Source organism: Ranitomeya variabilis, chromosome 6 (genome assembly GCF_051348905.1).
Source record: "Ranitomeya variabilis isolate aRanVar5 chromosome 6, aRanVar5.hap1, whole genome shotgun sequence".
Lineage (NCBI taxonomy): Eukaryota > Metazoa > Chordata > Amphibia > Anura > Dendrobatidae > Ranitomeya > Ranitomeya variabilis.
This window is the reverse complement of record NC_135237.1, coordinates 505,359,206-505,431,294: the sequence shown is the minus strand read 5'-3', so window position 1 is coordinate 505,431,294 and position 72,089 is coordinate 505,359,206. Positions and strand designations below refer to the sequence as shown.

The window sequence follows — 72,089 nt, the reverse complement described above, 5'->3', positions numbered from 1 at the left end:
TTACATTATGGTAAATAATGAAATTTAACACTATATGCTAATTTTTTGAGAAGGACCTGTATATAAGCATATGAATTGTAACCTCCCACTGCTTGAGAAAGGCTCAGTGTGAGCCGAAACGTCATATGAAGATGTGGGTCTGAAATAAACGTCACAGCTTTTTTCACCTTTGCAAATATTGGAGTGCTGCCTTCCTTTTTCTAATCTCTATATATATATATATATATATATATATGTCATTGAGACACACACATGTATATATTCTGTATTTAAATTTAATTCAGCGCGAGATATGTGAAAAGCCGGTAATTAAATTGCCGGCTTTTCATTTCTCCTTCTCAAACCCGACATGATATGAGACATGGTTTACATACAGTAAACCATCTCATATCCCTTTTTTTTTTGCATATTCCACACTACTAATGTTAGTAGTGTGTATGTGCAAAATTTGGGCGCTGTAGCTTGTAAAATAAAGGGTTAAATCGCGGAAAAAATTGGCGTGGGCTCCCGCGCAAATTTTCTCCGCCAGAGTGGTAAAGCCAGTGACTGAGGGCAGATATTAATAGCCAGGAGAGGGTCCATGGTTATTGGCCCCCCCCCCCTGGCTACAAACATCTGCCCCCAGCCACCCAAGAGAAGGCACATCTGGAAGATGCGCCTATTCTGGCACTTGGCCTCTCTCTTCCCATTCCCGTGTAGCGGTGGGATATGGGGTAATGAAGGGTTAATGTCACCTTGCTATTGTAAGGTGACATTAAGCCAGATTAATAATGGAGAGGCGTCAAATATGACACCTATCCATTATTAATCCAATTGTATGAAAGGGTTAAAAACACACACACACATTATTAAAAAGTATTTTAATGAAATAAACACACAGGTTGTTTTAATATTTTATTGCTCTCTCAATCCACCTGAAGACCCTCGCTCTGAAAAATAATAAACCAACAATATACATACCTTCTGATGATCTGTTACGTCCCACGAAATAAATCCATCTGAAGGGGTTAAATCATTTTACAGCCAGGAGCTGTGCTAATGCACGCTCGTGCCTGTAAACCTCCGGGTACTGAAAGGAAAGCTGGGTGATCTGTAGTTACCTTGAGTTGCGGTGATGCGCCCTCTGCTGGATGTCCTCATGAACTGGAGCGTTGGAAAAGTTCATTAATGCATTAGCACAGCTCCTGGCTGTAAAATGATTTAACCCCTTCAGATGGATTTACTTCGTGGGACGTGACAGATCATCAGAAGGTATGTATATTGTTGGTTTATTATTTTTCAGAGCGAGGGTCTTCAGGTGGATTGAGAGAGCAATAAAATATTAAAACAACCTTTGTGTTTATTTCATTAAAATACTTTTTAATAATATGTGTGTGTTTTTAACCCTTTCATACAATTGGATTAATAATGGATAGGTGTCATATTTGACGCCTCTCCATTATTAATCTGGCTTAATGTCACCTTACAATAGCAAGGTGACATTAACCCTTCATTACCCCATATCCCACCGCTACACAGGAATGGGAAGAGAGAGGCCAAGTGCCAGAATAGGCGCATCTTCCAGATGTGCCTTTTCTGGGGTGGCTGGGGGCAGATGTTTGTAGCCAGGGGGGCCAATAACCATGGACCCTCTCTAGGCTATTAATATCTGCCCTCAGTCACTGGCTTTACCACTCTGGCTGAGACAATTTTTTCCACCATTTAACCCTTTATTTTAGCAGCTACAGCACCCAAATTTTGCACATACACACCACTAACATTAGTAGTGTGGAATATGCAAAAAAAAAAGGGATATGAGATGGTTTACTGTATGTAAACCATGTCTCATATCCTGTCGGGTTTGTGAAGGAGAAATGAAAAGCCGGCAATTGAATTACCGTCTTTTCACTAACACCGCTGTGTATTTCTCGCAAGTCACACTGCTGGTCCGTGTGGAATCCGTACTTTTCTCGCCCCCATAGACTTTCATGGGCGATTTTTTTGCGCAATACGGTGACAAACGCAGCATGCTGCGATTTTCTACGGCCGTAGAAGACCGTATATTACGGATGCGTAATATACGGCAGATAGGAGCTGGGCCATAGAGATTCATTGGGCCGTGTGTAATGCGTATTTTACGGACGTAGTTTATGCGCTCATACGTCCGTAAAACTCGCTAGTGTGAGGCCGGCCTTAGGCTGTGTGCACACGCTGCTGATTTTTCGTGTTTTTTCCCCGCTAAAAACGCTATAAAACCGCAAAAAAAGCATACAATATGCATCCCATCATTTAGAATGAATTCCGCATGTTTTGTGCACATGATGCGTTTTTTTCTGCAAAAAAAAACCGCATCGCGGTAAAAAACGCAGCATGTTCATTAATTTTGAGGTTTTTTTTGTGGATTTCCCACTATAGAATGCATTGGGAAATGTCCGGAAAAAAACGCATCAAAAACGCATGCAGATTTCTTGCAGAAAATTTCAGGTTTTTCTCAGGAATTTTCTGCAAGAATTCCTGAACGTGTGCACATAGCCTAAAAGCATTTTTTATTCATAAAAATTTAAAAAGAACAAATGATCAACACTAGACAAATAGATAAATTACCATCACCAAACTGAAATTGGGTATTGGTACAAGGGTACTAATCTGGAAGGTGCCAGATTAAAGATAATGGTACACAAACCTAATGTGGCCCTAATAAAGTCCTACACACGCTGTACCTTCCTGACAGTGGAGGTTGGCACCCTAAGTTCGACACGGCGCCCCCACTCCGCGACGGCTGTCCCTTCTATTCCTGAAGGCCCTGTCAGCTACCCAACCAAGACCCACCACCATGCACACAAATAGCTAATTCCTTTGGCTATAAAAATATATAAAATAGCCTCTCCTAAGATACAAAAATAGAAATAAACCCTCTAGTATTTGGGAGTTGCCAAATAGTATCCATTCAAGGGCTACAAATTGCCCTCATATTAAAGGCTCATGCTGTAACGGTCATTGGCATGACTAAGAAAAAGAGCAAATCCAAAATGACTAGGTATAGATTGTCCTCTAGTTTCAAATTAACATCCAGATCTACTCTTTAGTAAATTGTGAGCCAAAGGAATAAACATAGCTTCATAGCAAGCTCTGGTACAGTCCTATAGATATATGCATTCACCAAGTTCTCCTGGTACCGCTGTGCCACATATAGTATCAAATCTATTGCCATAAATGTTTGTGGCCAGCAAGCTATAGAAACTAAAACAAGTTACTTATCTGAGTCACGTAAATTGTTTCATAGTCCAAGTCCCTGGACGCAAAAAGGGGGAAGTGATGGAACAGGCGAGGGATCAAATATTTTATTAAATTTTGATCCAATAACGAAAAGTAATAACAGATATGTGCTGCCTAAATTACAAAGAAAGTGCAAACGTAACATTGTTAAGAGTGCATCCTTAGTAATAGAAGACTTTAAAAGTTCCAGACTGAAGGAAATATGTTATGTCTGGGCCCCTAAATCAGGCATGGCATGTGTTAGATGTTATGCCTGTGCTGACTCCGGCCATATTGCCAGGTACTGCAAATGGCCGGTTACAATGAAGGAGAGGAAATATTCTGTGAAATGTTTTAAATGTGGTCACTTTTGACATATTGCAAGGAACTGTTACTGCACAAGTAATTGTGAGGGGCCTAGCAATATTGTCAAGGAGCACAGGCATTTTCACAGACATAATGGCATTTTCTCTCAGTCTGTGCCCAGCCATGGGCAGACTCCTCAAAATGGCCGATTACAACCAGGGAGGCTAGTGAGGCCTTGATGTAAACTCAGTTTTCAGAGTTTCAGTCTGGCCTCTGGTCTGATTGTTTTGTTTTAGTTTCTTTTACTCTTCTTTTATTTGCTAAGTTTGCTCTTTTGTAAAGGTACCTGTCACACAGACCGCTCTTCAGCGACCAACGATGCCGAAGTCCCCGGGTAACCAGGGTAAACATCGGGTTGCTAGGCGCAGGGCCACGCTTAGTAACCCGATGTTTACCCTGGTTACCATCGTAAATGTAAATGTGCTTTTACTTTACGGCCGGCACTCACAGTCAGTGCAGGAAGCGGACGGCGGGGGACGTGTGACAGACATCAGAAGGTGAGTATGTACTGTTTGTTTTTTTTACATTTACGATGGTAACCAGGGTAAACATCGGGTTACTAAGCGTGGCCCTGCGCTTAGTAACCCGATATTTACCCTGGTTACCATTGTAAAACATCGCTGGCATCGTTGCTTTTGCTGTCAAACACAGCGATACACGCCGATCTGACGACCAAATAAAGTTCTGAACTTTCAGCAACGACCAGCGATATCACAGCAGGATCCTGATTGCTGCTGCCTGTCAAACTCAACGATATCGCTATCCAGGACGCTGCAACGTCACAGATCGCTAGCGATATCGTTTAGTGTGAAGGTACCTTAAGTGAAATGTATTGTGAGACCAGTGAGGACCAGACAGGCGGCAGAAGGGTCTTATCGGAGGTTCATTGTGATTGCAATGATAACAGGATTTGTTAAGGTACCTTCACACTCAGCAACTTTGCAACGAGAACGACAATGATCCGTGACGTTGCAGCGTCCTGGATAGCGTTGTGTTTGACACGCAGCAGCGATCTGGATCCCGCTGTGATATCGCTGGTCGGAGCTAGAAGTCCAGAACTTTATTTCGTCGCTGATCACCCGCTGTCATCGCTGGATCGGCGTGTGTGACGCCGATCCAGCGATGTGTTCACTTGTAACCAGGGTAAATATCGGCTTACTAAGCGCAGGGCCGCGCTTAGTAACCCGATATTTACCCTGGTTACCATTGTAAAAGTTAAAAAAAAAAACCAGTACATATTCACATTCTGATGTCTGTCACGTCCCCCGGCGTCCACAGGGTTAAAACTGCCTTGCGGCAGGAGCGCTGCTAATGCTGCGCTGCTGCCGAGAGCTTCCTGCACTGACTGTGTCAGCGCCGGCCGTAAAGCAGAGCACAGCGGTGACGTCACCGCTGTTACTGCCGGTGCTGACACATTCAGTGCAGGGAAGCTCTCGGCAGCAGCGCGGCATTAGCAGCGCTCCTGCCAAAAGCAGTTTTAACCCTGTGGACGCCGGCGGGGGACGTGACAGACTTCAGAATGTGTGTGTTTTGTTTGTTTTTTTAAAACTTTTACAATGGTAACCAGGGTAAATATCGGGTTACTAAGCGCGGCCCTGCACTTATTAACCCGATGTTTACCCTGGTTACCCGGGTGCTGCAGGGGGACTTCGGCATCGTTGAAGACAGTTTCAACGATGCCGAAGTCGTTCCCCTGATAATTGGTCGCTGGAGAGAGCTGTCTGTGTGACAGCTCCCCAGCGACCACACAACGACTTACCAACGATCACGGCCAGGTCGTATCGCTGGTCGTAATCATTGGTAAATCGTTTAGTGTGAAGGAACCTTTAGTGTTGTGAATTCTGCTCTTGGGCTCCCTCCGGTGGTTATAAGTGGTACTGCTGCTCCTTTGGATCTCAGCAGTCATCAGGTGCTTTCACTTATTACCAATTCTGACTGGGCTATTTAGTCTGGCTAGATCCTTTAGTCAGTGCCAGTTGTCCATTGTTTTTGGAGGACTCACACCTCTGCCTGGTTTCTCCTGCTATGCAGTTCAAATCTACAAAGATAAGTTCTGGCTTTGTTTTTGCAGTCCACATGCTGTGGGCCTTATAGTTCAGTGCATTTCTATGTTTTTTCTTGTCCAGCTTTGTCTGGGTAAGGATTTATTCAGCTAAGTTGGAATCTCTGGAGATGCAGAAATACCCTCCATATCTTTAGTTAGTTGTGGAGATTTTGTATTCTCTGTGGTGGATATTTTCTAGTCTTTTAATACTGACCGCATAGTACTCTGTCCTGTCCTTTCTATTTTAGCTAGATTGGCTTCCTTTGCTAAATTCTGTTTTCAGTCTGCGTATGTTATTTCCCTCTCCTCTCACAGTCAATATTTGTGGGGGGGCTGTCTATCCTTTGGGGATTTTCTCTGAGGTAAGATAGTTTTCCAGTTTCTATCTTTAGGGGTATTTCAGTCCTCCGGCTGTGTCGAGGTGTCTAGGCCATGTTAGGTACATCCCACGGCTACTTCTAGTTGCGGTGTTAAGTTCAGGGCCTGCGGTCAGTACAGGTACCACCTTCTCCAGAGTACGTCTCATGCTGCTCCTAGGCCACCAGTTAATAATACTTTAGGCCTTGAAGTTCAGGTGTAAAATTGACTTTGTTTTCCTGTGCATCTTAGGCCGGCGTCACACTAGCAAGTTTTACGGACGTATGAGCGCATAAACTACGTCCGTAAAATACGCATTACACACGGCCCAATGAATCTCTATGGCCCAGCTCCTATATGCCGTATATTACGCATCCGTAATATACGGTCTTCTACGGCATGCTGCGTTTGTCACCGTATTAAGCAAAAAAATCACTAATGAAAGTCTATGGGGGCGAGAAAAATACGGATTACACACGGACCAGCAGTGTGACTTGCGAGAAATACGCAGCGGTGGTAGTGAAAAGCTGGTAATTCAATTGCCGGCTTTTCTTTTCTCCTTCACAAACCCGACAGGATATGAGACATGGTTTACATACAGTAAAGCATCTCATATCCCTTTTTTTGCATATTCCACACTACTAATGTTAGTAGTGTGTATGTGCAAAATTTGGGCGCTGTAGCTTGTAAAATAAAGGGTTATATGGCGGAAAAAATTGGCGTGGGCTCCCGCGCAATTTTCTCCGCCAGAGTGGTAAAGCCAGTGACTGAGGGCAGATATTAATAGCCTAGAGAGGGTCCGTGGTTATTGGCCCCCCCTGGCTACAAACATCTGCCCCCAGCCACCCCAGAAAAGACACATCTGGAAGATGCGCCTATTCTGGCACTTGGCCACTCTCTTCCCATTCCCGTGTAGCGGTGGGATATGGGGTAATGAAGGGTTAATGTCACCTTGCTATTGTAAGGTGACATTAAGCCAGGTTAATAATGGAGAGGAGTCAATTATGACAATTTTTTCCGCGATTTAACCCTTTATTTTACAAGCTACAGCGCCCACATTTTTCACATACACACTACTAACATTAGTAGTGTGGAATATGCAAAAAAAAAAAGGGGACATGAGATGGTTTACTGTATGTAAACCATGTCTCATATCCTGTCGGGTTTGTGAAGGAGAAATGAAAAGCCGGCAATTGAATTACCAGCTTTTCACATATCTCGCGCTGAATTAAATATAAATACAGTATATATATATATGTGTGTGTCTCAATGACATATATATATATACTGTATATATGTTTTAACGAACATTTGAGCACATAAATCCATTAGATGTCGGCTTTGCAAGCCTGCGAGAAAATCTCGCAGTACGGATGTCATACGGATTACATACGGAGGATGCCATGTGCAAAATATGCTGACACACCCTGCCTACGGAGGACATACGGATCACTATTTTGGGAACATTTCTCCATAGTACGGCCGTAATAAACAGACCGTATTTACATACGCTGAGTGTGATGCTGGCCTTAGATTGGATAAAGGGTGTTGTTACGTGAACTAAGACAGGCGGAGAAGCATGGACAGATAATGGACGCACACGAGGGAGTGTCATGTTATACTGTGTGCTGACCTTGAAATTTGGACGGATAACATGGTTTTGTTTAAGACCTGATGCAGGATACAATTTAAGTCAGTGTACCTTAGTTTAACGTTTAGTTTTCCTAGGGTGTTAAATAGCTGCGAGGGTTGTATGTTACTCTTTTGAATCGTGGAAAACTGGTAGGGGTGTCTGTATAGGAAACAGAGGCAATTGACTAGGATCAAACTATAAGAAAATTGCATTCATTTTGTGGGGTTCAGGAGAGTTGAGGCATTAGCTAATTACTGGGCAGCTCAAGAAAGGTTAACGGGGAGCCCCTGAAGTCACCCTGAAGTAAAAGTATAAATGAGTGAGTTTAGGGGGACAGGGAAGCATCAAATAAGGATGTTTATTAACTGCAATGGGAGATCTCCCAGAACGTATTGTTCCTTTTGTCCCATTTTAGTTATCTATGTAGAAGAGCACCTATCACTCCAGAGAATAAGTCTTGACCTTTGCCCAGATGCCCCTGAGACTCTAGAACACCCCTCTTATGTTTGGTGCCAAGCTGAAACATCTCCTCTCAGATTTCAGCCATGAGGAGGCGACTGTAATAAAACCCCATGCCACTTCGTACTGTCATTTTCCTCCTGGTCATTATTTTATATACAGGTCCTTCTCAAAAAATTAGCATATAGTGTTAAATTTCATTATTTACCATAATGTAATGATTACAATTAAACTTTCATATATTATAGATTCATTATCCACCAACTGAAATTTGTCAGGTCTTTTATTGTTTTAATACTGATGATTTTGGCCTACAACTCCTGATAACCCAAAAAACCTGTCTCAATAAATTAGCATATTTCAACCGTCCAATCAAATAAAAGTGTTTTTTAATAACAAACAAAAAAACCATCAAATAATAATGTTCAGTTATGCACTCAATACTTGGTCGGGAATCCTTTGGCAGAAATGACTGCTTCAATGCGGCGTGGCATGGAGGCAATCAGCCTGTGACACTGCTGAGATGTTATGGAGGCCCAGGATGCTTCAATAGCGGCCTTAAGCTCATCCAGAGTGTTGGGTCTTGCGTCTCTCAACTTTCTCTTCACAATATCCCACAGATTCTCTATGGGGTTCAGGTCAGGAGAGTTGGCAGGCCAATTGAGCACAGTAATACCATGGTCAGTAAACCATTTACCAGTGGTTTTGGCACTGTGAGCAGGTGCCAGGAAGCATGAAGTGCTCCAAAATCTCCTGATAGCTAGCTGCATTGACCCTGCCCTTGATGAAACACAGTGGACCAACACCAGCAGCTGACATGGCACCCCACACCATCACTGACTGGGTACTTGACACTGGACTTCAGGCATTTTGGCATTTCCTTCTCCCCAGTCTTCCTCCAGACTCTGGCACCTTGATTTCCGAATGACATGCAAAATTTGCTTTCATCAGAAAAAAGTACTTGGGACCACTTAGCAACAGTCCAGTGCTGCTTCTCTGTAGCCCAGGTCAGGCGCTTCTGCCGCTGTTTATGGTTCAAAAGTGGCTTTACCTGGGGAATGCGGCACCTGTAGCCCATTTCCTGCACACGCCTGTGCACGGTGGCTCTGGATGTTTCCACACCAGACTCAGTCCACTGCTTCCTCAGGTTCCCCAAGGTCTGGAATCGGTCCTTCTCCACAATCTTCCTCAGGGTCCGGTCACCTCTTCTCGTTGTACAGCGTTTTCTGCCACATTGTTTCCTTCCAACAGACTTACCATTGAGGTGCCTTGATACAGCACTCTGGGAACAGCCTATTTGTTGAGAAATTTCTTTCTGGGTCTTACCCTCTTGCTTGAGGGTGTCAATGATGGCCTTCTTGACATCTGTCAGGTCGCTAGTCTTACCCATGATGAGGGTTTTGAGTAATGAACCAGGCAGGGAGTTTTTAAAAGCCTCAGGTATCTTTTGCATGTGTTTAGAGTTAATTAGTTGATTCAGAAGATTAGGGTAATAGGTCATTTAGAGAACCTTTTCTTGATATGCTAATTTATTGAGACAGGTTTTTTGGGTTATCAGGAGTTGTAGGCCAAAATCATCAGTATTAAAACAATAAAAGACCTGACAAATTTCAGTTGGTGGATAATGAATCTATAATATATGAAAGTTTAATTGTAATCATTACATTATGGTAAATAATGAAATTTAACACTATATGCTAATTTTTTGAGAAGGACCTGTATATTGGACTGTTTATGATCTGCAGGAGGACCAAAAGACTGGACACCAACTGCACAGAAGTCAGGCTGAGCACAATTAACTCAGCCGGTGAAGGGGGTTAAGGACATAAGAAAAATCCAGTCCTTTACCCCGAATCCAATATATATATCGCATATAATAATGATGTTATATTCATTGTCTTGTTACTGTGTAGTAATTCCATATGTGTGCATATAGACACTTTAGGTGTAAGTCCAGGACTACCTGTACATTGACATATAAACCAATAGAGAACAACAGAAGGCACACATATTTGAATCAATATAACAATTTATTAAATACCCATCTGAAATATACAACATATAAAGATATAAACATACAACATGAAAAATGGCAATACCCTATATCTAGGGGAGGAAATGGGATCGGCTATGTACTGTGGAAAGAACAGATGGGGCCACAGAGACCGCCCAACACAAAACCCCACGTCCACAGGTAGAGCACAGTAAGTAAACTATAGCGCTGAAAACTCACAAGGAATGATATGTTATAAAGCGGTGGAAAGTTGTGGCACACCCAAAGATGTTGGGGCCCACATAGAGTGCATATGAAAATACCAATGTCCACTAGGGACAAATGTGGGTAAATGCCACCAGCAATTCTATGCCATCCACATAAAATACCACCAAAAAGTGCAAGACCAATTGCTAGAAGAGGTTCACCCGGAAGTATATATAGCGCTATTGCCTGATGGTAAGATGATAATAGTGCCCCCAAATCTATATATATAATTGTCTAAGGGTTTGTCTGTCTGTCTGTCCTGGAAATCCCGCGTCTCTGATTGGTCGAGGCCGCCAGGCCTCGACTAATCAGCGACGGGCATAGCATGGCGACGATGATGTCATAATGGAAATCCCGCGTCTCTGATTGGTCGAGGCTGCCAGGCCTCGACCAATCAGCGACGGGCACAGTATCGACGTAGATGTCATAATGGTTGCCATGGCAACGATGATGTCATAAAGGTTGCCTCGACCAATCAGAGACGGGCACAGTCTGCCGCGAATTCTGGAATCATCATTGTCCATATACTACAGGGACATGCATATTCTAGAATACCCGATGCAATAGAATCGGGCCACAGTCTAGTGTTATTATAAGTATTAGTAGGGGATATAAAACTACATTCATCATATACCTGCAGCCATGGTGAAGTGTGGGCTGTTACAGTGGTACCGTAGCGCACCTCGACGCGCGTTTCACTGCCCCCGCAGTTTCGTCAGGAGGTACTTTGTCATACTCAGTAAATGTATTCATGTGAAGGTGTTCATGCATTTACAGCCAGTAGATAACTCCAACTGTACCTGGATCAATGATCTTCATGTGCATTATGGATCAGTAGCAGCCATGCTATTTTAGCTCAAATCTCTTTATGCATTATGGAATTGTAATATATGTGTTTTGTGTGAATGGGGAAAAAAAAGAGTGAGGTTCTCTAGGGACAGGTCCCCACAGCTTCTAAGTAATTTGCCACTTTAACCCTAGCAATGGTGAAGTTCGTAAGGGATGGGATGAATGTCAGTTAGAATTAGACGGTGTTCTTCCTGCAGTCTACTTAGGTATTGTGACATCACTCCCTACTCCAGAAATTCTGACCTGCCTAGTAAAGATCTGTGTATCTATCTATGGTGGAACCTCATCAACTATCTTCAATCAGGAATAAAGAAGTGCCTGATGGAAGTCGTGTCTGATGAAAGTGAAGTCGTGCCTGATGGAAGTCGTGCCTCCGCTACAAAAATGCCACGAGGCCCATCTACAGACTGTATGTAGAAAAGCCGCGGAGAAACCATCAAGTGTTTCTCAATGCAAGCAATAAATAGCCAGGTCTTTCACCAGAAAGGAACAACCATGGAAGGGCAGCATCCAATAAAGGAAAACCACCTATGCCAAAACATAGTATCCATCCACAGACAGCTGTTTTGGGGTATTTGCCCCTCATCAGTGTGGAGTAGGATACTGGCTATTAGGAGCAGTGCCTAGTGAAAAGACTATAAACATAAGGATGAATGACCTCGGGGAGATCAAAACATCCAACACCGCGGAGACACCATCACGTTTCTCAACACAGTGATCCAGAACACTGCCCCCATGATAATGTGTGCAAACTGTAAAGTGCTGCGGAATATGTTAGCGCTATATAAAAATAAAATTATTATCCCTTATGGGAAATATGCAAATGCATGTAGAAAAGCTGCAGAGACATCACGTGTTTCTCAACGCAAGCAATGAATAGCCAGGTCTTTCACCGGGAAGGAACAACCATGGGAAGGGCAGCATCCAATAAAGGAAAACCACCTATGCCAAAACATGGTATTCATCCACAGACAGCTGTTTCGGGGTATTTGCCCCTCATCAGTGTGGAGTAGGAAACTGGCTATTAGGAGCAGTGCCTAGTGAAAAGACTATAAACATCAGGATGAATGACCTCGGGGAGATCAAAACATCCAACACCACGGAGACACCATCACGTGTTTCTCAACGCAGTGATCCAGAACATTAGGGCCACATTAGGTTTGTGTACCATTATCTTTAATCTGGAACCTTCCAGCTTAGTACCTTTACCAATACCCAATTTCAGTTTGGTAATGGTAATTTATGTATTTGTCTAGTGTTGATCATTTGGTCTTTTTAAATATTTATGAATAAAAAATGCTTTTAGGGTTTTGTTTTTCTGTGGTTTAGTTTATTTCCAATATACCCTAGTTACCATTTAGGTTGGTTTCTCTTAGGCTAGACTGTGGCCATAGTGCTGTTGTCAGGGGTATGTCTCTAAATATTCAAAGCACCACTTCAGCGTGTTTTTTTTCATTGCAGCGCAGGAATGGTGCCACGGACCATAAGTCCCTGCCATAATCTTAAACTTACCATCTTCATCTGTTATCAGCGCCGCTCCTGTCAGTTTCTAGCAGTTTATGACTTGCTGGATTGCTCTGGTGTTTACTGGGCAAGCTGGAAGTCATAAATCAACGTAAGTCTATGAGAGCCAACACATGGGTTCTTGGGCAGTTGAAAGTTGCAGTCATAAGATGGCATCGGATGACTGGAAATAGCTGAAGACAGCGGCTGGCAAGTATACTACTAGGGTCAGGGAACTTGGTAGCACCACTCCAGCAATGAAATAGGTATAAAACACCGGAGTGGTGCCTTAATATGAGTAAGTAGTTTTTCCTGAATACCATTTTGCAGCTAAAAAGAAAAATAAATAAATACTATTGCTTAAAGCACCACTTCAGTGTTTTTCTTAACAGCACTGGAGTGGCGCTTTAAGCATAAGCCCCCCGTCCACGGTCATTTACCCACACTCAGCAACTTTCCCGTTTTTCGGCACTGCTCTGGTCCTACCTTGTGACACTAGCTTCTGACAGCTTGGAAGAAGCTACATCAAGAGCTCTCAATGCAAGTCTATGAGAGTCAGAATGAGGCTCTCAGACTTGTATTGAAAAGTGACCTCTGCGCCTCTCCATGAAACTTTGGAGCAGCCGACAGGTCACTTTTTGCAAAAGATAGAGCAGAGCAGAAGTGAAAGTGTTGGAAGGTGGGTATCGAGACAGGATTTACATTTTATGCACCACTCCCATCAGCGCAATAAAAAAAAAAAAAATAAATACTGGCATGTAGAAAGATCAAAATGCTGGTAAAGTAGTAATACACAGACAGTTGCAGTTTCAATAAAATACAATTTTATTGGCAATACAGTATATATGGCTTAGTCTGGTATGCCCCCGCCCTACCCCCGTGTTATTATACGGCATAAGAGAGCAGAGTGATCAGTCATTGACTGGTCCAGCTTCCTGAATTACATAATCTTTTAGGCCAGTTTCAACCATTTGACATTCAGGGTTCCAGTTTGGAATGTGAGGCTTTGTGCCCACATTGCGGATTTGCCGCTGCGGATCTGCAGCTGTTTTCCATGCATTGTACAGTACCATGTAAACGTATGGAAAACAAAATCTGCAGTGCACATGCTGTGGAAAAAAACGCACGGAAACACAGCAGTGTTTTTCCACAGCATGTCAATTCTTTGTGCGGATTCCGCAACGTTTTACACTTGCTCCTCAATAGGAGTCTGCAGGTGTAAAACCGCAGGTGGAATCCGCAGAAAAACAGCAGTGCTGTTTACCTGTGGATTTTGCAAAAACAGTGCGGAAAAATCCGCACACCATTCCGCAACGTGTGCACAAAGCCTGGCTCTTAAGTCATACTCAACGGACACTTATGCGACCATGAAGCTGTTGAGTTCGGTTAGGGGGATCCATGGCTAGTCGAGACATTGCGGTCCATAAATGTCAAACCTACGAAACAAACCTCACTGTCAGCAGACTGGGTCGGTCACTTTTCAAACATATTTGCCTATAGTCCTCAGTGGACAGTTTTGTTCTGTATTTTGATAGGAGGCAAAAAGTAGTTAAAAACACAGGTACATATGTTCTCCGCTTATGTGTCAAATGTTGCATTTTAAAGCTACAAACAGCCCTTGCAGGACACGTATCAACCTTGACGTCTCTTAATTGCTCAACCAAATCTGTGCTTTATATACCCATACCATGCACATTAGCTGGTAACATGTTGAACCTAGTGATTTTGGGAAGACTGGCCTACCCTCTAATGTGTATGGGGAACCTCCCAACTGTACCCTGAAGATATATGTAAGACAAAAGAAGGGTCAGGCATGTTGTGCGGTTCATCTTAACCATTCCTTTGTTCTAGAGACACCTGACAAAAAGTAGGTTACTTTAAAAAGTTAGCAATATACACACGCTCTGTGGTAGCCTCTGCCCTGCTATACAGTATACTACCGAACATTTCATATCCAAATATACTTTATATTGAGACCGTTTATATATCAGATAGCTGTGAGATTAATAAATACTGACTAAAGAGTTCCCAGTAAAAAATATACAGATTGGCACCTTGTTGGTTTATTGACTGATTGAAGTTATCATTGGAGATCAAGAAGGAACTCCAGTAGTTGTGAAGCAGATACATGTCGATTATCTAAAATTTCAACTTAAAAGGCTCCCCTTACAGGCTAATGTTGGCCGATGTCGATGTGCACAGCCGGCTGAGCATGTCCAATTTCAGACTGCCGATTGCATTGTTCTCCTGGAAGTAAGCCGCCGGGTAAGGTCATTGGCTTTCTCATCAGAACACCGGAACACTCAGCCAAACATTCCTGTGTACGCAGGAGATCGTCATCGGCCAAATGATCAGTCAGCAGTAATCTAATGCATAAATCGGGGATGAAAATCCCATTTCCAGCCATTAAAATAATTAAATTTCATGTCTTGATGAACAGCATTTATTCCCTTTTCAAAATTATCTTTAAAGTTTAAAAAAATATATATATTATTTCTTGAAATCAGATATACAAATTATACATAAACACAATGTTAGCAATAAAGTAATTTTGTTTGATGCAAATAACATATTGGTTAGAACTAGGCTGTGGCATCGAAACAAAACCTTACTGAAATTCAAAGCCCTCGTATCTGCATGAGGCCAGTGGTCTTCGATTTGCGAGCTGTAATACAATTCTTTGGATTTTGATCGAACAAGACACGGTTTCAATAAAACTTAGGATTTTTAATACTTTGCGTACCAGGATTATATAATAGATGCTAGGTAACTGACAAGTACTCAGTTGTGTTATTCTCAATCAAAAGAAAATTAGAATCTGCCAGCAATATCGGCAAGTCCCATACAGATATAGTCTTTGTACAACTGAATGTCCTCAGTCCAAGTGAGCATTTAATAGGAGTCACTGCCAGCAGCACATGTCACCTCTGATGATTCATCCTCCTCGCTGACACTTACATCTGCTTCACACGTAGAAAACTTTTGATTAGCTGTAGAATAGTCCACGGTAAAGTCTACGCCAAAAGCCTTCAGTTGCTTCTTTGAGACCCATCTTAGCAGGATCACCGTATCCTGGAACCTTTTGTGGTTTAGTTTCTCGGCTTCGGATGCTTCCTCTTTCTTTGAGAATTTGACAATAGCTTCCCCAAGGCAGTCCCCATTGTCATTATATAACAGACAAATGTCCTGTTCAGTCAGAGAAAAGCCAGAAAAAAAGTTGAGAATGTCACATTTATTCACACAAGCGGCAAAGTTTCTTAAATATAAGAATTTAACGTCTGATTTCTTTTTCATTTCTTCTGAAGCTGGATCCCCCAAGACCACTTTTTTCTTGCTCTCGATTAAGTCCATCATGTTGGCTTTAGAGACGGGCAGCACTCGCAGACGACGACCCCAGAAAACCGTTTTGTCCAACTCGAGAGCTCGTACGTAATCATTTTCAGTTACAAACATCACGAAACATTCCCGCTGTCTGTTGCCATTTTTGTCATACACAAATGTGATCTGAGAGTCCTCGACAAGGTTGTGCAGAAACTTCCTTATGTGGGATTTATCAACGTGGACACTTACATTCACCAAATGTGCATAAAACTCGTGAATGTACAACAAATGGTGGTCATACTTTGGTAACCTCTTGTAAGTTGAACTTTTCGGATTTTTCCCCCTCGAAGAATCACATTTTGCAGAGTAGAAGAGCCAATCCTTTTCACTTGACAGCCACATGGACAATACAGAAAATGTATTTTGATTCTTACAATTTTTATTTTTAGACGCCTGAAATACTGACAAGGCCTTTTTGGCGTTGTCACTTTTTAAAAATTTAACAAAGGCTATGCCGCTCCTAACTTTATACCTTGTCATGAAAATTACATTTTCCACATACAATTCTGTAAAAAAGCTTTTCACGTCAGAAAGTTTGGCATTTAAGGGTGTAAACATAATGCGCAAATAGCTGGAGGTCTGCTGAGAACTACACCAATCCGAAATATTTATAGCACTGTCCATCAGGCATTGTCCTGACCTCTTCAGGGCTAAAGATATAGAACGCCTATCCTCAAAAGTAACGTAAGCCTCTCCATATACCCCACCAATAATATTAACACCTCCATCCCGAATCTTCAATCCAGCAAAGAAACGTCGAATGTGAATAGCGTCTGCGATCGGCGGGAGACCTTGTAACCGCACCGTCAGTGACATTCTTACTCAATATATCTTTTTCCTGTTGATATATAAAAAAAGGCACAAATCTATAGTTATACACAGCAGTGATTCTCAAAATTAAACAGACTTGCAATGTCTAAAGACTGACTGAAATGCGTTTGCTTGTTATCTCTGGCGATGGAAGTTGCGACATTTTACTATTATCAATAAACATATGTTTTTACAAGACCATAATGATGGATTTTTCCACGATGCCAGTATTTCACCAAGTCTCAGCGCATCCATTCCCCTAGTGGGTGAGCGGACTTTCCTATATTTCGCAGTTTTGTAGACGGTGTGTTGTCATACTATTGTTGCAGTAACAGTGACCCCCGATCTGCCAACCGCATTTCTTACAGGTTTGTCATTTCAGTCTGTGCTCTAACTTTAGGAGTCCATCGTGGGAATTTTTAGAAATTGTTAGCTATTAGTGATGAGTGAATGTGTTTTGATATTGTATTATCAGAATATATCAGGCATGCTCGAGTAATATGTTCCGAGTCCCTGCGGCTGGATGATTAGCTCCCGTCAGCCAGCCGAAAACAGACAATCCCCTGCATGTATTGTGGCTGTCCAACAGCCGCCAATAATTCAGCTGTGGGGAAGCAAACATATTAGTCGAGCACGCCTGACATACTCGGATAACACGATATCTGAGCACACTCGCTCATCACTAGTAGCTATCTTTGCAGCGGCCGTCCTACAAGGAAAACTGTCTCTGAACACAACTGCTCATCGATTCCAAATCATAGAGCTTGAAATTAAGTTATACTGAATGTTTTCCCACACAACTGGTCAGCTATGAATCTGCAGAGACCCTTCTGCTTTTAAACGTGCTGTCTAAAAAAGACTACATGAATGACTGGTTCCTATGGTCATTTGTCCAGTCACTACACCAATTCCTTTATTTTGTGCCAGTCATTGCTCACCCGCTAAAGAATACATCAATCTTATCACACTCATCCAACAAGGCGCTTCATATCTCTGCACCACCTACATCCCGTCTCACCTCTGTCTACCACCCTACCCGTGGTTCTCTGTTCTGCTAATGATCTACAATTAGCATCCTCCTTAACCTGAACCTCCCACTCACATCTCCAAGACTTTTGCTATGATGCTCCAGTTCTATGGAATGCACAACCCCAGAAAATCTAGTTGATTCCCAGTATCTACAATTTTAAGGGTGTCCTAAAAACAAAACAAAAAACCTTCATTTAAGACTAGCCTATCACCTCAACTCATTAATCTGTTCCCCGTTTCCCTTCCCACATCCTTAGAATCTGGTCCTATCACCTGTTCCCTCACCCTCCAGGCACTGAGTAGCACTTAAGCTCAGCGTGTTGAAATTGGGGAATTATGACTCCGAAATGTCCGATTTAGAATAGCTATGGGCATATCATAATGAAATCACTGGACAAGGTCTTCAAATAAAGGAAAATTTCACTGGCGAAGACATGGGTCGTACATAGACTGAACAAGAACCAACACCTTCAAAATATGGTGCAGGAGTAGGATGTTATGAATACCATGGATGGCAAGAAGAATAAAGAAATCAAACCAGACAAGTCATTGGAAGCAAGAAAAACCAAGCTACGACTTGCCTCCTTTGGAAACATCACACGAAGAGAGCAATCACTGGAGGAGGACATCATGATTGGAAGAATAGTAGGAACAAGGCGAAAAGGAAGACCAGCAGCATGGTGGCTTGATCCCAACAAGATAACAGCAGAGAAGACCTTGGTGGACCCATCTAGGCTTGCACAAGAGCAATCTTCCTAAAGATTGTTCATCCATCAAGTTGCCATGGCTCGAGATTGAGCCCAAGACAGTTAAATAATGATTATGTCTGATTGATTGTATTTCTATCCTCTGAATTGTAAAGTGCTGCTGAATATGTTGGAGCTACTTAAAATTATTATAGGTTATTCTCACAATATTAAAAGGGTAAAGTTCCAAACCGCTTGCAAAACCAAGAAACTTTGCACATGACTTGTTTTAAAAATTCTCAAGAATGGAGCAATTTCTAGTTCTGGTCACTACTGCAGTGTCTAAACAGAAGCAGTGCTTCCAAGCTCTTTCCATTAAAGCTTGTAAGGACTGCTCTGAAGCTGTCTGGATCGCACTGTTAGGGCACGGTCAGACGGTCATAATACTCAGCTATCACGCTCAGGTCAGGAGAGCAGAAGGCCAGTCCGAGGATTGCGATGCGATGCGATTCTGGCCGAATATTAGGGTGGTTTTGTCTGCGTCCTTAGCTTTCCATCCAGCTTCAGTGCCATTGTGCTTCTCTCATGCTGCAAAGATGCGTCACATAGAAGCAACAGAGTGCATAGAAAAAAAACAGTGGCACAACAGTGCTGTTGGTCCACAATGTCAATCAGGATTACACCACTCCACAGGAAGCCAAGAGGTCGGTGAGCAGAGAGCTCCAGGAAAGAGATGACATTAGTGATGAGTGAGTATACTCATTGCTCGGGTTTTCCCGAGCATGCTCGGGTGATCTCCAAATATTTGTTAGTGTTCGGAGATTTAGTTTTCATTGTGGCAGCTGAATGATTTACAGCTATTAGCCAGCCTGAGTACATGTGGGGGTTGCCTGGTTGCTAGGGAATCCCCACATGTAATCAAGCTGGCTAATAGCTGTAAATCATTCAGCTGAGGCGATGAAAACGTAATCTCCGAAGACTAAAGGTACCTTCACACTAAGCGACGCTGCAGCGATACAGACAACGATGCCGATCGCTGTGTGGTCGCTGGAGAGCTGTCACACAGTCAGCTCTCCAGCGACCAACGATGCCGAAGTCCCCAGGTAACCAGGGTAAACATCGGGTTGCTAAGCGCAGGGCCGCGCTTAGTAACCCGATGTTTACCCTGGTTACCATCGTAAATGTAAAAAAACCCAAACACTACATACTCACATTCCGGTGTCACGTACCTCGCCGTCTGCTTCCCGCACTGACTGTGAGTGCCGGCCGTAAAGCAAAAGCAGAGCGCAGCAGTGACGTCACCGCTGCACTCTGCTTTTACTTTACGGCCGGCACTCCCAGTCAGTGCGGGAAGCGGACGGCGGGGGACGTGTGACAGACATCAGAAGGTGAGTATGTACTGTTTGTTTTTTTTACATTTACAATGGTAACCAGGGTAAACATCGGGTTACTAAGCGCGGCCCTGCGCTTAGTAACCCGATATTTACCCTGGTTACCATTGTAAAACATCGCTGGCATCGTTGCTTTTGCTGTCAAACACAACGATACACGCCGATCTGACGACCAAATAAAGTTCTGAACTTTCAGCAACGACCAGCGATATCACAGCAGGATTCAGATCGCTGCTGCGTGTCAAACACAACGATATCGCTATCCAGGACGCTGCAACGTCACGGATCGCTATCGTTATCGTTGCAAAGTCGCTTACTGTGAAGGTACCTTTACAAATACTCGGAGATCACCCGAGCGTGCTCGGGAAAACCTGAGCAATGAGTATACACGTTCATCACTAGTGATGAACGAGCATGCTTGTGTGCAAACCGAGTCTTCGGCGTGCTCGAAAAATATGTCCCGAGTCTCCACGGCTGCATGTCTTGTATGCAGGGATTGCTTGTTTGCTAGGCAATCCCCGCATGTGATGTAGCTGTCAAACAGCAGCGAGACATGCAGCCGCGGGGACTGGAACATTTTTTCTAGCACATTCAAGACACTCGGTTAGCACCCGAGCATGCTCAGATAACACCTTATCCCAGCACATTCACTCACCACTAGAAACAACCCCTTGAGGGCAGTGGTTTTTAGAGCAGACCTAGTATTGAAGGCATCTCTTAATGAGGAGACAATAGCATGTTCCTTCTCACATTGTCACCCGCTCTCGGTTTTGCAAGGAATAATAACAGGACATCTCTGGATTCTCTTTAAAAGGGGGTTTCTGAGATCAGCAACAAATTAGGCTATAGGCAGTAAATGGCTTAAATAACATCCCCCCCCCCCTTTTATTTACCCGCAAAAATCCACTTCTGCTCCCTTATGGCCTGTTTAATTCTACACAGCAATCACATGCCTTTGATATGCAAGTCTTGAAAGAAACGCTTACTGTATCTCACGGCAAAAGGTTGTTTAGGAATGAGGCTATGGTACAAAAAAGTTTACAACGGAATTAAGGAAACAGAAAGCAGGGATCAGATCGCAAACCCCCTCTGTCTCTGGTAATGACATCCTCCTCTCGAGACGGCCTTATAGACTTTACACCTACATGAAGAGGATTAGCAAACATTCCTGAAATCGTACAGTGTGAGAATATTTCAAAAAGAATAAAATATCACAATATGAAGTTTAGCCAAGTTTCATTATCACCATCTACCCACACAGTCGCTGCATTCTGTACAACAATGACTGGCTGCAGTGGTCACTTGGGTAGATGGCATAAGACATGCAGGGAGCACCAAAAAAGTAGACTTAGCAGGTATGATTTGTTTACTATATGTTACATACTGCCTTTAGCCTAATTTTTTTTACAATCCTGCTATACGCCTTTTAAGCCTCATTTCGACATCAGTCAAAAATTACGGACCGGCCCCAGGACTTCAGACTCTAAATCAACAGCCTCATATATGTTATGAGGCTAAGTTTGGGTTGGGAGATCCTCAGCCAGGACCATGTTTCACGGACATCTGAATGAGGTTTAGGGGTGAATTTTCACACAGCAGATTTTGCTTCAGAAATTTCTGCCATGGAAAATCAGTTCCAATTCATCTGAATGGGGTGGTTTCAGAAGAATAGAACAATTACATTTTCTGGAACAAAATAAGCCATATGTGAACTCACCTTAAAGGGGATTTTTAGCCAATGAAAGTAATTCTTAAAGAAAATACCCTTACTCATAGCCCACAATTCATATTCCAACACTCAGTCCTCTACTGGTCTCTTCTTCTCGGCCCAGTCTTCCACACTGGAAATGGTAACACAGGCTGGCCCCACCAACCACTTGCTGCAGTGATGACCATTTCCATTTTGTAGAGAACAGGACCAGAAAGCATAGACCAACCGGTTACACAGCCTCAGACAGTATGTTCACACTGTCGTTTTCAGCTGTATTTGAGCGGGTGGGAAAAGCTCCAACACAGCAATATAAAGAATTAACTTATACATTAGTATGGGAAAATGGCTGTTCACATGTTTAAGCTTTAGAAAAAGTCTTTAAAACCCTCCAGGATTTCAAAGACGCTAAGGGCCAGATTCATCAAGATCGGCGTTGTGATTATCGCAGATGTTAATAAGGGTACTGTCACACAGTGGCACTTTGGTCGCTACGACGGCACGATCCGTGACGTTCCAGCGATATCCATACGATATCGCAGTGTCTGACACGCTACTGCGATCAGGGACCCCGCTGAGAATCGTACATCGTAGCAGATCGTTTGAAACTTTCTTTCGTCGTCAAGTGTCCCGCTGTGGCGGCATGATTGCATCGTGTGACAAAGGTTGTATACGATGTGCGCACAATAACCAATGGCTTCTACATCACAAATACGTCATGAAATTATCGCTCCAGCGCCATCTATTGCAACGTGTGACCGCAGTCTACAACGCTGGAGTGATAATCAAGCGACGCTGCAACGTCACAGATCGTGCCGTCGTAGCGACCAAAGTGCCACTGTATGACAGTACCCTAAGGGGTTAACGTGTGATTGTCGCTAGCTCAGATTGCTGCAGTTAACCCCACAATTGCCGCTGTAAATCAATAATAGCATTGTTTAAGCTGCACAATCCAGCCTGGGGGTCCAATCTTGGCTCCCATGGTCCTTCCCTCACCCCAGGCCTGCTTGAAGGCCTCTGTCACTGCCATTTTGTTACTTCTGTGAAGCATAGTCTGTGGTTCGAGTTCAAGGCACAGATAGGTTGTCATAACAGCCGGGGGTCTGCTGAAGACCCTGTGCGAATACCAATCCTTCTGTGAAAACCAGCCCGAGGCCAGTGTTCAAAGGGGATTGTGAATTTTTTTTTTTATATATAGCAGTGCTGATGCACTGCTATGTATAGCACAAGTGATCAGACAATCGCAGCTTCAAGTCCCCCAAGGGCAATATTGAATACAGTAAAAAAAAAAAAATTTTAAATATGAAAAAAGGTTCAAATCACATCTCTTGCCACATTAAAAATAAAAAATACACGTATTTGCTATTGATGCGTTTGTAAAATTCCTATCAAAATATAACATTCATTTCATTGGTAAATATCTAAAGAACCAAAAAATATAAATAAAAATCGATATGCCAGAATTACTTGCGATCAAAACATCGTATCTACCCCAAAATTTTAACAGCAAAAATGTCATCTCAGAGTGAAAAAAAATGAGCCCTCATCCAGCCCCGGAACCCAAAAATTGAAAGCGTTACGGTTCTTGGAAAATGACGAGTTTTTTTTCTGAGTTTTTACATTTTATTTTCCCACCAGTTAAAATAATAATGAAAAAACTATGCATGTTTGGTATCTGCGTGCTTGTACTGACATGGAGAATCATATCGCCAGGTCAGTTTTCTCGTATAGTGAACATTGTAAATGGGAAAAAAAAAAAAAAAAGTTAGATTGCACTTTATTTTGTTGCAATTTTAACACACTTGGATTCTAAAACCGCAGGTGAAATCCGCACAAAAAGCGCAGTAATTCCGCAGTGCGGATTTCCTAAAATCGGTGCAGAAAAATCCGCACACCATTCCGAAACGTGTGCACGTGCCCTTAAAAGGTTTTGTTGGCCGAATCACTCAAGACAAAAAAAAATGCAATCAAAGCATCGCGATTATAGGCTACCATTAAAAGCGACAGCACATCGTGCAAGAAACAGCCCCGCACAGAAGAATAAAGATGTCACGGGTCTCACAGAACAGAGGAGATTTTTTTTTTTTTTTAAAGTTTGTTCTGAATTTTTAAGCCAAAAAAAAAATATGTCGCTGCACCAGCTTGGTAGTATCGCCAAGAGAATCATATTCCCAGGTTATTGATACTTCACAAGAAATAATGCAAAAAATAAACCGGAAAAACAAATGCGGCATTGCCCGTTTTGTTTTCTATTCCCATATTGTGGTTTTTTCCCCCCTTATGTCCAGTACATTGTATTTACCATATAATGAACCATAGAAAAAATAATAAAAAATATAGATAAAGCTGCACAAAAAAAATATCATGAAAAAATTGTTACGGTTCTTGGAAAGAGGTTAAGCGAAAAAAACAAAAGCTCTCAAAAATAAGTTGTGTGGTCATTCAGGGGTTACATCCGCCATGTTGGAAAGGCGATAGGTCCGACCATGGCTTTCTCCCGGGCCGCACACAGACACGCCGCGTATAATCAGACATGGTGCCCCCTCCCCCATCACAATGGCCTTCACTTGCCCCGACACGCCCATCCCCCTCCCGGAATTCCACAGGAGAGACAACGCAGTAACGTTTTGCCTCAGTTTCCGCCATGTGCTAAGGATATAACAGCCCCGTTTGTCTCCCGAACATTACCGAAGCGGACACCGAGCAGTGCTCGACCGACTCAGACCTGCGTGCGCTCAACAATGACGTAAAAAAATGCGCATGCGCAATGATTTCAGTGTTAGGGGACGGCGACGACCTCCGCGCATGCGCGGTGATTTCAGTATCTTTTATTGTTGCCAAGCTGTAGCTGGGCCCTGACGAGCTCAGTGTGGGGTGGGTATGGTGGGAGTGACAGGAAGGAGGGTGCAGCCCTGTGTGTGCTGGAGATAGTCAGCTGCAGCACTGCTCCATCTTATCTATCTGCCAGGGGCAGAAGCCTCATTTCCTACAAGTACTATTGACAGTCGGTAATGATGGCTCCTGTATGTGCACCCAGTACAGCAGATGTGACTGCAGCCCTATACCTACCTATCCCTAACTGCAGCCCTATACCTCAGGGGCAGTGATGAGAGCGCGTGCTCGGCTAGTATGTTCGAGTCCCTGCGGCTGCATGTTTCATGACTGTTCGACAGCAGCAACACATACAGGGGTTGTCTGTGTGTTTAGGCAATCCCTGTCGAACAGCCGCCAGACATGCAGCCGCGGGGACTCGAACATACTATCCGAGCACACCGAAGACACCCGGCGAGCACCCGACACCTTAGCACGCTGTCTCACTAGTCCAAAATCAAACTATTTCTTATTTTTGCTTTTGGTCCGCAGTGCACGGACTGGCCGCGGTTCTCCTTACCCAAGCGGGACATCTGGATAGAAGTATACAGGGACAGTCCGTGCACTGCGGTCCGATCTTGGTCCGATTTATACGCCTGTCTTACTGCTCCCTTAGAGACAAAGGGGAAAAAAAATCCGGTTCATGGTTCTGAATGACACCTTTCGCTTCACTATGTAATCAAAAAAATTCCAAGTGTAAAATATTGGAAAAAACACATTTCCACCATTGGTTTTATTTTTTTAGCCCCAGCATTTATTCTGTGGTAAAAATGACCTGGCAACATGATTTTTCAGGTTACTACGATTGCAGTGATATTAAATTTGAATGGATTTTTTTTAACTATCTCACACTAAGTTTTTGACACTGAGTATTTTTGCTGCACAAAAGAGTAGCACTTAAGGCCACGTTCACATGTTCAGTATTTGGTCAGTATTTTACTTAAGTATTTGTAAAGCCAAAACCAGGAGTGGGTGATAAATACAGAAGTGGTGACGTGTTACTATTATACTTTTCCTCTGATTGTTCCACTCCTGGTTTTGGCTCACAAATACTGAGGTAAAAAAATTAAAGGGAGTCTGTCACCCCATTTTAGGCCTATAAGCTAAGTCCACCGTCATCAGGGGCTTATCTACAGCATTCTGTAATGCTGTAGATAAGCCCCCGATATAACCTGAAAGATAAGTAAAACAGGTTATATTATACTCACCCAGGGGCGGTCCGGTCCGATTGGCGTTGTGGTCCGGGGCCTCCCATCTTACGATGACGTCCTTTGCTTCCTGCTGCGGCTCTGGTGCAGGCGTACTGATTTGCCCTATTGAGGGCAGAGCAAAGTACTGCAGTGCGCAGGTGCTGAACCTCTCTGACATTTTCCGGCGCCTGCGCACTGCAGTACTTTGTTCTGCCCTCAATAGGGCAAATAAGTATGCCTGCGCAGGAGCCGCGACTGGAAGCAAAGAGGACGTCATCGTATGAAGATGGGAGGCCCTGGACCGCGACGCCCATCGGACCGGACCGCACCGGGACCGCCCCTGGGTGAGTATAATATAACTTGTTTTTCTTATCTTTCCAGTTACATCTGGGGCCTTAGTTTATAGGAGAAAAATGGGGTGACAGATTCCCTTTAATGTGTGCACATGGCCTTACAGTTCCAGCAAAGTGGATGGGCTTTATAGAAATCTCCTGCCCACTGTGCTTTATTTTATGCAGCATAATCTGACCTGCGGTACGTGCCTCAAATCCACAAAGTCAATTTGTCTTCGGGTACGCTGAGTTTTATGTGCAGATTTTCCCCATAGATTTGCATTACATGGGGAAAATCTGCAGTTAAAAAACACATGTAATCCGCACATGACTGTATCAGTTTTGTCATAGTCAGATGCCAGGAAGCCTGGAAAACAAAGCAGCCTTAGGCCGGGATCACACATACACGAGATACGGCCGAGTCTCGCAGGTGAAAACCCAGCTCTGACGCCGGCACTTGGGAGCGGAGCGTGCAGCTCCATGTATTGCTGTGCGGCTGCACGCTCCGCTCCGGAGTGCCGGCGCCAGAGCTGGGTTTTCACCTGCGAGACTCGGCCGTATCTCGCGTATGTGTGATCCCGGCCTTATTCGAAGGATAACACACCAAGAAAAGACAAAAACCGCAGCGATAAAAACGCATGTCAAAAAACTTTAGTTTTTTATGAATAATACTATTAAGCATGTGCTAGCTGGCAAGTCACACCTGTAAACCGCAGCGAAAAAACACAGAAAACAGCTGGGTTTTATAAGCTGCGCACTTAGGCTATGTTCACACGTTGCATTTTTGTATGCAAATTTGAAGCTGCTTTTTAAAATTCCAGCAAAAGCTGTGAGTTTCAGAAATCTCATGCACGCACATTGCTTGTTTTCCTGACTAAACTAGATAACTGCTGCATTTTTAAAAACTGCAGCATGTCATGTCTTTCAGCATTTTTTCTTTCACAGAAAGCATTGAGTAAGTGAAAGAAACACAGCAAAAAACGCTGGTATCAGGTTATGCTTTGTTTTTGGTGCAAAAACCTTAAAGGGAACCTGTCACCCCGTTTTTTGAAGATGAGCTAAAAATAGCGTTAAATAGGGGCAGAGCTGGGCGTTACATTAGTGTCTTTTGTGTGCCTTTATTACCCACCTATGCTGCTGAAATACCTTTGTAAAGTCGCCGTTTTCTGCTGTCACTCACGCTTGTCTGGTCCTATGGGCGTGGTGACAGCGCTGTTTCTCCCCCAGATCAGGCTCATCATTCTGTTGGTGGCGTAGTGGTGTGCGCATGTCCAACAGAGAATATCCACTGCCCAGGAGATGAAAAAGAGCGCGATCTGCGCTATTCAGCCGTTTACCGGTGGGCGCGGCCATCTTTCCTGTGGCCGCGCGTGCGCAGATGGAGTGCTCTGCTGCCCGGGGCTTCAGGAAAATGGCCGCCACGATCTCCATCTGCGCACGCGCGGAATCCCGCGGCCATTTTACCGACGCTAGCGTTCTCTGCGCCGCACAACGGGGGCAGCGGATGCATTTTTCCAGCGCATCCGCCGCCCCATTGTGAGGTGCGGGGAAGTGCGGGGAGGTGGGGGCGGAGTTCCGGCCACGCATGCGCGGTCGGAAAAAGCGGACCGTCGACAGCAAAAAACGTTACATGTAGCGTTTTTTGCAGCCGACTGTCCGCCACAACACGGCGCAACCGTCGCACGACAGTTGCGACGTGTGTCAATTCGTCGCAATGCGTCGTTAATGTTAGTCTATGGACAAAAAACACATCCTGCAAGCACTTTTGCAGGATGCGTTTTTTGACCAAAACGACGCATTGCGACGGAGGACAAAAAACGCTAGTGTGAAACTAGCCTAAGTCGTTGTGTGGTCGCTGGGGAGCTGTCTCACAGACAGCTCTCTCCAGCGACCAACGATCAGGGGAACGACTTCGGCATCGTTGAAACTGTCTTCAACGATGCCGAAGTCCCCCTGCAGCACCCGGGTAACCAGGGTAAACATCGGGTTACTAAGTGCAGGGCCGCGCTTAGTAACCCGATATTTACCCTGGTTACCATTGTAAAAGTAAAAAAAAAAAAAACACTACATACTCACATTCTGATGTCTGTCACGTCCACCGCCGGCGTCCACAGGGTTAATACTGCTTTTGGCAAGAGCGCTGCTAATGCACGCGCTGCTGCCGAGAGCTTCCCTGCACTGACTGTGTCAGCGCCGGCAGTAACAGCGGTGACGTCACCGCTGTGCTCTGCTTTACGGCCGGCGCTGACACATTCAGTGCAGGGAAGCTCTCGGCAGCAGCGCGTGCATTAGCAGCGCTCCTGCCGAAAGCAGTTTTAACCCTGTGGACGCCGGGGGACGTGACAGACATCAGAATGTGAGTATGTACTGTTTTTTTTTTTTACTTTTACAATGGTAACCAGGGTAAATATCGGGTTACTAAGCGCGGCCCTGCACTTAGTAACCCGATGTTTACCCTGGTTACAAGTGAACACATCGCTGGATCGGCGTCACACACGCTGATCCAGCGATGATAGCGGGTGATCAGCGACCAAAAAATGGTCCTAATCATTCCCATCGACCAACGATCTCCCAGCAGGGGCCTGATCGTTGGTCGCTGTCACACATAACGAGATCGTTAGCGGGATTGTTGCTACGTCACAAAAAGTGTGACGTTGCAACGATATCGTTAACGATATTGTTATGTGTGACTCAGCCTTAAGCAGATTCTTTACTGCCAAGAGACTAGGTTTTGCCTGCAGGAAAAAATGCAACGTGTGAACATAGCCCTTTGCCAAGAGGGAAGGTTTGGGCTACAGGAAAAAAAAAATGCTGCACAAATGCAACATATCAACGTAGCCAAATATTCATCAAGGGAATGTAGCATAAAAAAGTGCCACCATTTTCAAACTGTCTCTTCAGAGAGGAAGAGGACTAGAACTCTAGTGCCACCTATAGGAAGTAGCAATCCTAACAGTCAATGTCGACTCTCTAACGAGCCATGTCACATGACTTAGGATAAAAGCCGAACCAGAATCTCAATTTGCAGACACTGTGTTTCGGGGTACTGCCCCTCGTCAGTGAAAAGTGGAGATCTGGTTTGGCTGAGTGGGATGCGGCTGACCGGGATCCAAGAAGTATCATTTCTCCTTGCAGAGAGTGACATGTTAAGCATGTCTAGGTGAGGAGACATAAAGCTGCAATGCTCCTCTGGGAAATATGCAAATTGTCTCTTCAGAGAGGAAGAGGACTAGAATTCTAGTGCCACCTATTGGAAGTAGCAATCCTAACAGTCAATGTCAACCCTTTAACGAGCCTTGTCACATCACAATTTGCATATTTCCCAGAGGAGCATTGCAGCTTTAAAGGGAACCTGTCACCCCAAAAATCGAAGATGAGCTGCGGCCACCGGCATCAGGGGCTTATCTACAGCATTCTATAATGCTGTAGATAAGCCCCCGATGTATCCTGAAAGATAAGAAAAAGAGATTATAGTATACTCACCCAGGGGCGGTCCCGCTGCGGTCCAGTCTGATGGGCCTCGCAGTCCGGTCCGGGGCATCCCATCTTCTTACGATGATGTCCTCTTGTCTTCACGCTGCGGCTCTGGCGCAGACGTACTTTGTCTGCCCTGTTGAGGGCAGAGCAAAGTATTGCAGTGTGCAGGTGCTGGGCCTCTGTGACTTTTCCCGGTACCTGCACACTGCAGTACTTTGCTCTGCTCTCAACAGGGCAGACAAAATACGCCTACACTGGAGCCGCAGCGTGAAGACAAGAAGAGGACGTCATCGTAAGAAGATGGGAGGCCCCGGACCGCAATGCCCATCGGACCCGGACCGCAGCGGGATCGCCCCTGGGTGAGTATGATCTAACCTTTATTTCTCATCTTTCAGGATACATCGGGGGCTTATCTACAGCATTACAGAATGCTGTAGATAAGCCCCTGATGCCGGTGGCCGCAGCTCATCTTCGATTTTTGGGGTGACAGATTCCCTTTAAGTCTCCTCACCTCGACATGCTTAAGATGTCACTCTCCGCAAGGAGAAACTATACCATTTTCAAAGACACATACATTTTTTTGACCCTTGTGATAGTTATCATATGTGATAAATAAGATTATATTTTCATAATTGAATCTGCAGTAGTAAATACTATTCTACTATTCGTTATTAGGTCAAATCACAGTCTCCTACTAAGCCCAGTCTGTGGCTTAATCTTCACAGAAGTACTAAGATGGCAGCTATAGGGTCCCAGGCTACCATGGCATGGCACGGTGCATGGGATGGTCCAAATTAAATGCTGTGGTCAATGATTGACAGCACCTGATGGTGACGTCAACCCCCCCAACTATTAACCCACTTGCCACCGCTACAGGGCAAGTGGGAAGAGCGAGGCTATGTGCCAGAATTGGCTAGCGGGGGGGGGGGGGGGGGGGGGGTGTCAGGATCCATGGCCCCTTCCTAGGCTATTAATATCAGCCCGCAGCTGTCTGCATAGCCTTTGCTGGTTATTGATTATGGAGAGACCTCACGTCATTTTTTTTGGGTCCCCCATTTTAATAGCCAGTAAAGGCTAAATATACAGTTGTGGGCTGATGTTAATAGCCTGGGAAGCTCCATGAGTATTATCCCCTTCCCAGGCGTGTAAAAATTTTTTTTTTACACAACGATGTCTGGACCGGAGTTTACGGCTGCTTAAAAAAAACATGCAGCCGCACACTGCGGTCTGAGTGCCGGTGGCAGTTTCGGGTATTGATGCGCGAGTTTCTCGCATTGCACATGCAAGTGTGACCCCGGCTTAACTATCCTCTCCTATCTCCCTCTTCCACAGACTGTGTCCTTCTCTCTCCCTACTTCTCAGCCCGCAGCCTGTGTGCAACAGCTCCATACAGCCCCACAGTGTCCCCTCTGGCTGCAGTACCTCCTGTGATCCCTCTCCATCAAGCAGGATCTTTGTACCTGGCAGCCCCACTGTACCTGGATTCAGCAAAGTATCACTGCTATTAACCCCTTGTTCTCAATACGGATAGTGTAGTAATAGGCGGGTGAGCTATTATTGTGTATGTTTTAGGTAAGTGGGTGGAAAGAATAGTTTATTGTTGGGTTAATTGTAGTTCCATATTGTGTGCTTTTATTGTATCCTGTGTGTGATTATTTAGTATTATAACTGTAGACTTGTGTGTAATAAATACCTTTTATTGATACACTGGTTCATCTCAGTCGCCGTTTGTGTATTATATTGCAAAGGAATCGTAGTATGTAACAGGTGAGGTATTAGTCGGATATTGCTAGTCAAGCCTGATATTAATGATAAACAGTATACCTCTCTGTAACAGTCCCTCTATATTTTATAACAGGCAAAGGCTAGGCAGACAGCTGTGGTCTGATATTAATAGCCTAGGAAGAGGCCATGGATATTGGACAGCGCAAGCTATTTCCCCATAGCACTCGCACTGATGTCAGTGAGTTGAACGGAGTTCAATGACTGAATTTGCAGGATTTTCTTACGGCACCACGAGCGTGTGAACTTTCTCATGCTCACAGTGACGTCAATGAGGTGAAAAGAGTTCACAGCTAGACACTGAGATGAGCAAGCACGCACTGATCAGTGTCTATGCTGGATGGCAGGCTGTATAGTCGCATCATGTAAGAATGCAGACTGCCATCTAGATGTAGCAGAGCCAGATCCGTGGCAAGACAAATGATTTATCTTCTCAGCGGACAAGTGAGAAACATTATTTTAATTGTTACAGGGGACCTTGGCTTCAGTGGACTGGACAATGTAGTGAATATGGTTTAATTCAGATTCATTAAAAGGAGTCTGTGTCATTCATTAAAGGGAACCTGTCAGCAGGATTGTGTACAGTAACCTACACACAGTGTCAGGTTGGCGTCATTATACTGATTACAATGATACCTTGGTTGATGAAATCCGTCTTGTGGTTGTTTAATCTTTATTTTCAGTTTTGAGTTAATGATATGCTTGTGCTCCGGGGCGGCCTGTGGGGGTCTTCATGTGGTGTTCTCATTATGTATTCATCTTTATGGCTTCTGACAGGTAATTGCTCCCTCAGTGACATGACCCCTAGTTTTCAAAATGAATACATGTACATGTCAAGAGAATGCCAAGAGCGTGCAAAGCACTCATCAAAGCAATAGGTAGCTACTTTGAAGAACCTAGAATATAAGACATATTTTCAGTTGTTTCACACTTTTTTGTTAAGTATATAATTCCACATGTGTTAATTCATAGTTTTGATGCCTTCAGTGTGAATGTACAATTTTCATAGTCATGAAAATATAGAAAAATCTTTACATGAGAAATGAGAAGATGTGTCCAAACTTTTGGTCTGTACTGTACATACTTAAAAAAACAACAAAAAAACCCTTCTGCACGCAGGCGTCAGCCATGGCTCCTGCACCACAGCATAATCGCATGTTTAATATGCAGTTAATAAATCTGCTTTATGTTTCCTTGAGGAGTATAAAAAAAAAATCCAGTAGTAGCAGTGATCCGATAACTGCTAGTATGCATGTGTCAGCGGTGTCATCTTGCTAGAGAATAAAAAAAAAAAAGCAGTAGCAGCGTTTGCTGATAGCTGCTACTGCGCAGGCAGCACCACCTTAGAGGTCATTTTTTTTTACCATTGGCAAGATGGAGCCGCCGGCGCATGCGCAGTAGCAGCTATCTGATCACCTCTATATACACCGATAGCTGCTACTGCGTGGGTGCAGCGGGCATCATTTTAAAATGGATTTTTGTATACTCCTCAGGAAAACATAAAGCACATCTAGTAACTGAACATTAAACGTGATTATGTTGCAGCGCGGTGCCACGGTTGGTGCCTGCCTGAAGGGTTTTTTTTTTTGCAGTATGTACATGTATTCATTATGTGTTATGTAAACTAGGGGGCAGGTCACTGAGGGATCAGTGACCTGTCAGAAGCCATACAGATGAACAGCTAAGCAGTGCACCACATGAAGACCCCCACAGGACGCCCAGGGGGGCGAGCATATTAACTCAAAACTGAAAATGATTAAACAACCACAAGACAGATATCATCAACCAAGTTATAATTTTAATCAGTATAATGGCGCCAACCTGACACTGTAGGTTATTCAGCACAATCCTGCTGACCGGTTCCCTTTAAACTAAAGGACTTTATCCTGTGCTTTTTTTTTTATACAATATCACTATGGGGTTAGTAATGGGGGTGTCTTAATGCCTCTCCATTACTAACCTCTGGGCTTGATGTCATCTGACAATACAAAGGTGACATCAACCTCCCCCAACTATCACCCCGCTTGCCACTGCACCAGGACAAGTGGGAAGAGAGAATAAGTGCCAGATTTGGCACATCTTATGGATGCGCCATTTCTGAGGTGGCTGAGAGCTGATGTTTTTAACCTGGGGGTCCAATATCCATGGCCCCTTCCTACGCTATTAATATCAGCCCACAGTGTGTGCCTAGCCTTTGATGGCTATTAAATATAGGGAGATGCTACGTCATTGTTTTTTTATGGGGGGGGGGGTGGGTCACCATTTTAATTACTAGGAAAGGCTAAGTATACAGCTGTGAGCTGATATTAAAAGACTGGGAAGCTCCATGGGTATTACCCCCTTCCCAGGCTATAAACATCTGCCCCCAGCTGTCCGCTTTCCCTCTGATGGTTAATAAAATGTTGAAAGATCCCACACCATTTTTTTCCAGAAAAAAAAATTTAGTATGTAAAAAAAATAAATGAACAGTAAGCTACACAAGCTCTGTACTAATTATATATGTCACTGACATCTTTATATCTATTTATTTTGTGTGTGTATATCTATTCTATTCTGTTGCGTCAAGCTGTGATTTTACTGTAGACTTTTCGCACTAGTCAGACTTTTCTGGACTGAAATCGGAACTTTTTTTTCACGGTGATGGGTACGAGCCTTTAGGGGTTACACAGCAGTGATTGGAAGACACTGGCTGCATAACACAGCCAGATTCTGAGCCGGCTCCATTCATCCAAACTCGCTCTGTGATGGCTATGTATTTGTCATGGAATACGAAGGGGTAGAATTCTGCAACTTGTCAATTTATGTTGTGGATTTCACAATTTATGGCATATTTAATTTCCCAAAACATGGCTTTTAAGTCTCCTCACTCTGACATGCGGGGCTTAGCTTGTCACTCTCCACAAGGGGAAATGTTATCCCCTTAGACCCCAAAGGACAAAAACAATTATCTGCAGATCTCTAAACAGCAATAAATAATGCACAGTAACATTATAACCTTCTAATATAGAAACAAGACTTCTTCCGAGTGATTATATCAAATATTTTAACTTTATTTTCGAATACATATTCACAAAAAGTAGAAACAAACCACATAACATACATTAATACCATAGAGATTACGGCCGGGCTCTGTGTGGCTCGCCAATATTAACACTTATAACAATACACCTTGGAAATAGAACTGAGGATTACAAAGCTATGCATTGTCTTATTATAGAGATATAAAAGGGTAGTGAGTGTGTACAGTAAATCTTATAAAACACTGTTCTGTACAATATATCCTCATGGACTATACAAGTGCAATGGCTGGATGTTTTTTACTTTTGAAAGAGTCATTAGTGAGTGAAGGATAAAGGACTGTAGGCGCCCCAGGTCTCAGATTATGGGGATTAGTGTTCAGTCCGGTCACAGCCACAATCCTGGGGTCACTGGCCCTCCTTACCATGTAGAGACATGACGCCAATACTGGCCCTACAGCCAGGATCGTTCACTAGTCATGACTTGGTCTTGCTACAATTTTCTTGCCTACAGGAAACAGAAAAAAACAGTACCCAAAAAGATGGATGAATGGATTCTCGGTCACTCCGTCAGCATGTCCTCTGTATAAGTAAATCAGTAAATGTTAATTCCGGGTGTGCTGACATGTAATCTTTAAAGTTTTTTTTTCCATGGTCTTATCTCTAGCAAACGCATACCTGTATGATTGGTGGGTGTCTGACATCCGGTAGAATGCACAATTTCACCCCATTTACTTAAATAGGGCCAAAAATAGAAAAATAGGCTCTGTACTTATTATGTGTCAGCATATCAAATGCTAATATTTTGCAATACACATTTTGTCAGTGCAAGAAGTTACAACATTGTGCAGGAAACAGTCAGACCGGCTACATGGATGAGCAAGCGTTAGCAGAATCGGCAGCGCCTGCAGTCGCTTTACTTTTCATTTTCTGATGCCTCTTAAAATTGGAAAACTATATTAACAGGTCTCTTTACATTGGCACAGAAACCCTTATAAAAGGAACCCGGCAGCAAAAAAAAAATAAAAATATTACGTGCCGACTTAGAGGTAATCAGGGAGAAAATGAAGTGATTTTCTCCCTGCACCTGCTCGCTTCCAGGCATCAGGGCGGTGCAGGGAAGACAGAACTATTTTCTCCCTGTTGCCACACTTCCATTTAGATTACAGTTTTATGTGGCATTTACCTGCAGACTGTCACTATGGCTGCAGATAAAAAGCATTTTATTTATTTTTTTCCCCGATATGTTTTCATTAAAAGAAATTTCCACTCTGTGTGGATCTCATCTCAGAATTTTTCCTTTTGGCAACAATTAGAAATTTATAATGAGAATGCTCCGTTGCACAGTCTGTCCCTACTTACACTGTGACGCTTACTGAACTGTTGAGGTATTAGATTTAAGGCACAAGGTAACACCGAACTAAGTAGATAAGTCATACAGAGGTTTGATGGGGGTCACAGATTTATCATATGGTGGAATTTTTTTTTAGTGCTACCTTGATAATTCAGTACACAGTCCTATGTAAATAATGGAGATTTTTTAACTTTTAGGCAGGGGCTACATGGCGACTGACACGTTGCGTGGCCAAACAAGTGATTGGGTCACATTGTGATTAGTGATGAGTGCAAGTGCTCGTTACTCGGGCTTGCCTAGGGTGCCTGAGTGTGCACCAATCATAGTGGGTGCTCGAGTGACATATTTGAGTCCCCGTGGCCGCACATTTCGAGGCCGTTGGCTACAAAACATGCGGCGTTGCCTGACCAACACTGGCAATCCCCACGTTTTGTGGCTATCCAACAGCCGTGGGGACTTGAACAGGTCACTTGAGCACCTGCGATGCTCGGTGCATACACAATCACCCTAGGTAAACCAGAGTAATGAGCACTGGCGCTCATCACTAGTTCCAAATGCAACCAGCAAGTTGCTGTAAATATGATGCAGTTACTATTTTTGCGACTTGCTCATCGCAGTCCCCTCGGGGGTCGCAATGTGACCCCTTCACTTGTGTTTATAGCTATGCGGCAGTGACACCCAGAAAACTTTTTCATCCAAATTAACTTCCCCCAAGCTAGAATAACCACCCCAGGTCTTATTAACCCTTCCTGGATCCAGTGCTGAATCTCGACTGTGCTCGGGTCATGGTGGACAGGCTGCTACAGTGACAACCCCAATACATGTAACCAGTGCAGCTAATCACTAACCTTAGTGGCTATCAACACAGAGCAACTCGCAGTGATTGGATGCAGTGGTCATGTGTACTGTAGTCCCGATGTCACCTCTGCAGCCCATCAAAGACTAACAGTAGCAGAGAGGCAGAGCTGGACCCAGGGAGGGTGGGCAACACCTGCATTCATTATTACAGTGCCACGTTCAGACATCCGTGGGTCATGCATGTGGTCTGTCTGTGGATAGATCACGTACCCATTATAGTCTATGGGGCTGTTCACCTGTCCGTGTTGATTTACAGACCGAATGGCTCACAAATATTAACGGAGACATGTCTGTTTTATCCAAATCTTGGTTCAAAAATTACCCAGAGTGAGAAAATCACAGACTGCACACAGATGGCATCCACGTGCTGACTGATTAGCAAAGGAAAAACTCTGTATTTCCCTCTCGCCATCAGTGAAAACTGACCAAACACTGATGAAACTCATTGCCAAAATACTGATGACCATGTTTTTAGGCACGAGAAAAATCACAAAGGGCTGATTGAGGCCTCACTTGGAGATGAAAAACCCCTTGAAGCATCTTTCCAATATATTTTTGACTACATTTTTAAAGATCTCGGCTGGTTCTGAGTGCATCGAAACATCAAGTTATCAATGTAGGAAATCTTAGGAAATAAGGAGATAGCTCACAAACATTGGAGCAAGTCCTGCAGCCGTGTGACCAGGCCTGGGTTAGTAATGGTTGCCCATCTCTTAGGTTATGGTCATATCACATGGAGTCACCTATTTAGCATATATTCTGGGACCTCCGCATCAAATGGAAGTCATTAAAGGGCGTTATTAAACTTAGGATCCAAGTGAAAAAGATGTATACATATAGCATAATACTATTCAATAGAACAGACCCATAAAAAAAAAAAAAAGTCTGTTGCTTGACTATGCCCGCTCAAACTAACCCCTGTCCACCTTTTTAGGAAAGAGCTGAAAGCAGAAGGTAATATTTGCAACATTTTTACTCCAGAAAGGCATAGGCATTGAAGGGTTATCTGAGACTATTTAATTTTAATTCTTATGGGAATTAACTACCTGCCTGTTGTGCCCAGAGACGATCACTGCCGACCACTCCTGCCAGCGATACTGCTGCTTCTGGTGAGGTCTCCTAGACAGAGCGGCTGCTTCTCTTCTGCTCTGTGGATGGGACATGACGGCCAGTGTCATGCTGATTGGCAGCAGTCTCTCTGCTGCCTAAATGAAGGATGCCGGCAGTCAATCAGCATAACGTCAGCAGCCATGTTCTGTCGACATTAGTCCGGAAGAGCTGCCCTGTTAGCGTGAGGCAGCAGAATTGCTGGCAAAAGAGGCCTGTGATTGCTCAGAGCTGGCGCCAGGCAGGTAGTTAGCAAGTACCTGCCTGTCAGGTTCTTTAATAAATTCCCCAGCAAGCAGAGATCTTCAAAACTGTTCTGGATTATATCACGAAGTACATTAGAAAGTCACATGCAAGTTCAAGATTGGACATTCGAGATGAGCAAAAAAGCGTAGCAGAACCCTGGTCATATCGATAGCGCTGTACCAGAGCACTGTGTCGCGCCTTCTACCTACACAAATCCCTTGCACCTCTTCTGAAAAGTAGGCCTGGTGTGACGTCATGTATGAAAGCTGTATGAAGTTTGTGTAAAAAACAAAATAAAAATGATATTTTATTACACTAATCTCGCACAGCTTTTAGATAAGGGGCACTACACATTTCAATGTAAGGCAGTATTTGACAAATCCCCTGAGCCTCCAATCCCGTTTCCATAGATATCAGTGCCGACAATGGAATTTATCCAAAATCATAAAACTGCACATCTTGATAGGTTGCTCTTCAATCTATAGAAATGCCATACTCTGGAAAGGCTCGGGTTCCTCAAGAGATCGATGTGGAATGTGAGAAGTTAGTTGTAGCCTTCTGTTGATTCATCATCATCCTCATCATCAAGGTCATTCTCGTCTTCTTCCTCCTCTTCCGGCTTCTTTATTTGCCGGCTCCCGACAGTTTGCTAAGAATATAAGAAACATCAGGCTCAATACATAAATAATAATTCACAAGTTTTGCCACTGGCAGTTGTAGTAAAGCACCACAGTAATCAGGCAGACACATATCCTTGTAGATTGTGAGCCCTCGCGGGCAGGGTCCTCTCTCCTCCTGTACCAGTCGTGACTTGTATTGTTCAAGATTATTGTACCTGTTTTTATTATCTATACCCCTCCTCACATGTAAAGCGCCATGGAATAAATGGCGCTATAACAATAAATAATAATATATACCAGGATGACCGTATATAATATACATGAGAGTATGTAAAGATAGAAGATGATGAAAACCACCAGTTTCCTTAAGTTTTCCCTTTGTCAAGAACGGTCTGCTTCTGCACAGAGTCCCTGCGTTTCGCTCATAGTGATCGGGCAGAGCGTTTTTGAAATGCTCCGCCTGATCACTAGGATTTTGCTCTCTCTCTATTCTATTTCAATTGTCCTTAGAGGAGCGAGGAGAGGAAACTAGAAGGTAAATAATCAGAGTTCGGCTACAATACTGGATCCTACGCAGGTGAGAAGCCACTTGACGCCAGATTTGATCTATTAACCCTTCAGTGCAAGTGTCGGGAAATCCTAAAATTAACACTTTCAATGCCTGACATTAACCTTTATCCGTGTCCTAGACAAGCATATTTCAGCCATAAGCTTGGGATCATTTTTATCAGGCTTTTATCTGAGGGTTATGACACTTGGGGTATATTTCTAGATGTGAACGGAGCGGATGGAGCAAGGCCACGTATGTCTGGTCGGTGTGTGTCATTTCCCGAAATCACAGGAAGTAGGAGTCTAAAATAATCTCAACGGCCAGTGAGAAAATGTCAAAACTTCCGATTTATATTTTTAGGGCTCGTTCACACTCGCTTACAAATCGGATAAGGGCAAACCGATAAAAAAAACTGACTGCCCTTGGACTAAGGATATTCAACGAGGCAGTGCAGATCTGCGTAAAAGATTAACGGTTGCTTAGTAAAAAAAAAAAGAAACAATAAAAAGACGGATTGCACACGGATGGCAAGTGAGAAAAAAAAATAAAAATCGGGAAACGGGAAAAATAACATTGCCAACATAAAAACAAACAAACTTTAAACTCAAGAGCCGGATTTAAACAATAGATACTTTCCTCTAAAAAGTCTGTCCACCTTCACAACCATATTTTCGAAGAATCCTTGCCTACTTTCTTGTTCACCTACAACCAGTAGAGGACAGAGGGAAGCAATAACATGGAAGTCTTACTGATAAAGACGACGACGACGTCCTCTTTGATGTTCCCGTCCTGGAATTGGCACGCACTATGTCTAAGCGAGACTGGAAATCTGGTGGATGAAGGGAACTTCTGAAGACCTAGTGAATTATAAAAAAAAAATAAAATAAAAACGTGGCCACTTTTGTCCTGGGGACGGGTCCTCTTTAACCCCTTTCTGCCATTGGACGTACTATTCCGTCCATGTGGGGTGGGCCCTAATTCCCAAGGACGGAATAGTACGTCCAGCACGATCGGCCGTGCTCACGGGGGGGGAGCGCGGCCGGGTGTCAGCTGTCTATCGCAGCTGACATCCGGCACTATGTGCCAGGAGCGGTCACGGACCGCCCCCCGGCACATTAACCCCCGGCACACCGCGATCAAACATGATCGCGGTGTGCCGGCGGTACAGGGAAGCATCGCGCAGGGAGGGGGCTCCCTGCGGGCTTCCCTGAGACCCCCGGAGCAACGCGATGTGATCGCGTTGCTGCGAGGGTCTCCTACCTCCTATCCCTGCAGGCCCCGGATCCAAAATGGCCGCGGGGCTGCATCCGGGTCCTGCAGGGATTACTTCCGGGTGCCGTGCAGGTTCTTGTAAGCCAGCACGGCTGTAAGTGAGATCGGTGATCTGACAGAGTGCTGTGCACACTGTCAGATCACCGATCTGTGATGTCCCCCCTGGGACAAAGTAAAAAAGTAAAAAAAAAAATTCCCACATGTGTAAAAAAAAAAAGAAAAAAAAATTCCTAAATAAAGAAAAAATATATATATATATATATTCTTCCAATAAATGCATTCCTTTATCTAAATAAAAAAAATCAAACAATAAAAGTACACATATTTAGTATCGCCGCGTCCGTAACGACCCCACCTATAAAACTATATCACTAGTGAACCCCTTCAGTGAACACCGTAAAAAAAAAAAAAAAAAAAAAACGAGGCTAAAAACAACGCTTTATTCTCATACCGCCAAACAAAAAGTAGAATAACACGCGATCAAAAAGACAGATATAAATAACCATGGTACCGCTGCAAACGTCATCTTGTCCCGCAAAAAACGAGCCGCCATAAAGCATCATCAGCGAAAAAATAAAAAAGTTATAGTCCTCAGAATAAAGCGATGCCAAAATAATTATTTTTTCTATAAAATAGTTTTTATCGTATAAAAGCGCCAAAACATAAAAAAAATTATAGAAATGAGGTATCGCTGTAATCGTACTGACTCGAAGAATAAAACTGCTTTATCAATTTTACCAAACGCGGAACGGTATAAACGCCTCCCCCAAAAGAAATTCATGAATAGCTGGTTTTTGGTCATTCTGCCTCACAAAAATCGGAATAAAAAGTGATCAAAAAATCTCACGTGCCCGAGCATGTTACCAATAAAAACGTCAACTCGTTCCGCAAAAAACAAGACCTCACATGACTCTGTGGACTCAAATATGGAAAAATTATAGCTCTCAAAATGTGGTAACGCAAAAAATATTTTTTGCAATAAAAAGCTTCTTTCAGTGTGTGACAGCTGCCAATCATAAAAATCCGTTAAAAAACCCGCTATAAAAGTAAATCAAACCCCCCTTCATCACCCCCTTAGTTAGGGAAAAATAAAAAAAATTAAAAAATGTATTTATTTCCATTTTACCATTAGGGTTAGGGCTAGGGTTAGGGCTAGAGCTAGGGTTAGGGCTAGGGTTAGGGCTAGGGTTGGGGCTAGGGTTAGGTTGGGGCTAGGGTTAGGGTTGGGGCTAGGGTAAGGGTTAAGGCTACAGTTAGGGTTGGGGCTAAAGTTAGGGTTGGGGCTAAAGTTAGGGTTAGGGTTTGGATTACATCTACGGTTGGGAATAGGGTTGGGATTAGGGTTAGGGGTGTGTCTGGGTTAGAGGTGTGGTTAGGGTTACCGTTGGGATTAGGGTTAGGGGTGTGTTTGGATTAGGGTTTCAGTTATAATTGGGGGGTTTCCACTGTTTAGGCACATCAGGGGCTCTCCAAACGCGACATGGCGTCCGATCTCAATTTCAGCCAATTCTGCGTTGAAAAAGTAAAACAGTGCTCCTTCCCTTCCGAGCTCTCCCGTGCGCCCAAACAGGGGTTTACCCCAACATATGGGGTATCAGCGTACTCAGAACACATTGGAGAACAACTTTTGGGGTCCAATTTCTCCTGTTACCCTTGGGAAAATACAAAACTGGGGGCTAAAAAATAATTTTTGTGGAAAAAAAAAATATTTTTTATTTGCATGGCTCTGCGTTATAAACTGTAGTGAAACAATTGGGGGTTCAAAGCTCTCACAACACATCTAGAGGAGTTCCTTAGGGGGTCTACTTTCCAAAATGGTGTCACTTGTGGGGGGTTTCTACTGTTTAGGTACATTAGGGCCTCTGCAAACGCAATGTGACGCCTGCAGACCATTCCATCTAAGTCTGCATTCAAAATGGCGCTCCTTCCCTTCCGAGCCGTCCCATGCGCCCAAACGGTGGTTCCCCTCCACATATGGGGTATCAGCGTACTCAGGACAAATTGGACAACAACTTTTGGGGTCCAATTTCTCCTGTTACCCTTGGGAAAATACAAAACTGGGGGCTAAAAAATAATTTTGGGGGGAATTTTTTATTTTTTTTATTTTCACGGCTATGCGTTATAAACTGTAGTGAAACACTTGAGGGTTCAAAACGCTCACAACACATCTAGATGAGTTGCTTAGGGGGTCTACTTTCCAAAATGGTGTCACTTGTGTTTTTTTTTTTACTGTTTAGGTACATTAGGGCTCTGCAAACGCAATGTGACGCCTGCAGACCATTCCATCTAAGTCTGCATTCAAAATGGCGCTCCATCCCTTCCGAGCCCTCCCATGCGCCCAAACAGTGGTTCCCCCCCACATATGGGGTATCAGCGTACTCAGGACAAATTGGACAACAACTTTTGGTGTCCAATTTCTCCTGTTACCCTCGGGAAAATACAAAACTGGGGGCTAAATAATAATTTTTGTGGGAAAAAAATGTTTGTTTTATTTTTACGGCTCTACATTATAAACTTCTGTGAAGCAGTTGGTGGGTCAAAGTGCTCACTACACCTCTAGATAAGTTCCTTAGGGGGTCTACTTTCCAAAATGGTGTCACTTGTGGGGGGGTTTCAATGTTTAGGCACATCAGTGGCTCTCCAAACGCAACATGGCGTCCCATCTCAATTCCTGTCAATTTTGCAGTGAAAAGTCAAACGGCGCTCCTTCCCTTCCGAGCTCTCCCATGCGCCCAAACAGTGGTTTACCCCCACATATGGGGTATCGGCGTACTCAGGACAAATTGTACAACATCTTTTGGGGTCCATTTTCTCCTGTTACCCTAGGTAAAATAAAACAAATTGGAGCTGAAGTAAATTTTGTGTGAAAAAAAAGTTAAATGCTCATTTTTATTTAAACATTCCAAAAATTCCTGTGAAACACCTTAAGGGTTAATAAACTTCTTGAATGTGGTTTTGAGCACCTTGAGGGGTGCAGTTTTTAGAATGGTGTCACACTTGGGTATTTTCTATCATATAGACCCCTCAAAATGACTTCAAATGAGATGTGGTCCCTAAAAAAAATGGTGTTGTGAAAATGAGAAATTGCTGGTCAAATTTTAACCCTTATAACTCCCTAACAAAAAAAATTTTGGTTCCAAAATTGTGCTGATGTAAAGTAGACATGTGGGAAATGTTACTTATTAAGTATTTTGTGTGACATATCACTGTGATTTAATTGCATAAAAATTCAAAGTTGGAAAATTGCAAAATGTTCAAAATTTTCGCCAAATTTCCATTTTTTTCACAAATAAACGCAGGTAATATCAAAGAAATTTTACCACTATCATGAAGTACAATATGTCACGAGAAAACAGTGTCAGAATCACCGGGATCCGTTGAAGCGTTCCAGAGTTATAACCTCATAAAGGGACAGTGGTCAGAATTGTAAAAATTGGCCCGGTCCATAACGTGCAAACCACCCTTGGGGGTGAAGGGGTTAAAGCTATTCAAGAAATAAAAGGGTCTTTGTGGATGATACAGGAGTCTATTAGATATTTAAAAAAAAAAAATTATATTAAAAAAATGTTGTAAGTTTTGTGCCAGAATACCGTATACATTAATACGGCAGGATAAACCGACCCCGCGTGTCCTGATCCCTGCTCCTTAGGCTACTTTCACACTTCCGCCTTTTACAAGACGTCGCAATGCGTCATTCTGTGTAAAAAACGCATTCTGCAAAGCTGCCCGGAGGATGCGGTTTTCGCGCATAGACTTGTATTACCGACACATCGAGACGTATGGACACACATTCCATACGTCGTGCACTGGATGTGTCGGTATTTGGCGGGCCGTCGTATCGAAAAAACATTTTGTCGTACGTCGTGTCCTGCATTTTAAACTGCGCAGGCGCGGCCGGAAGTCCACCCCCTCCTCCCTGGGAGTTTACTATGGGCAGCGGACGCGTTGAAACACTGCGTCCCCTGCCCACGTTGTGCTAAAAAACGTCAACATCCGTCGGTACGTCGCGCCGATGCTTTAGCGACGGCCGCGTACTGACGGAAGTCTGAAAGAAGCCTTACCTCTAGATCTTCCTCCTCGTTTATATCCTCGATATGCTGGAAGGCAGCCGACAACACCTCCACGGCCTTCCCGTGAAACAACATCTCAATTGTCACAAAGTCACTGAAAATTTTCTAAGCGGAGAATAAAAAAAATAAAATTGGTTAACGCTGGGGGTTCACATAGCATGTACTTTATACTGACGACACATAGGAGAGGATGGTTTCACTTGGAGCAGCTTAGTTTACTAATAGGCACCTATCTACACCGTCAGAGGCACTATTACTAATGGCATATCTCAAGAGGAACATAAAGGGTTAAAGGGGTATTCTCATCTCCAAGATCCTATCCCAATATGTAGTGGGTATAATAATAGTAGCAAAAAGCTCAAATTATAAATGTAGTATAGTTCTTCTGATTAGCTATGTCGCTTACCCAATGTGCAGGGCACTGTAGTAGCTTAGTTGTTGTAACCATGAATATCTAACAACTATCAGTATATGAGTGGTCATAACCATGGATATCTAAGCTACTGCAATGCCCTGCACATGAGGTAAGCGACACAGCTAATAAGAAGAACTATACTACATTTCTAATTGGAGGTATTTGCTAATATTATTATACCTACTACATATTGGGATATTATCTTGGAGATGGGGATACCCCTTTAAACTACGATTGCTAAGATCTCTCACTATCCAGCCTCCAGAGAATGGGGATGTATACTGTCACCACTATATAATTACACGTGGGAAGAGTATTTTGAGCCTCTGTCCATCAGTCCGCTGCTCTCATGAGTCATCACTGTTAAAGTCTATGGCAGGAGAAGGAGAGAGCAGCTGGGTCAGGTGTTGAAGACGGAGCTGACTCATGCAGGGACAAGAGACTTCCTGTTTCTACATAGAGCAGAGAAAAGAGGGAATTTACAGGGTAGAAAGGCAAAAAGAGCAATTGTAAGCACACAGTGCTGTATAATGTGGTGACTGCAATATATTAAGAGGAAAAAGCTTTGATGGGAGGAGGAGGGCTTCCTTCAGGGGGGCACTCCAGAGCCTCATTTCCCAGATGGGTGGGGAACAGCTCTGAATGCCGTGGCATTACACACAGGACCACACCGAGGATTAGACACCTGACTTACTTTTATATCTTTGATCTTCTGCTTTTCAAAATTGTCAATGGTTTCCTCCAGCTGGCGACTTATTCTAGCTGCATCCATCGTCGCTCGCTGTAGTTCCGTTTCAGCCTTAAACACAGACATTCGAGAGGTTCATAATCATCCATCGCTATATAACGGCCCCTGATATTACACTGCTGTGGGTGCAGCTTAGTACCCCAGACATGGCCCCTTTAAGAGCAGATTGACAGGGGCGCAAATAACTGGACCCTCAATGATCTGATCTTTAAGTCTCGGAAAAGCCCTGTAAACGAGGCACCGTATCTGCCTTCTCATGGAGTCCGTGTCCTCCGATATCCTTAGTGTAGTTGTACTGATTAATCCCACCACGGAACTGTCACTCCATAAGTAGGAATGATGGGAGTGATACTTCCCTGTACTGACCAGAGCTATGCATTACACACAGCAGTAATATTCTCTGCACCTCTATCTGCAATATGAAATGGGAGTGAACTGCGGCCAGGGTGCACTAGAAAACTTAAAGGGGATGTCCAGTTTAAAAAAGACTTCTAATATCACGTGCTCCTATCTCTAGGCATCAGCACAGTCCTGGGTCACGGTACTTTCCTTTCCAGCTTGTGTCTGACCCATGATTCACACTGTATGTAGGGGGCTGGCTGACTGCTAAGCCAGACCCCTTCTCTGTCTGTGCATCGACTGTGATGAAAAGAGGGACGACTCAGATATTGGAATGGGCTGTCAGATTTTAAGGTAACACTGTGGTTGTTCACATGCAAGATCGGAAAAGCCGTCCGTCCCGTCCCAGAGATTTCACAAAGTTGATGCAGTTTATACCTGGGACTTGTTTCTGGTCAAGGAAAAAACAAATTACTTTCATGCCTAGATTTTGTCACAATACGATTCAATGGGGCGGATGTTTGGCACAAGGGTTTCTGCCGTCTTTAAAGCCGCCACTGTTATTTTCTTAACAACTTACTGTTACAGCCACATTTTTATTTTAGCTTTTTGTTTAGTCATCTTCTCCCAACTTTTTATTTTTCTGTGAAAATAGTTGAATGAGGCCTTCACTGCGCTGCACCCAGAATGAGACGGACATGTGCGTCACATCAGGAAGAGTTAAAGGGGTTTCCCATCTCCAAAATACTTTCCCAATATGTTGTAGGTATAATAATAATATTAGCAAATACCTTAAATTAGAAATTTAGTACAGTTCTTCTGATTCGCTATTTCGCTCACCCTATGTGCAGGGCATTGCAATAGATTAGGTATCCATGGTTACGACCACTCATATAGGGACAGTTAGTGGTTGTAACCATGGATAGCCAAGTTACTGCAATGCCTGCACATGGGGTGATCGACATAGTGAATCAGAAGAACTATACTACCTTTTTAATTGAAGGTATTTGGAAATAAGGAGATTTTTGTGTACTCACCGTAAAATCTTTTTCTCCGAGTCATCATTGGGGGACACAGGACGAATGGGTGTTATGCTGCTGCCACCAGGAGGACACTAAGTTAAACACACACAAAAGATTAACTCCTCCCCTGCAGTATACACCCACAGGCTGGACAATCCAGAACCAGTTCGGTAACAAAGCAGTAGGAGTAAACCAGTTAACAAACAGAAAACATGTCATAGTCAAAACACAGACTGAAAAGAACAATTGAGCCAACTAGGCTAACAGGGAGGGTGCTGTGTCCCCCAATGATGACTCGGAGAAAAAGATTTTACGGTGAGTACACAAAAATCTCCTTTTCTCCTACGTATCATTGGGGGACACAGGACGAATGGGACGTCCCAAAGCAGTCCCTGGGTGGGTCACCAGAAGTTATAAATGCTGTGCGAGCCTACAAACTACAGATGAGACACCGCCGCTTGTAGGATTCGCCTACCGACGGAAGCGTCTGCCGAAGCCTGAAAGTGCACATGGTAGTGTTTCGTGAACGTATGTAGACTGGACCATGTAGCAGCCTTGCAGACCTGTGCTGCCGATGCCTGGTGCCGGATGGCCCAGGACGCGCCGACTGACCGGGTAGAATGAGCCTTGATCCCCGGAGGTGCGGCGTGACCCTTGACACGGTAGGACTCTTGGATGGCGGAACGAATCCACTTGGCAATGGAGGCCTTGGAAGCGGGTAGTCCCTTCCGTGGCCCCTCCGGAAGAACGAACAAGGCGTCTGACTTACGGAGAGACGCAGTCCTGGAGACGTAACGTCTGAGACCCCTCACTAAGTCCAGAGTGTGTAGCGCCCTTTCCGTGCGGTGGGAAGGAGCAGGGCACAGTGAGGGAAGGACAATCTCCTCATTAAGATGGAAGGAGGAAACAACCTTCGGAAGAAAAGTCGGACATGTCCGCAGAACCACCTTGTCCTGGTGGAACACGAGGAAAGGAGGTCGGCACGACAGAGCTGCCAGCTCAGAGACACGTCTAATAGACGTGACAGCCACGAGGAAAGCAATCTTCCAAGACAAGAACAGCAAAGACACTTCATGCAAGGGCTCAAAGGGGGGCTCTTGAAGAGCACAGAGAACTAGGTTCAGGTCCCATGGTTCCAAGGGCATCCTATAAGGCGGAACCATATGAGAAACACCCTGGATGAAGGTCTTGACCTGCAATCTGTTTGCAATCTTTCTCTGAAAAAGAACCGAGAGAGCAGAAATTTGGCCCTTAAGAGAGCTGAGAGCAAGACCCAAGTCTACGCCTGATTGGAGGAATTCTAAAATGTGAGGGATAGAAAAACGGAGGGGAAAACGTCCCCGCTTCCTGCACCAGGCGAAGTATGCCTTCCAGGCGCGGTGGTAGATGCGCATAGAAGAAGGCTTGCGTGCGCGGAGCATGGTAGATATCACCGTCTGGGGCAACCCCTTCTGCCTCAGTACCCAGGACTCAACGGCCACACCGTTAAACACAGGGCCTCTGAGTTCGGGTGGTAAATGGGCCCTTGAGACAGGAGGTCTGCTCGACTCGGCAGCCTCCAAGGTACGTCTGAGACCAGTTGAACCATCTCGGCATACCATGTCCTGCGCGGCCAGTCCGGAGCGATAAGAATTACTGGGATCCGTTCTGCCTTGATCTTCCTGATCACCTTTGTCAGAAGAGGAATTGGGGGAAAGATGTATGGGAGTCTGAAACCCTGCCATGAGAGGACGAGAGCGTCGGCTCCGAAGGCTGAGGGGTCGTGGGACCTGGCCATGAAGACGGGAACCTGGCAATTGAGGCGAGATGCCATTAGGTCCACGTCCGGGGTCCCCCATCGAGAACATATCTGGCGAAAGATTGCGGGGTGGAGAGACCACTCTCCGGGATCGAGGCTGTGGCGACTGAGAAAGTCCGCTTCCCAGTTTTCCACGCCTGGGATGAAAACTGCTGATAGTATGGAATGATGTGACTCGGCCCAGCGGAGAATTAGCGTCACCTCGACCATGGCCGCCTTGCTGCGAGTGCCCCCTTGGCGGTTGATGTAGGCTACCGCAGTGGCGTTGTCGGACTGGACTCTGACCGCACGGCCGGAGAGGAACGGCTGAAAATGATGGAGAGCCAGTCTGATTGCCCGAATCTCTAGGATATTGATGGGCAGCTGGGACTCCTGCGGAGACCAGCGACCCTGCGTCGAGTGGCGCTGGAACACTGCACCCCAGCCGAAGAGACTGGCGTCCGTTGTGACAACCAGCCAGTGCACCGGAAGGAAAGACTTCCCCCGAGTCAGGGAGGACCTCTTGGTCCACCACCTGAGGGACTGTCTGACTGGGCGAGAGAGAAGGAGACGGCGGTCGAGCGAGGCGGGATTCCTGTCCCATACTGCCAGAATGGCGTGTTGTAAGGGACGGAGGTGAAAAACCGCAAAGGGCACTGCCTCCATTGCCGCCACCATCCTGCCGAGTACCCTCATGGAGAAGCGTAGGGAGTGAGAGCGAGGTTGAGTAAGCTTCCGGACTTCTCTCTGTAGAGTGGATACCTTTTCCGGAGGCAAAAGTACTAGACCCTGAGAGGAGTCTATGATCATTCCCAGGTAGGATATGGTTTGGGCCGGGACTGGGGAAGATTTTTTGAAATTGATTTTCCAGCCCAGGCGCAAAAAGGTATCTATAGTGACGTCTACCGCTTCTGCACAGGACCGGAAAGAGGGGCCTTTTATGAGAATGTCGTCCAAGTAGGGCAACACCACTATGCCTCGAGCATGTAGAATGGCCACGGCAGCTGCCATGACCTTGGTGAACACCCGAGGAGCAGTGGCCAGCCCGAAAGGTAGGGCGACAAACTGAAAGTGGTGCCCCTGGACCGCGAAGCGGAGGAAGCGCTGATGAGACGGTAGAATGGGGATGTGTAGGTAAGCGTCTTGAACATCTAGAGATGCAAGAAACTCGCCCTCTTCCAGAGAGGCAATTACCGAGCGGAGGGACTCCATACGGAATTGACGTACACGGACGTACTTGTTGAGGAGCTTGAGGTCCAATATTGGACGTACTGAGCCGTCCTTCTTTGGTACAATGAAAAGATTGGAATAGAAACCTTGGTACCTCTCGTTCTGAGGTACCGGGATGATGACCCCGTCTTCCCATAACGATCTTATGGCCTGAAAATACTGACGGACCCTTGCTCTGGGAGGAGGGGACTGGAAGAAACGAGATGGGGGAAGAGAGACAAACTCGATCTTGTAACCGAAGGATACCAGTTCGCGGACCCATCGGTCGGGAACTACCGAGAGCCACGCGTCCCGAAAGAAGAGTAGGCGGCCGCCAACTCTGTCGGTGTCCTTTGGCGTCTGCCAAGAGTCATTGAGGTGGGGACCTGTTAGGTCTGGGCCCCCTGGATCCCTGTTGTCTGGGTCTGCCTCTCCAAGAGGGAGAAGGTTTGTAAGAGGGCTGGGAGGTTCTGTCCTTGCGCTGACCTCTCCCGGCGCCAGGTGGCGCGGAGGAAGGATTGGACCAATTGGAGCCGAAACGGAAATATCGACCTCGGCCCTGTTGGTTGCGAAAGGGGCGAAAAGTCCGTTGCTGGGGAAGGAATTTGCTCTTTCCCCCTGTGAAGTCTGCAATTATTTTATCTAGTTTGTCCCCAAAAAGGCGTTCGCCCTGGTATGGAAGGGACGTGAGAGATTTTTTGGATCCTGAGTCCGCTTTCCAGTCCCTGAGCCAAAGGGACCTGCGGATCGTGACAGCATTGGCCGCTGCCTGTGAGGCACAGTTGGCCGCGTCTAAGGATGCGGAAACTACAAAGTCCCCCGCTCTGGCAATCTGAGTGGCCAGGTGAGAAACCTCGGGGGGTAAGTGGGCGTGTAGTGCTGTAGAGGCTAAAGACTCGGCCCAATGGGTCATGGCTTTTGCAACCCATGTTGCGGCAAAAGAAGGGAAGAGAGAAGCCGAGGAAGCTTCAAAAGCCGAGCGAGCCATCTGATCAATTTGTCTATCAGTGGGATGCTTGATGGACGCGCCCTCGGAGGAGGATAGAACCGCCTTGGTGGCTAGCCGCGATACTGGCGGGTCCACGGAGGGTGACTGAGACCACTCCTTAGCAAGGTCCTGAGCAAACGGATACTTCGATAGCATAGCCTTCTGACCTGAGAAGCGTTTATCCGGACGGACTCTGTGGAGATCGACAATGTCCTTGAATTGAGGATGCGTAGGAAAAAATCTATGAGCCTTTGTGGTTCGCCCGAATGACACGGGATGAACCGCCTTGGACGGGGTTTCCTCCTCTAACTGTAGCGTCTGACTTACAGAGTCTATGAGAGAATCTAGGGTCTCTTGGTCGTGACGATACTCTGGGGAACAGGACACGCTGGATGCGTCGTCCAGAAAAGATTCCCTGCTATGAGTCGGGGATGAGTGGCGAGAGACTTCGCTCTCTGATCCGGAGGGCTGATCACGGACCGGAGATATTACCCTGGACCTCTTTTTAGATGAGTGAGGGCTTCTGGAAGCGGTACGACCTCTAGGCCGAGAGGGGTTCTTAGGCCGCGTTACATCATCCGTGGAAGCGCCCTGGGTAAGGGCCGGGTCACGGAGGGACTGTATCGTCCTTTCCAAGGATGCCACAGATCGAGCAAGGGAGGACGCCCATGCGGGGGTACTAGGCTCACTACATTCCGGGTCAGAGGCCGGAGTATCCTGTGCCGCAGACATTTCGCAGGCGGAGCACAGCGGGGTAGTGTGACCTCGGGGCAGAGATACCTTGCAGGAGGTGCACACAGCAAAAATAACAGAGTGGGTCTTTCCAGTCCGTTTTTGCCTAGACTGTGACATCTTTGTGAAGTGAGCGTACTGGCAGGGGAAGAGAAAATCCTACTGAGTGCGTCTCACCAGGTTCTGCGGTGCTTGGCAGGGAGATCCTGAAGTCCTGTGTGCTGTGGTGCTGCAGAGCCGCCAGCGTACTTCCTGGTCCAAGATGGCCGCCGAGATGTGAGAAGGGCGCTTCTCGGGAACGAGAAGCGCCCAGAGAGAGAGAGAGAGAGAGGGGGGGGCGTGTCGTGGGCGGGCGGTGAATTCCCTGCTATGCGCGTCGGAACGCTGCCATTGCCACCGCCCTCCTGCTGTATCAGGGTGGAGTCCGGCCCAGGGCCGGTAAACTGTGCCACCGCCCTAACAGAGCGCCGGATCGCCCGCCATGCCTCCGTTATAAGCTGCCCCGCGGCTGCAGCGCCGCATTAGAAGGAGGATAAGGGCTCCCTGAACGGGCGGTCCCCTGTCAGCTGGTCGGCCCCCGCACTTACCTTGTGCGATGGGGCCGATGCTCCATCCACCTTCACCTTAGTAGGGAGAGGATGGAGAGCTTCTGCCGCCGTGCAACATCCGCTATGTTCAGTGGTGATGCAGTGGACGGCTGCACGGACGCCATGACATTCTGTCCGGCTGTGCCCTGGCTCCAGGAGACTTAGGTGGATGATTAGTCCCCGTGGTCGCCTGAAAGGGAGGGAGGGAGATCGGAACGCTAAGGAACCGTCGCCACACTGGAAAGTGAGCCAGGGCTGGCATCCATCGACGCGGGAAAGGATACAGGAGGAACGCTCCATGTACTTGCCCGTTGTTGGTGCGGGAGAGATCAGAGCTGAAAATTTGCCTGTCGCTCCCTTCCGTTAAAAACAAAGAATTGGTGGGGTCCTGAGGACCCAAGTGCCTCCTGAGACACTAAGTAAGAACTGGCTCTGGATTGTCCAGCCTGTGGGTGTATACTGCAGGGGAGGAGTTAATCTTTTGTGTGTGTTTAACTTAGTGTCCTCCTGGTGGCAGCAGCATAACACCCATTCGTCCTGTGTCCCCCAATGATACGTAGGAGAAATTATTATTAACCTACTACATATTGGGATAGCATCTTGGAGATGGGAATACCCCTTTAAAACAAACTGTAGGTAAATATCACAAAAGTTATATGGCTGTGTTGGAAATTGTGAGTGAAGTGCTGCTAAATGTAAGCATTATCCTGCTGTTTCATACGGTCGCGTCACACGTTGCCAGAAAGGCCAATGCACGGCTGGATTTTATTCTGCTGATGTGACACTATTTATGGCAACCTGGCTATAGTCTTTAGTAAACCTACGGGAACATAGAGGTAGAGCAGGACAAAAAGCCCACAATATTAAGGAATTGTGATCTGCGGTCATGACGTCTTTCAGGTGGATTCAGCCCAGAATCCTCCTGAAAAAGCAACGCAAAAGCGCCCCATAAAATGACCATAGTGCACAGTGTTCACAGAAAGCGGCCAATCAGATGTGGGCGGGGTTATACACGGCTCAGCATTCAGAGCACTGCTACATCTGCAGCAGAGAAAACTACGCCAAGCAGCCCAGTAAGTGATACATCACTGGCATAAGGCTCTCTTGCCCCTACATTATGCTCTCAGATTAGAGCAAAAACCAGTTGACCGAGTCCCTTTAACCCCTTAGCGACCGCCACGACACATTACAACAGTGTCCGCTAAGGGTATTAATTCCTTCATCGCCGTTTTAACGTGATCAGGGACCGGAAAATCCGGCCCCGATCGTGCTCTTCGGAATCTCAGTTACCACCGCTAGCTGAGACCCTGGAGAACATGATCAGGGCCGGATTTTCCTGCCCCTGATCACGTGATAGCCGTTATTCACGGATCACAAAAAATGATTTCCTCACAAATAAGGTATTGTTGTATTCAGGAGAAATTGCACAACAAGTTTTGGGATCCATTTTCCACTGTTACCCTTGTGAAAATAGTTTGGTTCCAAAGTAAATTTTTTGTGAAAAATAAAACATTCATTTTTTCCTCCCACATTGCTTCAGTTCTCGTGAGCACCTGAAGGGTTAGAAAGCTTCTTGGATGTGGTTTTGCGCACCTTGAGGGGTGCAGTTTTTAGCATGGTGTCACTTTGGGTATTTTCTGTCATATAGGCCCCTCACACTCACTTCAAATGGGAGGTGGTGCTTCAAAAAAATGGTTTTGTAAATTTTGTTGTAAAAAATGAGAAATAGCTGGTCAACTTTTAAACTTCCTAATAAATAAAAATGATGTTTAAAAAATTGTGGGGATGTAAATCTAGACATGTGGGGAATGTTATTTATTAACTATTTTGTGTGGCATAACTCTCTGGTTTAAGAGCATAAGAATTAAAAGTTTGAAAATTGTGAAATTTTCAAAATTTTCACCAAGTTTCCGTTTTCTTCACAAATAAACACAAGTCATATCGAAGAAATGTTACCACTATAGTGAAGTACGAAAAAAACAATCTCAGAATCCCTGAGATGCGCTGAAGCGTTCCGGAGTTATAACATTATGCTGCTTATATCAGGAAATAAATGGATGGAAAGGATACGATGATTTGTCGATCTGATGGGTTTCTCTGACGAGTTTTCTCTAGCTGCGCCATCTGCTTCGCTTCTCTGTTCCTGGCACTTAAAGTTACTTTGAGATCTTCCTTTAAAAAAAAAAGAAAAAAAAGTTTTCTTAACACAAGCTCACCTGAGCATCTTTCACTATGGACATGAAGATTTGATAGTACCAAGGGGGCTTATTGGAAACTTTGTTTTCCTTGTCTTAAAAAAAATAATTTCTCTGAATGTTTTTTTTTGAAGTTTAACCTGCATTTTCCTGATCACCTGTATCGTATACTGCAATACCATATTATTGCAACATATGGTGAAAATCATATCCTTCTATGAAGCCCAACCTATACCTTGGCTTCACAGATGTACCAAAGATGGCCGCAATGGGGACTTTCAGAAGTCGGGTTGGGTGAGGGGTAGCAGCCCCCGAACAGACGGCTCACCATGATCGCACAGTTTAAACACAGACAGAGATGGATTGCGGCATTAAAGCATGTTCTCCATTACCTGGACAACCTCTTCTCAATCCCTATGTTCTCCTCCAGTAAAATATTAACACCTATACTCCCCTCTGCTGCCATTCCAGTGGTGTTGGCGGTTCTCCCAGGGCTCATGTGACATTGTTATGTCGAGCAATCCCTGTGGCCAATCAGTGTTGGCTTCACTCTCCCCTCTTTGGACAAATCAAACCACCCGGAGGACGTGAGAGGACAGCGTCAACTCCCACTTCCTCTGGATCTCAATGACAATGTCAATGTTACCGTTAGATCACGCAAGCCCAGGGAGAGCCAGCACCGACACCGTAGAGGAATATAAGAGTTAGTATTTTACAGAGGTGACGCAATGATTCATAAAAGGTTGTCCGAGTAGTGGAGAATCCCTTTAAGCCAGCGACTGGAGCAGGCTCAGATTGCTGCTGTTAGAGGCTGATGCCGGCTGTATAACACATCCAGCACCTAACCTGCTGAGCTCATTCCACACACCCACACCGTGACATAATAGTAACCCATGGGGTGGGAAGGAGTTAATGATGTCCACTCATCCACCCACACGTATACACTGAAGATACAATGGACATACTTACCCTTTTGAGCTTGATTATCGCTCCGTAGCTTTTCAGAGGTTCAATTACTTTGGCTTCAAGTCTTTCCACCTGACAACAGAATGCATATCTTCAGTGAACGAGGACATTTATTGTCACCACGAGCCCTTTTACTGTATGCGGAGTGTGGATGTTCTGCGGCGTCAGTCATTCCCGCCATTACACTCCATACACAATCATGAAAGCACGAGCCTGTGGGATGTATTTTCTGTATCGCGGAGGTTAAAGCGGTGGCCTCCACCCGTGATTTAGGGCCCAGCATCATGTCTATTTTAGGTCAGTGGTGAACAGCCTGAAGCCCAGGCCTTCAGAGCCATTCTGGTCAGAAATGTTCTTCTCTGTGTCTGTTCACATGTATTTCCATGTTACACAGGAATGGCACATAGGTGGGGGCAGCAGTGGGTAAGTACCAGCTGTACAGTGTGGCCATCTCTGAGACCCCCATATATAGGAAGGATGGACCCCCGTGTGGCACTCCAGTTAACAGTAGAGGAGGTGGAGAGGTGACCACTCATGTGTTGCCACCTATGTTCTAGTTTTATGGTAGTGAAACAATCGGCTGTTTCCAAACTCCGAAATTGCAACAGAGAGAACCGAATCTAGGCATGGTCTTTTTTATAGCTAAAGAGTGAACGGGGGAGAAAGGCCAAGTTCTCATGAAAAGTTGGGAGTCTTAAAAGTAGGAAACAGCACCTATCAGACATTTATGGCATATACCTTCAGTATGACAAAAATATCTTAAGCCCCCATACAAATTACACTAGCGTCAGTCGAACCTGCCGATATCAAAAAGGGTCTGGCCGATAGTCTAAAGAGTAAGGCCGGCGTCACACTTGGCGTAAGACAATACGTCACGTATTATACGTCCGTACTACGGCCGTAATACGGAGAAATGTTCCCAAAATATTGATCCGTAGTCAGGGTGTGTCAGCGTATTTTGCGCATGGCATCCTCCGTATGGCATCCGTACTGCGAGATTTTCGCGCAGGCTTGCAAAACCGACATCTAATGGATTTATGTGCTCAAATGTTAGGGAAAACATATATATATATATATATATATATATATCATTGAGACACATATATATATATATTCTGTATTTAGATTTAATTCAGCGCGATATCTGTGAAAAGCCGGTAATTCAATTGCCGGCTTTTCATTTCTCCTGCACAAACCCGACAGGATATGAGACATGGTTTACATACAGTAAACCATCTCATATCCCCTTTTTTTTTTGCATATTCCACACTACTAATGTTAGTAGTGTGTATGTGCAAAATTTGGGCGCTGTAGCTGCTAAAATAAAGGGTTAAATGGCGGAAAAAATTGGCGTGGGCTCCCGCGCAATTTTCTCCGCCAGAATGGTAAAGCCAGTGACTGAGGGCAGATATTAATAGCCAGGAGAGGGTCCATGGTTATTGCCCCCCCCGTGGCTAAAAACATCTGCCCCCAGCCACCCCAGAAAAGGCACATCTGGAAGATGCGCCTATTCTGGCACTTGGCCACTCTCTTCCCACTCCCTGTAGCGGTAGGATATGGGGTAATGAAGGGTTAATGCCACCTTGCTATTGTAAGGTGACATTAAGCCAGATTAATAATGGAGAGGCATCAATTATGACACCTTTCCATTATTAATCCAATTGTTTGAAAGGGTTAAAAAACACACACACACATGATTTAAAAGTATTTTAATGAAATAAACACAGCGGTTGTTGTAATAATTTATTGCTCTCTCAATCCATTTCCAGGCCCTCGCTTGGCAAAATAATAAACGCACAAGATACATACCTTCTGATGTCCGATCACGTCCAACGAGGTAATCCATCTGAAGGGGTTAACTAATATTACAGGCACGAGCTGCGATAAACCACTCGCTCGTGTCTGTAATCCCCGGGTGCTGAAAGGAAAGCTGGATCTGTACTTACATTGAGTCGCGGTGATGCGCCCCTGCTGGATGTTCTCATGAACTGCAGCCTGGGAACTTTTTCCCACGCTCCAGGTCATATGAGGACATCCACCAGAGGGCGCATCACCGCGACTGAAGGAAATGTAGGTCAATGACCAACATTTCATTCATTCGCCGGGGAATTACAAGCACGAGCACACCGCTGCATTAGCAGGGCTCCTGCTTGTAAATTATTTTAACCCCTTCAGATGGATTACATCGTGGGACGTGACGGTTCAGCTGAGGGTATGTATCTTGTGCGTTTATTATTTTGCCAAGCGAGGGCCTGGAAATGGATTGAGAGAGCAATAAATTATTACAACAACCGCTGTGTTTATTTCATTAAAATACTTTTAAATCATCTGTGTGTGTTTTTTAACCCTTTCAAACAATTGGATTAATAATGGATAGGTGTCATAATTGACGCCTCTCCATTATTAATCTGGCTTAATGTCACCTTACAATAGCAAGGTGGCATTAACCCTTCATTACCCCATATCCCACCGCTACAGGGAGTGGGAAGAGAGTGGCCAAGTGCTAGAATAGGCGCATCTTCCAGATGTGCCTTTTCTGGGGTGGCTGGGGGCAGATGTTTTTAGCCACGGGGGGGCCAATAACCATGGACCCTCTCCTGGCTATTAATATCTGCCCTCAGTCACTGGCTTTACCATTCTGGCGGAGAAAATTGCGCGGGAGCTCACGCCAATTTTTTCCGCCATTTAACCCTTTATTTTAGCAGCTACAGCGCCCAAATTTTGCACATACACACTACTAACATTAGTAGTGTGGAATATGCAAAAAAAAAGGGGATATGAGATGGTTTACTGTATGTAATCATGTCTCATATCCTGTCGGGTTTGTGCAGGAGAAATGAAAAGCCGGCAATTGAATTACCGACTTTTCACTAACACTGCTGCGTATTTCTCGCAAGTCACACTGCTGGTCCGTGTGGAATCCGTATTTTTCTCGCCCCCATAGACTTTCATTGGCGATTTTTTTGCGCAATACGCTGACAAACGCAGCATGCTGCGATTTTGTACGGCCGTAGAAAGCCGTATAATACTGAACAGTAATATACGGCTGATAGGAGCAGCCCCATTGAGAATAATTTCGCCGTTTATTTTGCGAGTTTTACGGACGTAATTTCTGCGCTCTTACGTCCGTAAAACTCGCCAGTGTGACGCCGGCCTAAGAATCCAACATGTCAGACTTCAAACTCCCTAAGACACCGCCAAAGATCTCTGCCAGCGGCTCTCTCGAGTGCTCCTGTTTATGGGAGAGACGGTCGAGATAGATGCCATCTGAATGATGAGTTGGACCATCAAATGGCTGACAGCCATCTAAGGTGTATGAGGGGCTTTAGATTATGACCCTATAAAAAGTCTATCCTACAAATATTATTTATCACCTACCAGTGAATAGATGGTGTCTGATCGCTGGGACCCCACTGATCATGAGATTAGAGTTCCTTTGTCACCCATTTCAATGGAAAGGTGGCTGCACATGTGCTTTACCACTCCATTCATCACTAGTAGAGCTGCAGCCGTGTAGACCCTGCCTGCTGTGGACAATACCAGCTCTGGATAAAAGTGATGATATAGGACACCCTGTGTGAGAAATAGTCACCGTTCTTGACGATACCTCCATACCTCTGCCTGGCGATAATCCTGAAGTTTGGCAAGTTCATCAGCAAAACCCTTCAGTCCATGTTTCAGATTTGGGGTTTCGGTGTCGGCGTATGCATTGACTTCTCGCACCAGCAGATCGGCTTTGTCCCGCAGCCTGGCAGTTTTACGGACATACCCGGCATAGATTTGGCACAGCTCCCCAAAGTGCTTTTCCACATTACCAACTGTTTCTTGTATCTGTCTGGTCTGATTGTCTCTGGAGTAAGAAATAACAGAAAAGTGTCATGAGTGCTACCGGGGAAATGCTGGCTTGTCATAAATTAACAGAAAACTAAATACTGGAATGATATTCAGAAACTTTATGGCTGAACAAATCACTTACATTTCTATAGGGCCAATTATCAAGTAAAGGAAAAGTCTGGGAATCAAAAAACAAAGGCCTTCTCCTCTGAGTTGCCACCAGCTGGCAGAACATCAATGTCTTTCGGAGATCTGGCATCATCTCTAACATTCAGCAACACCTTTGACTAGATGGAAAGGGTCTCCATACATATACGAAACCCTAAAGCTGGACTTACATATATACTATCGTCTGCCTAACAAGCAAATTCCCAAGGGATCAGCAGTATGGGAATGATCCAAAGACAGATGGTGGAGAAACTCCAGATTTCAACATGCCAGATTCTATCTTCTCAAGTGATAAAAGCCACCACCTTGGTGTCCACCAGCAGCATCTTCCTCTACCTTGAGATCACTAAGGGCTTGTGCACACATTTTCGCCATGCAGATTTGCTAGCAAAACCTGATGCAATCCTGATGCCAGGGAAGTGAATGAGAAATCTGAAGTGTCATGCACACGTTGCTTATTTGTGACATACAGATTCGGTGCAGAAAATAATCTTCAGTATGTCAATTCTCTGTGCGTTTTTCATCACTGACTACTCAAATCAGATAAAAATGCAGGGCAAAAAAACGTTTTTTTCTGCATCCATTTGCTGAACGTGTGCTAAGCCTCACTGGTTCTGCCAGCTCTATTTCTATATACACAGAATTTAATAAGAATTCTATATATAATTGTCACAGCAGCCAAGTGAAAGAGCAGCTCGGCCTAATGGCAGAAGACCAAAGGGCTGTTGAGTCGGAGCTAAAGTTGGTTTCGGTAAAGTAAAAAATGGACTGGTCATAGCTATAAATGATTTGAACAACCCTTGTCTTGTTGGAAGGAGAACCTTCATCCCAGTCGCAAATCACTGACAGGCTGAAACAGGTTTTGCTCAAGAATATCCTCGCAATTGGCACCATCCATCTTCCCCTTGACTCGGACCATTTTCCCAGTCCCTGCTGCTGAAAAAAAAAACATCCCCACAGCATGATACTGCCATCACCATGTTTTACTGTGGGTATGGTGTTCTTGGGGTGGTCAGCTGTATGATTTGGCACCAGACATAGCATCTAACTTGTTGGCCAAAAAAGTTCAATTTTGATTTCATCTGACCACAGTGCCTTCCTCCATACATTTGGGGAGTCTCCCACAAGTCTTTTGGCAAACACAAAATGAGCCTTACAATTTGTGTGTGTAAGGAAAGGCTTTTTTCTTCCCACTCTTCCATAAAGGCCACCTCTATGAAGGTTTATTGTGGTCGTATGGACAGATACTTCAGTCTCTGCTTAGGAACTCTGCAGCTAATTCAGGGTTACCTTCGGTCTATTTGCTGCCTGATTAATGCCCTCCTAGCCCGGGCTGAGGATTTTGGTGGGCGACCCTCTCTTGGCAGGTTTGTTGGGGTACCATGTTCTTTCCATTTGATGATGATGGGTTTTATGGTACTCCAGGGAATCATCGGAGATTGGGAGTTTTTTCCCATAATCCAACCCTGACTTGTACTTCTCAACAACTTTGTCTCTGACTTGTTTGGAGATCTCTTTGGTCTTCATGGTGTTGTTTAGTTAGTGGTGCCACTTTCTTGACTCCTTAACAATGACCTTAGCACGTCATGAGTGGGTGTCCGTTCCCACACCATGACGTGCTATGTCCGTCCTGCATTTAAATTGTCACTGCATGTATACCGGCTGTGACAGGTCAGTGCTGCCAGTGACAGACCATGAGACACTTGGATTGCACACATGACGTCCTGTCACTAAGGATGTGACTTATGGAGGGAATTGATTGCACCAGAAATGTTTAGGGGCTTCATAGCAAAAGGGGTGAATACATATGCACATGCCAATTTTTAGCTATTTGATCCCATAAATTTAATTTATGCCTATATTTTTCTCACTTCACCAACTTAAATCATTTAGTGCTGATGAATCACACACAAATCAGATTGCAAAAATATTTAAACACAGGTTATAATGTAACAAAATAGGTAAAAAGCCAACGGGGTGAATACTTTTGCAAGCTACTGTAGTCTGCTCTGCCTTATTATAACATGCAGTGATTTTCTGTGTGTGGTTGGTGATCGTCTTGTGGGTCTGGAGGGTGGTCTGTATACACTACAGAATGTGATGGAGGGGTGTATAACGAGTGATGTGCAGGGGAAAGAGCCTGCAGGTGATCTGTGTGCAGCAACTTCTTGTCATCAGTGGGTCCCAGTTATATATATATATATGACATCAGTGGGTCCCCGTTACATATGACATCACCACGATGACATCAGTGGGTCCCCGTTACATATGACGTCACCACGATGACATCAGTGGGTCCCCGTTACATATGACGTCACCACGATGACATCAGTGGGTCCCCGTTACATATGAGATCACCACGATGACATCATTTTGTCCCTGTTACATATGAGATCACCACGATGACGTCAGTGGGTCCCCGTTACATATGACGTCACCACGATGACATCAGTGGGTCCCCGTTACATATGACGTCACCACGATGACATCAGTGGGTCCCCGTTACATATGACGTCACCACGATGACATCAGTGGGTCCCCGTTACATATGACGTCACCACGATGACATCAGTGGGTCCCCGTTACATATGACATCACCACGATTACATCATTTTGTCCCTGTTACATATGAGATCACCACGATGACGTCAGTGGGTCCCCGTTACATATGACGTCACCACGATGACATCAGTGGGTCCCCGTTATATATGACGTCACCACGATGACATCAGTGGGTCCCCGTTATATATGACGTCACCACGATGACATCAGTGGGTCCCCGTTATATATGACGTCACCACGATGACATCAGTGGGTCCCCGTTACATATGACATCACCACGATGACATCATTTTGTCCCTGTTACATATGAGATCACCACGATGACGTCAGTGGGTCCCCGTTACATATGACATCACCATGATGACATCAGTGGGTCCCCGTTACATATGACGTCACCACGATGACATCAGTGGGTCCCCGTTATATATGACGTCACCACGATGACATCAGTGGGTCCCCGTTATATATGACGTCACCACGATGACATCAGTGGGTCCCCGTTATATATGACGTCACCACGATGACATCAGTGGGTCCCCGTTACATATGACATCACCACGATGACATCATTTTGTCCCTGTTACATATGAGATCACCACGATGACGTCAGTGGGTCCCCGTTACATATGACATCACCATGATGACATCAGTGGGTCCCCGTTACATATGACATCACCACGATGACATCAGTGGGTCCCTGTTACATATGAGATCACCATGATGACATCAGTGGGTCCCCGTTACATATGACATCACCATGATTACGTCAGTGGGTCCCCGTTACATATGACATCACCATGATGACGTCAGTGGGTCCCTGTTACATGAGATCACCATGATGACGTCAGTGGGTCCCTGTTACATATGAGATCACCATGATGACGTCAGTGGGTCCCTGTTACATATGAGATCACCATGATGACGTCAGTGGGTCCCTGTTACATATGAGATCACCATGATGACGTCAGTGGGTCCCTGTTACATATGAGATCACCATGATGACGTCAGTGGGTCCCTGTTACATATGAGATCACCACGATGACATAATTTTGTCCCCGTTACATATGAGATCACCTTGGTGCTCGGCTCATACATCACATGCTGCTGCTGAGTCCTGGCACCATGACCTCCCCGCATCTTTCTATTTGCAGCATCGCTACATCCCGGACCACCACAGGGCGGGTTGGGTCCCCCACTAGGGCCATGTAAGATCTATCCCACAGGACTGTGCATTACTGCAGCCAGACGCCTCTCAGGACAGGACGGGGCAGGCTCGCACTGGTCAGGCCCCATCATTATTGGATGAGTTTGGGGCTCAGCAGCAGACAAGTCCCACCACATCCTCCTCCTCCTCCTATTACCTACACCCCCCACCCTCTGACATAGGCACATACTGTATACTCGCCCCTCTCCATCCTCATACACACCTTGGCTGCAGGAACATGGCGGCGGGTGGTCTGCAGACGTGATTCCTTCCTTCTCCCCCTGCCCCCAGCCCCGCACACTTCTCACCTAGCTCTGGCCTCTGGAGTCTGGCTCATGATGACGATGGTGATGGCGCGTCCTCCAGGATGGCAGCTCTAGCTCCGCCCTACTCCTCTCAGTCACCAGGGGGCGCCGTTGTCATGGTTTCTGCTTGACGCTTCCCGAGGTACACGATCACGTGACGGAGCGTAGTCCGCGCTCTGTCGCCGTTTGCGGGGCGTGGCGAGCGCTGAGTGACGTGCGCAGCTGTCTGTCCTTATCACAATGACAGCTGGGATGCCAGCAGGGGGCGCTCCCGGCAGGCCGCTCTGTGCGGCGCGGCCCCTTCTTGTGAGGCTGCGCTCAGAGCTTACTCTCTGCATATTATGGGGCTGCAGAATGTAGCTGGGTTGTCAGTGCTGTGATTCCCAGGGAGGCTCCTGTCCTGCTGCGTCACAGCTACAACCAACACAAATCCCCACAGCTCCTGGTATAGAAACGGCCGCAGCAGTCTGTACTGTGACCGCAGCCGTGCAACCACTCATACTGTGCCTGCACCTAGGACCCTGCACAAAGCCACACTGCCCCAGACCGCCTCGCCTGCTGCAGGCCTTCCTCCTCTCTCTCCCCCTTCTCCCCCCCCCCTTCCTCTTGCTCTCTTCTCTGTCTCGCTCTCCCCTTCTCTCTCTCTCCTCCTCTCTCTCTCTCCCCTTCTCTCTCTCTCCCCTTCTCAATTCAATTCAAATGAGCTTTATTGGCAGGACTAAGTACACGTTAGCATTGCCAAAGCATATGGTAAAAATACGGGGGTGGGGGAGGGAGGCATATAGAGGTCCAGGATATATCAGACTCCTTTTAGAGGATAGGGGATGTTTCCAGGGTGGGGTACAGGGGTCCATGACATATCAGGCTCCTCTAGAGATCTCCCCTTCTCTCCCCTTCTCTCTCTTCCCTTTTCTCCCCTTCTCTCCCCTCTCTCTCTCTCTAAAAGGCCTAAAGACAGCACATTTCATTTGTATTTTAGGCAAAAAAAAAATATTTTCATCTTAAATGGGCTGATGCAAAAGTTAGGGTACCGTCACACAGTGCAATTTTCATCGCTACGACGGCACGATTCGTGACGTTCTAGCGATATCGTTACGATATCGTTGTGTCTGACGCGCTACTGCGATCCGGATCCCCGCTGAGAATCGTACGTCGTAGCAGATCGTTTGAAACTTTCTTTCGTCATCTAGTGTCCCGCTGTGGCGGCATGATTGCATCGTGTGACACAGGTTGTATACGATGTGCGCACAGTAACCAACGGCTTCTACATCGCAAATACGTCATGAAATTATCGCTCCAGCGCCGTGTATTGCAACGTGTGACCGCAGTCTACGACGCTGGAGCGATACTTATACGACGCTGCAACGTCACGAATCGTGCCGTCGTAGCGATCAAAATTGCACTGTGTGACAGTACCCTTATTAGGGCTCCTCTGGAGAGTTGTGTGCTTTGATAACTTTCACCAAGGTTTCAGACCTCAATTAGCCTGTTAGGGTCACGGCTTGTTCACTATCATCATTAGGAAAGGCCAGGTGATGCACATTTCCCAGCTTTATAAAAACCCATCCTCCTCTAACCTTTTGCCAAAAAACAGCAGCCATGGGTTCTTCTAAGCAGCTGTCTAGCACTCTGAAAATGACTATGGAGGAAGCTCACAAAGCAGGAGAAAGCTATAAGAAGATAGCAAAGTGTTCAAGTTGCCCTTTCCTCAGTTCAACATGTAATTGGGAAATGTCAGTTAAGAGGAGTAGTGGAGGTCAAGATAAGGTCTGGAAGACCAAGCAAAATTTCAGTGAGAGCTGCTCGTAGGATTGCTAGAGAGGAAAATCAGAAGTCCTGCTTGACTGCAAAAGGCCTTGAGAAAGATTTAGCAGACTATGGAGTTGTAAATTGTGTGGAGTAAAAAAGCGAACAGCCTTTCCCGCTCCTCTCGACGCTCCCGTCCCAAGAATGCATTGCGGCAATGACTGGAGATCATGTAGCGGTCTCGCGAGATGATGACGTAGCGGTCTCGCAAGACCGCTACATGATCACGGGTTATTGCCACAAAGCATTACTGGGAACAGAGTGTCGTGAGGAGCATCGCTAAAGGCCTGGGCTGGATCCAGGGCAAAGGAGAAAAAGAGTCATAAAGCCCGTTAGAAATAACCAAATCTGAATCTTTATTAATACCAAATATAGGAAAAGGGGCAAATGGGGCTAAAAGAGTAAAATCGATGTTAATACAGCATCCAGAAATCGCCATAGGCAGGTAGGTCACAGATATCAAGTACACATGAAAAAGATAAGTATGTGCGATCCATAGTAGGAGGCACCCCAAAGTATAAGCAAATAGTAATGGATACTAGTACCTTAATAAAGTGCAGTAACAGGATCACTGTGACATACCCCCACTCCAATTCAGGGCCGGCGTTAAGCACAGGCAGACCAGGCAGCTGCCTGGGGCCCCCGCTCCTCCAAGGGCCCCCTGCTGGTTCCACAATGGAGCTTGCTTAAAATTAAAATAGCACAAGGCAGTGCTTCACTTTGCAGAAGAGGCAGACATAAGTGTATCTGTCTTATCTGTTCTGCAATGCGAGCGTTTCCTGACGGCGCTGCACTGCCTCGTGTTATCTATTGTAACGTCGGCTGCAATCCCCCAGGCAGAAGCAGTCAGGCGTGTTATACTGACCTGACCTGCGCTCTGCATGTTCTCCTGTTCTTCTGCTATGGCCGTCGATCCTCACTCTGCAGCAGGCTTCAGGGTTATAATTTATACTGTGTCCTGGGCTGGCAGCTGCTGTTCAGCGGCAGGACCTTCCTATGTCACACCTGACCACTGACGTTGTCCTGACGCTGCACAGCAGCCCCTGTCAGGACACAGTACAGGAGCTGTGCTGCCACCCAGGAGTTTTCCCATATGGAGACTTCACTGCTTACTGGTGAGTTTTTTTCAACTGCACTACCACACCAGTCACACACTGGCCACACCACCTCATTTTTTTGTTTCTTTAGCATTTTGTGTGTCTTTTGTACTTGGTATTTTTCAGCAGTAAAGAAACTGCTAAGGCTGGGTTCACATTGCGTTAGCAGCAGCCCGTTCAGCACATACGCTAACGGGCTGCTGTTAACGCAATTGCCGACGTTACATCGCGCTAGCGCAGATAGAGCATCTGCTAGCTCTATCTGCGCTAGCAGTGACGGACCCGGAAACGTTGCAGCCCGCATCTCAGGGTCCGTCACTCAGTGACGGCAAATCCCTAGCGCACGCCCATTGTGGGCGTGCGCTAGCAATGCGTCCGACATTGCATTCAATGGCGGCGTTAACGGACTACGTTACACCGCGTTATGCCGTGGTGTAACGTAGTCCGTCTAACGGACGCCAGGAACGCAATGTGAACCCAGCCTAATGGTTTCTTAAGAAAAAAATGCTCAAAAAGATGTCAGGGTGTCTTCTAAGCCACTGACTTGTAAAGTATAGAGCATCCTCGGAGAAGAAAACCCCTGAGGGTCTCTTGTAACCAGGGCTGGACTGGCCATCGAGCAGTTCTGGCAAATGCCAGAAGGGCCTGTGCCAGTAGCGGGCCGCTGCGTGCCGACTCACCCCCCACCAGCGTTTTGCCACCGCATTCAACTATACTGGTGTCTATGACGCCGGTACAGTTGAATACAATGATGGAGGAGAGAGCGTCCGCTGACGCTCCCTCTCCCATCATTCCCTGCTCAGCCCCTGACACTGCGGGTGTGCGCACACTCACTATGTGCCAGGCAGTGCAGCGGCAGCCGCCGAGACAGGCGCAGGGAGCAACGCGGGCACAAGGAGAGGTGAGGAGTGTGGGTTGTTTTTTTTACTGGACTGTGGGGCCATTCTCGGGGGGGAGGAGAGATGCGGGCTGTGCTGTATACTACTATGCGGGTTGTACTATATGCTATGCGGGTTGTGCTATATACTATGCGGGCTTTGCTATATACTATGCGGGTTGTGCTATAAACTATGCGGGCTTTGCTATATACTATGCAGGTTTTGCTATATACTATGCAGGCTTTGCTATATACTATGCGGGTTGTGCTATATACTATGCGGGTTGTGCTATATACTATGCGGGTTGTGCTATATACTATGCGGGCTTTGCTATATACTATGGGGGTATATTATATTCTATGGGGGAGGCCGTATTATATACTATGTGGATGTGTTATACACTATTGTGGAGGTTAAGTTGTAAAGCGCTGCGGAATATGTTGGCGCTATATAAATAAAATTATTATTATTATTATATTCTATGGGGAAGGCTGTGTTATATACTATGGGGGGTATATTATATTCTATGGGGAGGCTGTGTTATATACTATGGGGGGCTGCATTCTATTCTATGGGGGCTACATTATATATTATGGGGAGGTGAGCTGTATTATATTCTATAGGGGTCTGTATTAGATTTTTTGAGGGATGATTGCATTATACTCATTGATGGGGCTGCATTATATTCTGAGGGGAGGTGGGCTGCAATATATTCTATTCGGGGCCACATTATATTCTATGGGGGCTGTATTATATTTATATTCTTTGATGGGTGATTGCATTATACTCTATGAGGGTGCTGCATTAAACTATGAGGGGGGCTGCATTCTATTCTATGGGGTGGCTGCATTATACTCTGGGTTGGCTGCATTATACTCTGTGGGGTGGTGGCTGCATTATACTATATGTGGGCTGCATTATACTGTATTGAGGACTATGGGGAATACGTTATACTATATGAAGAACTATGGGGTGCATTACACCATGGGAAGTGAATTGTACTACATGGAGGACTATGGCGGTGCATTATACTATATGGAGCACTATGAGGAGTGTATTATGCTATATGGAGGACTATGAGGAGTGTATTATACTATATGGAGGACTAAGTAGTGTATTTTAATATATGGAGGACTATAGAGAGTGTATTATACTATATGGAGGACTGTGGTGCACATTATAATATATGCAGGACTATGGGGTGTATTTTACTAAACAAGCAAAAAGCTGCATATTCATCGAGTGATTGGATTGTTTATGCCGAAATAGAAATCATTGTTCTCAGCAGCACATCGCCGGTGTAAACTGTAGATGTGCTGCTGATAACATGATACTGTATGGTGATCTGTTAGTGATTGTTCTGTCCCATCATTATTCCTCAGCTGGTGGAAAGAGGCCGGGAAACAAGTGTTGAACAGCTTCAGTATTGTCGATCAAACTCATTTAGCGGCCTGAGATCAGCGCATGTAAATACAACCGAAATGCTTTTGTGTGATGTGCAATATGTTAGCATTTGGGGCCCCATTTTAAACTTTGCCTAGGGCCCCACTTTGCCTAAAACCGGCCCTGCTCCAATTTATACTGCCGTATGACTGCACCCTCAGAGTTTCTTCCTGCTTTGATCCATGGGCAAAGCTGCTCTCTACTTAAACTCTTGAATCTTATACTCCCAGTTAAAGTTAATGCTAGCTCTGGTTCACTTCTGTAGTCCAACTCTTGTTCAGTCTCTTTTGTTCTTATTCTGATCTCGGCCCATTTACTTACTATTCTTTTTTTACGATTTTGTCCCTTGTTTTCCCTCCTTGTTCTCACCCAGCGACATGACCATTCTTCCTGCCAGGTGCTCCACCAGCCAGCGACTACTCCGAGGACTCAACCCAGGGCCCCTATTTAAGTCCACATCCCGATACATGGGTTAAAGAGTGGAGGCCATGTTTCCCCTGGGACCTGATTGTCAAAGTGGCAGTGCAAAACTCGTCCTTAGTAGTCCTATTTAGAGCTGCCAGGTAACCACAGAGCCGCAATTACTGCATGTGATTGACTGCAGCTGTTACATGCGCGTCCGCCTGAAACTGAACATTAGAAACCAGGAAGGCTTTGTGGGCTTGTTCGCGCTGCTGATTATTGAAGATGCTGATTTCAGAAAATTAATTACACATGTGGTTTTATTCGAAGCGTTTCGAAGTATAATACATTTCTTCCTCGAAACACGCAGAATAATTTTCTGAAATTGGCATCATCAAAAAATCGGCAGCGCGAACAAGTCCACAAATCCTTCCTGGTTTCTGTTGAAAGGGGTTTGACGACCTGTGGATCCACCACAGCTTAATAACATTGCGAAACGCACAATTCTAAGGATCAGGTTAGCATAATCTGCTAGTCTTAATTCTGAATATTTATCAAATAAGACCCTATTGTGCCATTTTTTTCCAGCCTATCTACTTGAAACTGAATATTACGAGACTGGTGGGTGACAGTGTTGGAAGAAGAGTGGCGGCAGGCCAGAAAAATGAATAGATAATATTTTAATCTTTTCAATCATGCAGTTATGTTTTAAAAATATTCAGTGTTGAAATATTCAGGACCCCCTGTGCTTCTTTAAAGGGAACCTGTCATGTCCAATAATTCTACTAACCTGCAGATACAGGGTTAATCTGAAGGTTTATAGTGTTATGAAGGTGCCCGGCCGTTGTACTGAAAATGCAGGATCTGAGAGAAAATTAACTTTTTTTTCTCCCAGCAGCCGCCAGCTTTCAGTCCATAGAGGGACGGCCGGCACGGCTTCAGTCATCCCTCACTATGCTATGAGTGATGGCTCTAAGCACCCTCCGATATTGACTGACGGCCGGCTCGGCAGTGAGTGCATCAGCACAGAGTCGGCTGTCAGTGCCGGGGACCTGCTTAAAGTCAGCGCTGTGAGTGGTGACTTATTGCTCTGGCACGCTTGCATGGCTGAAAGCTGGAGACTACCAAGTGGAATAAAGTAAATTTTCTCCCAGGTGCTGAACTTTCAGTACAGCAGGCGATCACCTGCATTATGATATTAACCCTATATTGGCAGGTTAGTAGCGTTATCAGACTTGACAGGTTCCCTATAAATGTTTTTGGTATTTTTCCTTTCTCCTCCAAAGGCAGAACTAGCTGAATTTAGCCTGCAGGCTATAAGGTTGCCTTCACCCACTCACCCTATTCAGTGATAGTTAATTCTCGGCACAGAGAAAGGGGCATACAGTCATAGTGGATGGAAGACTCCAGCAGATTCAAAATGCAATCTTACCATTTTACTTGATAAAAGGTGGTATCAAGGGAAAAACCAGCATGTTTTAGACATAACACCGTCCTTCTTCATGGCAGTATACTATGAACATTCGCAAGAAGTGAGTAAATAGGAAATACAATCAATTCCACCCAAAGGTGGGAGAGTAGAAGGAGGAGCGTGAAATCATTGACTGAGACAAATGCAAACTCGCCTTAAAAGGCCTGACCGCAATCTCAAGTCAGTGGTTCACTCTCCTCGATCTAAAAATGCATGAAAACATGACAAAGTGAAGGAATATGCACTAACGAGCAAAAGGGTAACAAAGTTTTGAACTTTTGACTTTCAGGCTCCATATCTCACCATCCACTACTGCATCTGATGTGAGACCACCATCATTTTACAGACAATCATCTTGGCTATCCTATACATAAATTTGACTTGTAAATATTTAACATATAATTAGTTATGCAGATTCTTGTCATGTCACTGCATTGTTACTGTTTTGAAGCCACCACTAGAGGGAGCTCACTAAATATAGATGTATACAGTCCCAATTGTACTCAAAAGGACCTGTAAAATCAAGTGAGCTCCCCCTAGTGGCACATGACGGAAGTTAACATTGTAGTTTTTTAATCTGTATGGCTGTGTCTTTGCTTGGAGAGATGGCAGACTGGCCCATATTCGGCACCTTTACTGCCCTGGAAATGATGCAAAGCTTCCCTCAAAACCACAGTTTTAGAGGGGTTGTCCATCCTTAGGCTTCAAGTGTGCAGTTGCTCTACGTCACTGAATACTTGTGAATCCTCACATCATTTGCATACATACGGTCACATGCCGACTGTATGTGACCGTATGTGGCCAGAAGTATATAAATTGCATACTTGTGATCACATGACCGATGTGCAGTGTGCACGATGTGAGGATTATAAAATCTGCAGTCACGCAGAATGACTGCAGACTTGCAGATTAAGACTGGACAACCCCTTTAAAAGTGTACATACTACTCTTCTTGCAGCCTCCGTCCCTTTTACTTCTACATAAGATCACCCCTGTGCAAGAACAGTATATGTATCCTTTGCAGTCACATAGCTCATAATGCACCCCCTTATATGTTTTGGAGGTGGTAGACGGCCCCCCTACCTCTCTTACTCTCTAGCCGGCACTAACTAATTTACATGTATTCTTATGAAACTTTGCCAGTAAGGATCTATGCTCAGCTGCGCTCCTAAAGGAGAAAAAGACCCCCAAAAACTAGAAGTATAAATAAAGTAAACCATTTGTATGCCTTCCCTGTAGGGACAAATATCCCGATCCCCGTCTGTGGTCTCCGGATACCCACGTCAGTGCACATGTACTAAACACTAATGTCTCTAATGTACTGTATACCTGTTGTGACAAAGGGGAGCCCCATGGGTGCTTTGTGCGCCCGTTATTTAGCTGACGTCATAATAAGTTGTAATAGAGCTCATTATGATATAATGGTTTGCCTACACAATATAAGTAATAATGCACCAACACTCATCTAAGAGGGTTTATTTATTA

The 72,089-nt window shown here is 45.1% G+C and overlaps 2 protein-coding genes across 7 annotated transcripts; both read right to left on the bottom strand.

The window, feature by feature from the left end:
• Positions 1-15,411: 15,411 nt before the first annotated feature.
• On the bottom strand, positions 15,412-24,505 carry LOC143782890 (RNA-binding protein 12B-like). 3 transcript variants are annotated; one of them, XM_077270850.1, is made up of 2 exons: positions 24,399-24,505; positions 15,412-16,924 (listed from the first exon to the last, which is right to left on the bottom strand). In XM_077270850.1, the coding sequence occupies exon 2, from the start codon at positions 16,900-16,902 to the stop codon at positions 15,598-15,600; it is 1,305 nt and encodes a 434-aa protein (XP_077126965.1). In that variant the 5' UTR covers positions 16,903-16,924; positions 24,399-24,505; the 3' UTR covers positions 15,412-15,597. The 3 variants fall into 3 exon arrangements, with proteins under 3 accessions (XP_077126965.1, XP_077126967.1, XP_077126966.1); XM_077270852.1 differs by lacking the exon at positions 24,399-24,505 and adding an exon at positions 24,013-24,202; XM_077270851.1 differs by lacking the exon at positions 24,399-24,505 and adding an exon at positions 20,896-20,912.
• A 9,880-nt stretch (positions 24,506-34,385) lies between these two features.
• Positions 34,386-63,666, bottom strand: CIBAR1 (CBY1 interacting BAR domain containing 1). 4 transcript variants are annotated; one of them, XM_077270849.1, is made up of 9 exons: positions 63,511-63,666; positions 59,050-59,284; positions 55,438-55,506; positions 54,344-54,445; positions 46,397-46,402; positions 45,566-45,670; positions 44,448-44,561; positions 39,864-39,971; positions 38,235-38,593 (listed from the first exon to the last, which is right to left on the bottom strand). In XM_077270849.1, the coding sequence occupies exons 1-9, from the start codon at positions 63,537-63,539 to the stop codon at positions 38,489-38,491; spliced, it is 873 nt and encodes a 290-aa protein (XP_077126964.1). In that variant the 5' UTR covers positions 63,540-63,666; the 3' UTR covers positions 38,235-38,488. The 4 variants fall into 4 exon arrangements, with proteins under 4 accessions (XP_077126962.1, XP_077126964.1, XP_077126961.1 ...); XM_077270847.1 differs by lacking the exons at positions 46,397-46,402; positions 54,344-54,445 and adding an exon at positions 34,386-34,887 and having other exon boundaries at positions 38,441-38,593; XM_077270846.1 differs by lacking the exons at positions 46,397-46,402; positions 54,344-54,445.
• Positions 63,667-72,089: the final 8,423 nt, after the last annotated feature.

Excerpts from the sequence above, each read along its gene's own strand:
- LOC143782890 (XM_077270850.1), bottom strand. The coding sequence starts at position 16,902 with ATGTCACTGACGGTGCGGTTACAAGGTCTCCCGCCGATCGCAGACGCT.
- CIBAR1 (XM_077270849.1), bottom strand. The coding sequence starts at position 63,539 with ATGAGCCAGACTCCAGAGGCCAGAGCTAG. Across the intron at positions 44,562-45,565 it reads AGAAGATCAAAGATATAAAA|AAAATTTTCAGTGACTTTGT; the intron begins GTAAGTCAGGTG and ends TTCTCCGCTTAG. Across the intron at positions 39,972-44,447 it reads ACGAGGAGGAAGATCTAGAG|GTCTTCAGAAGTTCCCTTCA; the intron begins GTAAGGCTTCTT and ends ATAATTCACTAG.